At 39.2% G+C, this 72,089-nt stretch overlaps 1 long non-coding RNA gene and 1 other non-coding gene across 3 annotated transcripts; one reads left to right on the top strand and one right to left on the bottom strand.

The window, feature by feature from the left end:
• Nucleotides 1–18,515: 18,515 nt before the first annotated feature.
• On the bottom strand, nucleotides 18,516–18,619 carry LOC142874222 (small nucleolar RNA U13). Its single transcript, XR_012922035.1, has one exon. It is a non-coding gene; the product is annotated as a small nucleolar RNA U13 (small nucleolar RNA).
• Nucleotides 18,620–23,964: 5,345 nt separating this feature from the next.
• Nucleotides 23,965–50,453, top strand: LOC105857743 (uncharacterized). Of its 2 annotated transcripts, none has more exons than XR_001147814.2 (4): nucleotides 23,965–24,272; nucleotides 26,334–26,471; nucleotides 46,414–46,492; nucleotides 49,832–50,453. It is a non-coding gene; the product is annotated as an uncharacterized LOC105857743 (long non-coding RNA). The 2 variants fall into 2 exon arrangements; XR_001147813.2 differs by having other exon boundaries at nucleotides 26,209–26,471.
• Nucleotides 50,454–72,089: the final 21,636 nt, after the last annotated feature.

The following is a 72,089-nucleotide window of genomic DNA, read 5'->3' as shown; positions in this document are numbered from 1 at the left end:
CCCAATGTCTCTGTCCCACTTGCTGGCGTGCCTGCCATATGGGGTGACCCCCGGCAGATGCCAGAACCGCATGCTTGGACTTCCCAGTCTCTGGAACTGTAAGCCAACTAAACTTCATAAATTATGCTTTCTGTGGTATCCTCTACTTATTTAAGAAATAAGTAAGAGAGGATAAGACTCTTGGTCTAAAATCCCTAGAGAGTCCCAAAAAAATAAGGAGAGGAAGCACTAAGAGTAGAACTGCTGAGTCATATGGAAATTCTCTATTTTTCTTATTGAAGAAGTATCAGGCTGCTTTCCAAGAGCTGACTTCTTAATAACATTAATAAATAAGCCATAAAACAATGGAATTCCATCTTTAAAATGCTGGAGGAACATAACTTCAAAAGTGGAATTATATGCTCAGTGAAAATATCCTTTCAAAATGACATTTTCAGACAGAAATTGAGAGAATTCATCCATGAGCTGAAGGAAATACTAAAAGGAGTTTTTTAGACCGATGTAAAATAATCTCAAAAGGTCAAACATGTAGGAAAGAAAGAAAATGAAAGTGGTATATATGAGGGGCAAGTATAATATTGACAGGATAAAGCAGTAATAATGTCTGGGTTTAAATACAGTGAGAATGAAAATATCTGACAAGAATGGCATTTAAGTCAGGTGTTAAAAGAGTAAGCTTTCTAAGGACCTTAACTTGCCTGAGAAGGGTATGAATCTATTAAATAATATTAGACTTTGATAAGTCAAGGATATATGTTCTAATCTTTGGGAAAATTATCAAAAGTATGTAACTTCCAAGATAATTCAGAAGGGAAAATACAATAAAAGTTCTATTTAAAAAGAGAGCAAGAAAGGAAAGACAAGATAAATAGAAAGCAGTTCATAAAATGGGAAGTTTAAATACAAATATTCAGAATTAAATGTAGAACTGAATGCTTAAGTGACAAACTCAATATTGTATTGTTTACAAGCATGATATTTAAAATGGGAGAATGCAGAAAGAGTAAGAGGATAGAAAAATATGTGAACACTAACCAAAGGAATGCTAATATAGTTATATTAATATCAATTAAAGCAATTGCCTTAGTTTGTTTTCTGCTGTTATAACAGAATAACACAGACACTCTGGGAGGCTCAGGCCTCACTCAAGGTCAGGAGTTCTAGACCAGCTTGAGCAAGAGTCAGACCCTATCTCTACTAAACATAGAAAAAAATTAATTAGCCAACTAAAAATACATAGAAAAAATTAGCCAGGCATGGTGGTACATGCCTGTAGTCCCAGCTACTCGGGAGACTGAGGCAGGAGGATCGCTTGAGCCCAGGAGTTTGAGGTTGCTGTGAGCTAGGCTGATGCCAGGGCACTCCAGCTGGGGCAACAGAGTGAGACTCTGCCTCAAAAAAAAAAAAATACCGTTAAAATGGCTATTGAATTTCAACATGAGTTTTCATGAGGACATTCAAACCATGGCAGCAAACTTTAAGGTAAAAATCATTCGCAGAAATAAAATGCATGTTTCATAATGTTAAAAGTGTTAATTCACCATAAAGATATAAAATCTTTACATATGTGTCTAATTATATAGCCTCAAAATATATAATATAAAGCATAAATTGATGTAACTGCAAGGAGAACTAAACAAATCCAAAAGTATAGGACATTGTAACACACCTCTCTCAGTAACAGGATAAGTAGATTTTAAAGTGTGTGTGTGTGTGTGTGTGTGTGTGTGTGTGTGTGTGATTTGTAAGGATATAAAAGATTTGAACAAGATTAGCAAATGACTTAATAGATATATATAAGTCACTATACCCATTGACTGGAAAATTCTAAGGACAAATGACTTCTGTCTTACATTTCAAGATGTAATATGCCAATCTTACACAAGTTTTTTAAAGAGAAAAGGAAAAGAGTAAGCATTACTTGCTTTCTAAGGCCAGCATAATCTTGATACTCAAACCTGACAACAAGATAATAAGAAATAAAAGCAGATTTCACACATGGATAATATATAAATATAAATGCAAAGGATTATGCATGATGGCCAAATTAGGTTAATTTCATGAATTAAAGATTAAGTTAATATTAGAAATGCAAGCAATAGAACTCATTATATTAACAGAGAAAAGGAGAATAATTGTATAATAATCTCAAAAGGTGCAGAAAGGATGTTTGATAAAGTTTAACATACCTTTGTGATTAAAACACTTTGTAAACTAGAAGGGACTTTGTTCACATGATATAACATCTGTAGAAACCCTACAGCAAACATTATACTTAAATATTATACTTAAAATATTGAAAGCTTTCCTTTTGAGATAAGAATATCACTGCTTTCATTCACCATTATATTATAAATCCTAGCCAGTATGGAAAAACAAAACCAAAAAGATACAAACATAATATTTGAAATGAAGAACTAAAGTCATCATTGTTCATGGTCAATATGATATTAGAAAACCCAGGAGAATACAGATAAATTATTAGAATTAAAAGATGAGTTTAGCAAGTTTGCTAGATACCAGCTCAATATGTAAAAATTAATTACATTTCTATATGCTGGAAAAATCACGTAGGAAAAGGATTTTTTTAAATGATACATTTAAAACACCATTAAAAACTACCATGAAATAGATCTAACTAAAAATGTTGCAAGCCCTCCATGCAGCAAACTAAAATTTTGTTAAGAGATATTAAAGAAGACTTGAAAAAACAGAAGGATATACCCATGATATAGACTGGAAGACTATAATGTTATAATGACATTAATTCTTCTTTAATTGATCTGTTGAATCAATTTGAATAAAAAATCCTAAGCAGCTTTTTTAGGGGGGGAAATTTAAGGGAAGTTAGGAGCAGGAAAAATGACAAGCTGATTCTGCAATATATATAATGATACAAAAGTTTTAGAATAACCAAAATACAAATGAAGAAGAACAAGGTACAAGGATGTGTTTGAATAGGTATCTTTTTCATAAAGCCATTATAATTAAGACTATGGAGCATTGGCACAAAGTAGATCTATGAAATAGAATACAGATTCCAGAAATCCATTCACATTATGTACTTGATTTACCAAAAAACATGCTACTGCAATATAGGGGGAAAAGAAGGGTCTTTTCACTATATTGTACTTCTAATTGGGTTTCCACATAGAAAAGAAAATAAATGATTCTTACATCTTTTACACACAAAAATCAACTCAGTTGGGTATTATATTTAAATGTGAGAGCCATAGTAAACTTTCCGGAAAATAATAAAGGAGACTATTTTTATAAACTCATGGTAGAGAATAACTTCTGAAATATGACAAAAGAAAATACTAATTATAAAGGCAAAGATTAGTAAGACAGACTACATTAAAACTAAAATCTTCTATTCATAAAAATACACCATTAAAAGAGTGAAACGCAAGACTTTTCTTGAGAATATATTAGTATTTTGCAACACATAATTTAACAAGTGCTTATATCTAGATACACAGAGGATCTCCTTACAAATTAATATGAAAATGATGAAACAACAATAGAAAAATGGGCAAAAGACTTGAACAGGCACTTCACAAATGAGGTATCTAAATGGATAATAAACATTAAAAAGGTACTTAATTTCACTAGTAATCATGTTAATTTGGGTGAAAGCCAAAATGAAAAACTGCTACACACCCACCTGGATAGGCATACTTAAGAAGACAGCTAATGCCAAGGGTTGGTGGGGATATAGAGCAAAAGGAGTTCTTTTCCATTGCTGGAAGGAACACAAATTATTATAACCACTTTGGAAACCAGTTTGGCAGTATTTATTAAATTTAACCATAATTATGTTTTATGATCTGTGATTCTACTGCCACGTGTATATATATGCCCAAAAGAAATGCTTACAATGTATACCAAGAAATATGTACAAACATGTCCACAGCATCATTATTCATAATAGACCCAAAACTGGAAACAATTTATACATTTATCAACAGTAAAATGAATAAACAAATTGTCTCATTCATGTAATAAAATAGTATACAGCAATGAAAATGGATGATCTACAGCATATGCAACAACATGGATAACTCTCACTGTGTTGAAAGAAGCCAAAAACAACATGTGGATATTATGTAATTCCCATCATATAAAATTTGAAAACATGCAAAATTTTGCAGTGTTTAGGCATGCATGCTTAAGTGGTAAAACTATAAGGAAATGTAAGAAACTGATTACCACAAAAGTCAGGACCATTGTTACCTTCAGTGGGTACAGTGGGATTAATGATGAGAAGATGGCACAAGCAGGCCTCAGGGTTGCTAATGAAATGGAATTTCTTGAGTAGGGTGATGGCTACATGTACTGTTTTGTGCACGTCTCTGTATTGTGTTACATTGCACACACAAAAATTTTAAATCGTGATTATAAGATAGGAGGGGGACAGCAAGCTATTCCATGACTTCAAAAAATTGGTTCTGATTTACAAATATGTTAAAGGCTGATTACATTAGCCAGGGCACTTTTAGTTAAAAGTAATAGAAACCTAATTCAAACTGTCATGAAGTAGCTTAAACTAGTTCCATAGAACAGTGGTCCCCAACCTTTTTGGAACGAGGGACTGGTTTCATGAAAGACAATTTTTCCACAAACCTGGGGGTGGGAGGATGGTTTGGGGATGATTCAAGTTCATTAATTACATTTATTGTGCAGTCAAACTGTCAGGTAGATAATGAGGGATTCCGGGTCTCCCAGGGAGGAAAGTGGGTGCTGTTGCCTCCATCTTGGTTCTACCCCACCCTGATTCTCCATACCTGGGGGAGGAGGGAACACCCTACGAATCTGCCAATCAGAACTTGGTGCTCCAGATACAAAAGAATGCAGAGGACTCTCTAGCCCATGGGCCATGCCGCATGGGCACCATAAAGTCCGGAAAGTGACCTGGAACCCACATGCAGTAAGACTCAGGTCATGTAGCTTCCAACTGTCCAATCAAAGTGGTTCTATGATGACCTTTGAACCACGGGAAGGTCCCTATCCAGACACCATAAAACAAGACCCAGACCATAACCAAGCTCTCTTTTCCTGCTGCGACAAGGGCTCTGGTCATCAGCTGCAGTGTACCTATCATGCTTTGCAAACCTATGTCTCGCTCTTGTTCTATAATCCTATCTTGCTCCCACTCAGTAAACTTCACTTCATGCTTGCCTAACTTCGGTGTGTCTGGTCATTCTTCCACCATGAATGCATTAAGAATCAACATTCCAGACTAAAACCTGACAAAACCTTTCTGTAATGATAATCTCTATTTGGAGCCGCTCCCCAGCACTAGCATCACCGCCTGGGCTCCACCTCGGATCATCAGGCAGTAGATTCTCTCAAGGAGCCACAACCTGGATCCCTCACATGCACAGTTTACAGTAGTGTTCCTGCTCCTGTGAGAATCTAATGCTGCTGCTGACCTGACAGGAGCAGAGCCCAGGCGGTGATTTGAGCGATGGGGAACAGCTGTAAACACAGATGAAGCTTCTGAAGCTTTGCTCCCTTACCTCCTGCTGTGCTGCCCAGTTCCTAACAGGCCATGGACAGGGGGAGGGAGGGTTGGAGACCACAGCTATAGAACATCTAATAGAAACTCTAGTGGTGGGCCCAGGGCCTGCATATCAAGCCAACAGGGTCTCGATATCAAGTCTATTCCAAGCCAGCACACATGGTAAATATTTATTAAAGAAAATCAGTGCTCTTTCTCCAATTATAGATTCTATTCTCCTAATGTATTAGTTTTGGGACACACAAAGTGATAGCCCAAAATGAAGGCCTCAGAAACAGCCTCAGAAGCAACAATTTTTCTCTGACCTTCTTCCCTCCTGTCTGTCAGTCCCATTCTCCCTGGAGGCTAGCCATGGAAACTGAAATCCCTCTTTACCAAGGCGAGTCACAGAAACCAGAACTCCCTTTCTCCAAAGCCAAGCATAAAATCTAAAAATATTCTGTATAAAAACTGGCCACAAAGAAATTACCTGACCTACCTTATATGACTGTAGGTCATATGACCCCCATTCCAGAGAGGGCCCTGCACCATGCCCAGAAGGGAGGAAGCTGCTCAGAGAGGCCAAGAAGAATCCAGACAGACAGGCCTTGCTGGGTTCCCCCTCATGCTTATTGACATCAGATCATACCCTGTTTGTCCAGTCATATTTCTTCACAGCGAGCTGCCCATACCTTGCTGAACAGAAGCATTAAAATGGATAATTCCCCCTCTATCTTTGGGTCTTCATTCTGAAGCCCCCCTTGTATACACATTAAATGAATTTGTATGTCTTTTCTCTAGTTAATCTGCCTTTTGCAAGCTGATTTTTCAGAGGGCCGAGGGCCAAGGAGAAGTCCTCGGCTGCTACAGTAGCATCATTTTTCTTCTACTACAGAATGACTCCTCCATGCAGATTCCTAACACTACCCTACCAACTTACAGTCACAGAAGAAGAGGACATATTTCCCACTAACTGGCACGAACTTGTTAGGGAGGTTCCCATCAGGCTCTGGATAAGTCACATGTCCATTCCTGAACAGGTCATTGTGAGTGCTGTGGTTGCAGGATGGCTTTCTATGAACTGGGCCACAGGCACACCTCTAGAGCTGGCTGTGAGTGTGAAGGGGCCGGGCCACCTCCCCAAGACTGCAGGCCACAGGAGAGAATAGTTAGGAGAGAATGAATACCATAGGAGAGAATAGTTAGGAGAGAATGAGTAACATAGGAGAGAATGAGTACCAAAGGAGAGAATGGTTAAGAGAGAATGAGACCAAAGGAGAGAATAGTTCAGGGAGAATGAGTGCCATAGGAGAGAATGGTTAGGAACGAATGAGTACCAAAGGAGAGAATAGTTAGCAGAGAATGAATACCAAGGAGAGAATGATTAGGAGAGAATGAGTCCCAAAGGAGAGAATGGTTAGGAGAAAATGAGAACCAAAGAGAGAATACTTAGGAGAAAATGAGTACCATAGGAGAGAGTGGTTAGGAGAGAATGAGTACAAAAGGAGAGAATGGTTAGGAAAGAATGAGTACCAAAGGAGAGAATACTTAGCAGAGAATGAATACCAAGGAGAGAATGATTAGGAGAGAATGAGTCCCAAAGGAGAGAATGGTTAGGAGAAAATGAGAACCAAAGAGAGAATACTTAGGAGAAAATGAGTACCATAGGAGAGAGTGGTTAGGAGAGAATGAGTACAAAAGGAGAGAATGGTTAGGAAAGAATGAGTACCAAAGGAGAGAATACTTAGCAGAGAATGAATACCAAGGAGAGAATGATTAGGAGAGAATGAGTCCCAAAGGAGAGAATGGTTAGGAGAAAATGAGAACCAAAGAGAGAATACTTAGGAGAAAATGAGTACCATAGGAGAGAGTGGTTAGGAGAGAATGAGTACCAAAGGAGAGAATGGTTAGGAGAGAATGAGTCCCAAAGGAGAGAATGGTTAGGAGAAAATGAGAACCAAAGAGAGAATACTTAGGAGAAAATGAGTACCATAGGAGAGAGTGGTTAGGAGAGAATGAGTACAAAAGGAGAGAATGGTTAGAAGAGAATGAGTACCAAAGGAGAGAATACTTAGCAGAGAATGAGTACCAAAGGAGAGAATGGTTAGGAGAGAATGAGTACCAAAGGAGAGAATGGTTAGGAGAGAATGAGTACCAAAGGAGAGAATGGTTAGGAGAGAATGAGTACCAAAGGAGAGAATACTTAGCAGAGAATGAGTACCAAAGGAGAGAATGGTTAGGAGAGAATGAGTACCAAAGGAGAGAATGGTTAGGAGAGAATGAGTACCAAAGGAGAGAATGGTTAGGAGAGAATGAGTACCATAGGAGAGAATGGTTAGGAGAGAATGAATACCATAGGAGAGAATGGTTAGGAGAGAATGAGTACCATAGGAGAGAATGAGTACCAAAGGAGAGAATGAGTACCAAAGGAGAGAATGGTTAGGAGAGAATGAGTACCATAGGAGAGAATGAGTACCAAAGGAGAGAATGGTTAGGAGAGAATGAGTACCATAGGAGAGAATGGTTAGGAGAGAATGAGTCCCAAAGGAGAGAATGGTTAGGAGAAAATGAGTACCAAAGAGAGAATACTTAGGAGAAAATGAGTACCATAGGAGAGAGTGGTTAGGAGAGAATGAGTACAAAAGGAGAGAATGGTTAGAAGAGAATGAGTACCAAAGGAGAGAATACTTAGCAGAGAATGAGTACCAAAGGAGAGAATGGTTAGGAGAGAATGAGTACCAAAGGAGAGAATGGTTAGGAGAGAATGAGTACCAAAGGAGAGAATGGTTAGGAGAGAATGAGTACCATAGGAGAGAATGGTTAGGAGAGAATGAGTCCCAAAGGAGAGAATGGTTAGGAGAAAATGAGTACCAAAGAGAGAATACTTAGGAGAAAATGAGTACCATAGGAGATAGTGGTTAGGAGAGAATGAGTACAAAAGGAGAGAATGGTTAGAAGAGAATGAGTACCAAAGGAGAGAATACTTAGCAGAGAATGAGTACCAAAGGAGAGAATGGTTAGGAGAGAATGAGTACCAAAGGAGAGAATGGTTAGGAGAGAATGAGTACCAAAGGAGAGAATGGTTAGGAGAGAATGAGTACCAAAGGAGAGAATACTTAGCAGAGAATGAGTACCAAAGGAGAGAATGGTTAGGAGAGAATGAGTACCAAAGGAGAGAATGGTTAGGAGAGAATGAGTACCATAGGAGAGAATGGTTAGGAGAGAATGAGTACCAAAGGAGAGAATACTTAGCAGAGAATGAGTACCAAAGGAGAGAATGGTTAGGAGAGAATGAGTACCAAAGGAGAGAATGGTTAGGAGAGAATGAGTACCATAGGAGAGAATGAGTACCAAAGGAGAGAATGAGTACCAAAGGAGAGAATGAGTACCAAAGGAGAGAATGGTTAGGAGAGAATGAGTACCATAGGAGAGAATGAGTACCAAAGGAGAGAATGGTTAGGAGAGAATGAGTACCATAGGAGAGAATGGTTAGGAGAGAATGAGTACCATAGGAGAGAATGGTTAGGAGAGAATGAGTCCCAAAGGAGAGAATGGTTAGGAGAAAATGAGTACCAAACAGAGAATACTTAGGAGAAAATGAGTACCATAGGAGAGAGTGGTTAGGAGAGAATGAGTACCAAAGGAGAGAATGGTTAGGAGAGAATGAGTACCAAAGGAGAGAATGGTTAGGAGAGAATGAGTACCAAAGGAGAGAATGGTTAGGAGAGAATGAGTACCATAGGAGAGAATGAGTACCAAAGGAGAGAATGGTTAGGAGAGAATGAGTACCATAGGAGAGAATGGTTAGGAGAGAATGAGTACCATAGGAGAGAATGGTTAGGAGAGAATGAGTACCAAAGGAGAGAATGGTTAGAAGAGAATGAGTACCAAAGGAGAGAATGGTTAGAAGAGAATGAGTACCAAAGGAGAGAATACTTAGCAGAGAATGAGTGCTAAAGGAGAGAATGAGTACCATACGAGAGATTGAGTACCAAAGGAGAGAATGGTTAGGAGAGAATAAGTACCAAAGGAGAGGATGGTTAGGAGAGAATAAGTACCAAAGGAGAGGATGGTTAGGAGAGAATGAGTACCAAAGGAGAGAATACTTAGCAGAGAATGAGTACCGTAGGAGAGAATGAGTACCATAGGAGAGAATGAATACCATACGAGAGATTGAGTACCAAAGGAGAGAATGGTTAGGAGAGAATGAGTACCATAGAAGAGAAGGCTTAGGAGAGAATGAGTACCAAAGGAGAGAATACTTAGCAGAGAATGAGTGCTAAAGGAGAGAATGAGTACCATACGAGAGATTGAGTACCAAAGGAGAGAATGGTTAGGAGAGAATGAGTACCATAGGAGAGAATGAGTGCCAAAGGAGACAATGATTAGAAAAAAATGAGTACCGTAGGAGAGGATGGTTAGAAGAGAATTAGTACCATAGGACAGAATGGTTAGGAGACAATGTGTACCAAAGGAGAGAATGGTTAGGAGAGAATGAGTACCAAAGGAGAGAATACTTAGGAGAGAATACTTAGGAGAGAATGAGTACTAAAGGAGAGAATGGTTAGGAGAAAATGTGTACCAAAGAGAGGATGGTTAGGAGAGAATGAGTACCGTAGGAGAGGATGGTTAGGAGAGAATAAGTACCAAAGGAGAGGATGGTTAGGAGAGAATGAGTACCAAAGGAGAGAATACTTAGGAGAGAATGAGTACTAAAGGAGAGAATGGTTAGGAGAGAATGAGTACCAAAGGAGAGAATACTTAGGAGAGAATGAGTACTACAGGAGAGAATGGTTAGGAGAGAATGTGTACCAAAGAGAGGATGGTTAGGAGAGAATGAGTACCGTAGGAGAGGATGGTTAGGAGAGAATAAGTACCAAAGGAGAGGATGGTTAGGAGAGAATGAGTACCAAAGGAGAGGATGTTTAGGAGAGAATGAGTACCAAAGGAGAGGATGGTTAGGAAAGAATGGTACGATAGGAGAGAATGAGTACCGTAGGAGAGTATGGTTAGGAGAGAATGAGTACCAAAGGAGAGGATGGTTAGGAAAGAATGGTACGATAGGAGAGAATGAGTACCGTAGGAGAGTATGGTTAGGAGAGAATGAGTACCATAGGAGAGAATGAGTACCATTGGAGAGAATGAGTAGCAAAGGAGAGAATGGTTAGAAGAGAATGAGTACCAAAGGAGAGAATGGGTAGGAGACAATGAGTACCAAAGGAGAGAATGGTTAGGAGAGAATGAGTACTATATGAGAGAATCGTTATGAGAGAATAGGTACCATAAGAGAGAATGATTCCTAAAGGGGATGGAAAACAGTGAATAAACTGAACAACCACATCGTGAAATCCTTTTGGTTTTAATCATCTTGATCTATAGCAGCACTTTTCAACTTAGGCCACCTGTTAGTATCACCTAGTATGGATTTTTAAAAATACTGATGTAGAGACTGTAACCTGGACCAATTAAATCAGAATGTTGGGAGAAGCGAGGAGGGAATTGATATTTTTTAAGCTCTCCAGATGATTTAATTTTTTTATTTTGAGACAGAGTCTCAGTTTGTTGCCCAGGCTAGAGTGAGTGCAGTGGCATCAGCCTAGCTCACAGCAACCTCAAACTCCTGGGCTCAAGCGATCCTCCTGTCTCAGGCTCCCAAGTCGCTGGGACTACAGCTATGCAAGACATTGCCTGGCTAATTTTTTCTATATATATTAGTTGACCAATTAATTTCTTTCTATTTATAGTAGAGACAGGGTCTTGCTCTTGCTCAGGCTGGTTTCGAACTCCTGGCCTTGAGCAATCTGCCCACCTCGGCCTCCCAGAGTGCTAGGATTACAGCATGAGCTACCGCTCCAGGCCACTCTCCAGATGATTTTAATGTGCTCTTTCAGTGTTGAGAAGTACTGGGTCACTATGTAAATCATTTACGTAATATTCAGGGTTAAAAAAAATGGCAAAAATATTTATAGATATTAATCTGGTTTCTTGGGTAAATTCTATAGTTACTCAAAATTATTATTATTATTTTTTTTTTTTTGAGACAGAGTCTCGCTTTGTTGCCCAGGCTAGTGTGAGTGCCGTGGCGTCAGCCTAGCTCACAGCAACCTCAAACTCCTGGGCTCGAGCTATCCTACTGCCTCAGCCTCCCGAGTAGCTGGGACTACAGGCATGCGCCACCATGCCCGGCTAATTTTTTCTATATATATTAGTTGGCCAATTAATTTCTTTCTATTTATAGTAGAGACAGGGTCTCGCTCTTGCTCAGGCTGGTTTTGAACTCCTGACCTCGAGCAATCCTCCCGCCTCGGCCTCCCAGAGTGCTAGGATTACAGGCGTGAGCCACCGCGCCCGGCCTCCAAAATTATTATTATTATTATTATTTTACTTTACAGGTCATCACTAACCTGTGATTCCAATTAAAGATTTGAAAAAGAAAAGAGTTAGGCCCTTCAAGTTTGCCCTTCTCAATTCAGAGATAAATATGACACTTGATCAGAAATATAATCAAAGTTAAATTAGGTATATTAGCACGTGAAAAACAGTCAACTGGTTCCGCACCTGATTTAAACACATAGGAAAGGGATTCATTAGCATGTCCTAGATTAGAAATTGGCCAATATGATTTCATTAAAAATATAAGTGGTAGATGATGGTCTAAAAGGAATTTTCTGAAAGATATCTACTTTCTCATTAGTTAAAACTGCATTTTAAATGATATCTTTTTTTCAAAAACCAAAACCTCCCTCCTTGAAGTACGAAGGATCAGATGTGTAATAATTCACACAAGACTGTATCTATAGATCTACAATGACAGATAACTGAACTTGCAAAGGACAGTGGCTGTTTCTGAGTTCTAATATCTTATCAATATTCTACTAATAGATGCTAATATTGTGCTAATTCAATATGTCTTACTTTTTGTAAGAGCTAAAAATGGCCATTCTCTCTTTTAATGTTAGCATACCTATGCATTTGTAAGCAGCAGCATGGCAGAGTGAAAAGTAACTTTTGGGATTCCATATGCCTGGAATTAAATTGTTTGCTATTTATCAACCTTGTGGCCTTGGGCAGGTTGACTTCTTAGTGCCTCACTTTTCTTGACTATAAAATAAGAATACAACTCATCTTGCAGTGTTGTTGTGAGGATTAGGAATGACAACTATCATCTTTCAGTCATTTTGCTTCAGAATTTCAAAACATTTTACAAGTAAAAAAAATCAGTAAATATATTCTCCTTATAAAAAATTAAAAATTACAAATAAGAAATTTATCCTTTGCTGACCATACCCCTTCCCCCCTTGCCAGTGATAATCACTACTATCAGTTTGGTGCATCCTGAGAGGCTAAATATACAGAAGAACAAGGAGTAGACCATATATGTCAGTAGAACTGGATACAGTGCCTCTGCAGCAACCAGCGTGGTCAGCCAAACCACAGGCTCTGAGTGTCAGAGCTTGGTCAATGACAATCAGCTTCCCACTCACGACCAATCAGAGAAAGCCAAACATGCTCCCAAAATCTATCACATAAGATGTTCTGCTTCTAGTTATCCCACTTCTAGCTTTCATGCCAATAATTTCCAACTGCAGTTTCCCTCAATCCTTCCCTGTTTTTCACTGTAAAGCCTTTCACCACTGTCCTGCCTGCCCTGTGAGTCTCTGCTCATAAGTGATGGTGTCTGACTCCCTTGTTATAGCAAGCCCTGAATAAATAGCCTCTGATTCTTCTCATTTGGGTGGTCTTTGCTTAGTTGCATGGTATCATTCCAGTCTTTTTACTGTGCATATGCAGATGAACATTTACATGTATCCTTGGAGAATGTATACCACCTTGTAAATTTTCAAAAACAAAAGTACTATCATGGTATATGTATTGTTCTGTGTCTTGATTTTTTTTTCTTAAAAATGTCCTGGAACTCTATTCATATTAATTCATTTCAGTTGTATTTAGTGGAGGGAGGTAGTAATATTTATCCTGGCTTCCTAACATGGTTAACTCTGTGGTGCCACCTACTCCAGTGCTTTGCAGGCTACTTGCATTTCTGTGTCTATCACACGGTTTGTTTGTTTTTTTACCTTTGTGCCCCCATCTCACTTCCCTGTCACCACCATCCCCAGGCTACTCCTCATTTAACCCCCTCCTCTGAGCTTCAGTTGATTCTCCATGGCTCTGGCTGGCTGGCTTCCTTCATGGCTGCCAGGAATGACTGTTTAGGGGTCTATTCTTTAGCTGTGCAAAGCTGGAGCATGTTTGAGGGCTCAGAGTCATTGGTCTCTGGTTGGTCTATGTCCTGGGTGTTGCCTGCTCAACTTCCTCATTACTAACAAGTGACAAACTACAAGTCTTACTCATGCTGGATTCTTTCACCTTGAGTCAGTTTTCCAATTGTAGGTAAGGAATTTTCCCCACTGAATTAAACATACCAACCGTAGAAACTGGTTTGTGAAGGAAGCAAAATAAAATTAACTGCTTCATTTATCTTTTCGCTTACCAAATAATTTGGGAAACCTTGCAGTCACCCAACTAATGTCACTCCTGGTAAATACCAAAATATTCACAATGAAGATACCTGATGGTAAGATCTAAGAAGAATTACTTTTAGGATCTGACTGTTTGCATGGGCTACTAAGGCCTCTAAATCCAATATGAACGATTTAATGAAGTGATACTAGAGTAGAGTCTGGGATGATACAGCCCTACATTTGAATCCTTACTCCCTGGTTCAGTGAACTTAGGCAAGTTTCATAACTTCTATGAGTCTAAGTTTTCTAGTAGTTAGAATGAAGATGAGATTACTTACCTCACAGGGTTTGTTGAGGAGGAAAGACTTTTCTGCTACCCTCTTAGGTTCAGTTACTGGGGGCCTGCAAATTAAACTGTCAAGAGAAAGACTGGCAAGAAAAAAAGACATGCTTTTTATTCACACAGGAGCATATGGAATAATACCACTGCAGATCACTGGATCCTAACTTAATAAGGGAAAGGTAACTTGATGGGGGAGAAAAAAGGGGAAGTAAAGATTTTTATGGCAAGAACAAATGGACATCTAGGGGGAAAAGTGAGAGATAAAGTTTATGATAATATTTGTTTATGTAGGTACAAATGGTCTTCTCTTTTTTCTGCCCAGTAAAATTCTTCCAGAGAGATTTATGGCAGCCTCACTCACAGCAGTTTCTGCCTTTAGTCAGATAGAGGAAACTCTAGAGAGGCTTTTCCTGCATCTGTTGAATGAATCTCAAGTCTTTAGTTTAAAGCAATCTTCATACCAACTCTGAGGGTCTCCGTGAGTCCCCCCCAGGTTGCTGTGAAAATAATTTAGGTAATCTGGCAAAGCTCTTAGCAAAGCATTCCACAAATATTTGCTTGAATTATCAATATTTGAACATTTGTCTTTCTGCCTTGTCACAAGTAGCAGATGGGAAATTATGGTGAATTTAGTTCTAACGTTGACCCATTTAATAGATCTCAACCAGTCCGCTTAGTTCTTCAACAAGCATTTTCTATGTAGTCAATGGCTCATTCATTGCTTTTTGTTCATATTCAATTAAACTCTCAGCCTAACTTTTCCAAATCAATTTCTTCGTGATCATTAAACTTACTTTAGAATTCATTGTAGTTGTTGTAAATAATCTGAGCAACTGAAGAAAAGTAACATCTGATCTTATCTTTCCTAACTTCCTCCCGTTCCCTGGAGATGCTCTGGGATGTCAGTCCAGGCTCTTTTTTAACCTATATCCTCCTCACCTCATTTGCCTTCTTGCCCATCAGAGGAAGACACAAGAGTGATGTCTTTGTTTGTGTAATCCTCTTTGGTCATCCGTGGTTCATAACTGTTTAGTATTTAAAAGGCCACTAGGGGGTCAGTGGGAAAAGTGTATTTTAAAGATAGATATCATCTTTTTTGCTATTTGATAATGTCATAGACTTTTACATGAAGTCTCTAGCTGGAGTGAGCAAAATCCTAATAAGTTTAGGATAGGTCAGAAGATCTGTGCAATAGACTGAATGTGTCCCCTCAAAATTCATATATTGAAACCATAATCCCGATGTGATAGTGTTTAGAGATAGGGCTTTCAGAAGGAGGAGCTTTCATAAATGGGATTAGTGCTCTTATAAGAAAAGATCAGAGAGCTAGCTAGCTCTCTTTTTACCTTGTGAGGATACAACAAGAAGTTGGTAGTCTGCAACTAAAAAAAGACCCTCACCAGAACCTAATCATGCTGGCTCCCTGATCTCAGATTTCCAGCCACAAGAACTGTGAGAAAATAAATTTCTGTTGTTTATAGGCCACCCTGTTTATTTTATTTTGTTATAGCAGCCAAAATTGACTAAGATAATCTGGATTTTAGGTTCTATTGCTTGCAGGAGGTATGTAACTTCTTGAAACATATAAACTGCCTCTGTTATCTTTTGCTGCCTAAATTTACCAGATAAATATTTGGCTTACTTTGCTTTGCTCTGCTCAAAAATATTTTAGATATTCTCTCTACAAATGCAGTATAAAATGCTAATTATTTCCCCATTTTAAATTAGTAATTGCTATTTTAGTTGTCAATAAGTATTTTATTATTATGGTATTAAATAATTGGTATGAATATATTAATATAATTATTACTTTCTAAAAATATATACTGTATCTTGTTTATGAAAATACATTTTAAAAACACATGAATTGGTCATTTAACATGAAAGCATCATTCCATGTGGAATTCAGAGACTAAGTTGCCAAAAGAAGATAATAGTTAATGTCATTCCCTAAAGGCTAGTACATTTATAATTACTGGGACCACCGTGGAGAGTGAATTTTAGAGTTCAAAACCCCTCACTGATTGTCCAATAGACTTGAGTAAAATAAAATCAATGTCCACTTAGCTAGCCAGACAGCCTGGCGAAATGCATGGGAACAGTTTGGCAGCCTTGGGAAACATGACTACTAGAAATAATTTACTGTGTTCAATGAAACCATTAATTGATTTTAAAACAAGTTGTGTCTTCATTTTATTAAGTCTTTACATACCAGCAAATTAGAATTATAACTATGCTTATCAGAATGGAGATTAACTCTAGACTGTCTTCGTGAATATGGAATTTATTCTTGGTTTATTGGCAGCAATTACTAGGGATTTTAGAAGACTTTTTTCTTAAGTTTTCTCCATCACCTAGGAAAGAAGTTGAACCCTAGAATTTCATTTAAAAGAGTGCCAACCCATATTAAAACATCATTTATAATGAAAAGACAAGAGCTCAGGTCGACAACTTAGGTAATTCAGGATAGGAAGCACTAATTTTTCTAAACTGTCAAGATAACTGAGGGGTTATGGAGTCAATTTGCCTGAATTATCCCAGTGATTCACTGTACAATTCAAATATACATGATAACTCTAACTCCAAACTTCATAATTTTAGGCTTATTTTGAAAAAGTGCCTTTCTCAAACTTTGAGATACATTATTTAAAACAGAGGAGCCTCTTCATGAGAAACACTGAAGCTAATTGGCATAGATTTCCCTGCTTGTTGGGATCTTAAAGAGCCTAATGATTATCCCTCGGTTTCAGATATTCTATAATTGACCATTTATCCCATAGCACCTGATTTTCTCCAGTTAACAGATGAACACCCTGCAAATCTGTCCTTTTACTTAAACAACAAGCCCTCTCAGGACTCACTGGGACAAAGCCAATTGTTCATAAGACAAAGAAGTCAGGAAGGGGCCAGCCTTCCGAATGACGGATGATCCACAGCATTAGTCCTGAGAGTTTGATATAAGAGGATCTCATGGACTCCAGGTACGGCAGCTAGCTGGCTTTGGAAGACTGACCAGAAGAGGCACGTGGATGTCCGGTCCCTACTGGTCCTCCCCACGGGCCTGCTGTTCATCAGAGAGGTTACGCCAGAGCCTGGTGAGGAAGCCTAGCAAAGGCCCGGTAGGACTCTTTTTTTCTCTTGGGGTATTGGAGCAGAATAAAAACCAGAACCAAGGCAGAAGTTCAGCTAAACAAACCAGTGACAAGGACTCAGGACCAAGGTTGAATTCTGTGGCACTGGGCAGCCACACAGAACTGTGGACTCTCCAGCTCCTTCAGACCTGCTTCCCTGACTTCCCCATTTCAATAAATGCCATTGTCCCTTCCCCCAGAGTCCTCTTTCTGGACCTATCACTTCTTTATCTCCCAACTCCAGTGATCTGCTCTCTTCTTTCGTAACAAAGCTTGACGGCATATTGAAACCATAACAAAGGACCGGGCCCGGTGGCTCACGCCTGTAATCCTAGCACTCTGGGAGGCCAAGGCAGGAGGATTGTTTGAGCTCAGAAGTTCGAGACCAGCCTGAGCAAGAGTGAGATGCCATCTCTACTAAAAATAGAAAGGAATTAATTGGCCAACTAAAAATATGTAGAAAAATTTAGCCGGGCATGGTGGCACATGCCTGTAGTACCAGGAACTCGGGAGGCTGAGGCTGGAGGATCGCTTGAGCCCAGGAGTTTGAGGTTGCTGTGACATAGACTGACATGGCACTCTAGTCCAGGCAGAGTGAGACTCTATCTCAAAAAGAAAAACAAAACAAAACCATAGCAAAAAGCATTGGCAGCCTAAAAGCAGCTTTCATTTCCTTAGGGCAAAAAGACCTTAATTTTACAAATAAAAGACTGATTTCCACATTCTAAAGGGTATTGGAAATATTTGTTTCTTGTCCTGAGGGTACAAGGATGGGGACGGAGAAAGGTACTCTTTGCCATAGACTTATTAGAATCTCCCTTCTAATAGTGCAAATGAAAGGGGGAAATTCCATATTAAAACAGGCTTATTTTCATATCCAGCATACAAATACCTCCTGAAAAACATTTTTTCTGAAGGAAAGTAGCATGTAATTCTCAAACAAAAGAAAAAAAGGATTTTGTTCTCATTCTTTTTTGTTGTTTAGTTTTACTAATTACTTGAGCCTTCTGGCAGGAATGTTAAAATGAAAATTTTATCAGTTTAGTCACCTTTTATTTTTTATTACTATTTTTTCATGTCAGACAGGTAATGTGCCAACGTCGTAACAAGGACTGAGGGAGGCACATCTCACACATGCTCGTGAAAACCCAGTCGTCATGCTTATGAACTACAAAAGGATCGGTCACCTTTTATTATATGTGAAAAACGATATGATGAACCAATCTTTGCCTTACTCCTCTGGTTATGTGAAGCAAAGGAGTGTGGAGAATGTTACACCATTGTTGCCATATGTTCTCGAAATGACAGTACATTCCTGATTGTCAATAACCAGATAAGCATAGACTTCTCTTGCCTGTGCCACCAAATCGCATTCCTAATTAAACACGGGAGTTTATCATCATGTGGTGAACATAGAAGACCATTCGAGGTTAGTGAACATCCCCTTGCGTTCAGAAAGAGTTAGTGTGACTCTGCCTTCTAATGGCTCACTTCACAGCAAGCACTGTGGGGAATTGAGCCCATTAAATAATATATTTTGTTTTGGTTTAGTTTTTTATGAGGCTCATGAGCTATCCCCCTAAACATTTTTATTAGCATATAATGTCAGCTCTTAGGGTTGATACCATGAAGAGTAAGATAGAATTTTACAAAGAGTAAGAAAATGTGGAGTCAACCGGAATAAAGATTCTTTTTAATTTTTTTAACCCATGAAAAGCACTTTTGAGGGGATTCCACCAAAGAAGCAATGGAGACATCTACCAGAAGTGAACAGTGTTTCTTTGACTGGTGTAATTACAGGTGTTCTATGTTTTCCGCCTTTTTAGTTTGTTTTGCAGAGGGTATATTTAATTTTGTGTAAGTGGGAAAATAAACCATTTTTTAAAGTGATGAACAAGGACTTATAGTACTTTTCCACAATTGGATGCTTAATGAATTTTGTTAAATGAGCTTCTCATATTTTTCAGCTTCTCTAATTTTTCTCTTAGTGCCTTTAAAAACATTAAGGACATTTATTTCAGGTCAAAATAACTCTCCAGATTTCCTTTAGGAGAAGTTCTGCTAACTCTTATCTTCAACATTTGAAAACCCCTGATGAGTAAGTTAAAAACTTGATAAATTCTGTGGCTGTTATATTGTACCCAACAGATGAAGAAGGTGAATTTTCCCCTTCACATTTTTAGAACACAATAAAAATAAACACTATTTGCATGTAGGACATAAACATAGTTTGAGTGTCATCGTCTCACTTGGACTTAATATGAATTGCTGAAGTTTTCCAACCTATCTTGATGGAATGGATTAGAGAAAAGAATGCAAAATAATGTCTATTTAAGCTGTCGGATGTAAAGATAAGTAAATGTAATGAAAAGCAATGTTCAGTTACTGGAACAATCTGATCTTGATCCAGAGGTAGAAGATTTCAAAACGTAGTCTGTAAGTTTACCTTAGCTGGCTGGACTGTGATAATGAGTCCAGTGTTCCAACCTTAGATAGTCTACTTACCTTCTTTATTTTTTTAGCCACTGATTAGGTTGCTAAACTGGTCAGACTTCCTGCACAGATGTTCTGTGGTCTTAAGGAAAACCAGATAATAGGAACACAGTACCATCATGAGAAAACAATTCAAATATAAGCTTTAATGACGGGAAGGGAGAGCTTTGACACCAATATTGGGGAGAAGAGCCAGTGAGGGCTGATGGTGGTAGTTGGTAAAATTTGCCAGAGAGATAAATATTAATAGATGGTACAAATTCTATAAAATCAGTCAATTTATTGAGAATACAGAACTGGAAAGATTTAAGCTTTTAATATCATGAGAAAACTGAGTGTGAATTATTCCTTTAGTAAATATTTTTATTCTACCAAATGGATGTATATCACTGAGATATTTATAATCCTATGGAAGAGACAAGAGACACATACAACACATTAAATAACAGGTATATTATATGTCTTTTATAAGCCACTTAAGTTCTCTTTGTGCCATGTCTTGCTCTAATAGCTGCTATAGCAGGTTTGGACCAGCATCCTGTAGGCACAACTGGACAGCACTCACCTAATCCCCAAATGTTTGCCTACCACTGCCTGTAGAAGTCTCTAATGCTATGGTGGAGGCTAGCAGAACTGCACAGGCTCACAAACGTGCAATTGGGAAGTTCGGGGGAAGTATTGCCAGGAGGATCATCTTGAATCAATGGGGGAAAGGAAGTTACAAATAAATATTTTCCCTTTTCATCTCTTAGGTGGATTTTCCGAGAAGCATTTCATCAGGTTCTTTATAGGATCCTAGTGAGATCCAGCATCAGTTACCCATGGTGGTTGCCAATTCAATAAGGCACCTTTGTACTCCTCCCTCCTTCTCTGTCCCGCTCCCTCAGGCTCTCAATCATGCTTCTTGGGATCACTGCCCAAATAAACTGCCAGTATGCAAGCCTATATCTTAGCTCTTTTTTTTTTTGAGACAGAGTCTCACTTTGTTACCCAGGCTAGAGTGAGTGCCTGGCGTCAGCCTAGCTCACAGCAACCTCAATCTCCTGGGCTCAAGCAATCCTCCTGCCTCAGCCTCCCAAGTAGCTGGGACTACAGGCATGTGCCACCATGCCCGGCTAATTTTTTCTATATATATAAGTTGGCCAATTAATTTCTTTCTATTTATAGTAGAGATGGGGTCTCGCTCTTGCTCAGGATGGTTTTGAACTCCTGACCTCGAGCAATCTTCCCGCCTTGGCCTCCCAGAGTGCTAGGATTACAGGTGTGAGTCACCGAGCCTGGCCTAGCTCTTTTTTTTGAGAGACCCAATGGCAGAACAGGGCAGGGAAAAATTAATGTGATCACAATGTCATAGCCTAAGAACAGTTGCAGAAGGAAATGAAGACATGGATTTGAGAGATAGAATTGATGGAAGAATTGATAGGACTTAGTAATTAAACAATGAAGAATAACAAGTATCATCTTTGAGGGCCAGATGATAGGCTGTATTTTAGAAGAGGCCATAACTTAATGGTAATGCCCAGTTGGGACTAAGATCAAGGAATCAAGTGAGAGTTGAAATCTCAAGGGAGAATGAGTTCTCTAAAGAAGACTTTTTATAAAGAGATGACCAATGATCTATACACTGCATTTCAGATAATGGTCAGATTTCAGGAGTCAAGAGGAAAAAGAAAAGTCAGCTACTGATCACTCAGGAATAGACTTTAGGACTCTGTGTAGTGGTGGATGAGCAGGGACAACATGCCACTCAATTCCACCATTAGGCCAGAGAACTGACTAAAGAGGCTGAAGATGGAAGTAGATAACAGACAAAGAGAGATGGTGACAGTGACAGAGATGGGTCACTGTGCTGATGAATGTAAAGGCAGATAGTTCAATCTTGATAAGTAACAAGCTTGCTAGAAGTGAACTGAAGGAGAGAAGTTAGAAGCTTGTAGATCCGAGTATAGCAATTTTTTTCAGGATTTAAAAATGGGAAAAAGCTAATGGAGAGAACCTCTATATGAAAACCCCTGAATTCATTTTATTTTCAAATAAACTTCATTGAAATTAATCATGGATTACATAGAAAATTTGATATTTATCTCTTGCTTTCACATTGATGTAATTTTTTATACTTAAGGACACTCATTTAAAAAAAAGACATACTCATAAAGCACTTTATTTAAGATGTTGGTCCACAGAATGGCATTATTGAAAAGTACCTCTCTCCCAGAAAATATTGGAAGAATTCCACTTGAATAAATATTGCATAACTCAGTGCCTACTTTTACATACCCATATTTGTGTTAAGCTAATCCTAGTTTCTAAAAAAAGGTTTTTGTACTGTTGAAAAGCATTTCTGAAATCCTGCCAACCCCATCTTATGATTGAAGTTTTTTTTGATATAAAACAGGTTAGAAGGGGTGAGATGCCAAGCAGGTATTTAGAGTGAGTTTGAATTTTATTTTTTATACTTGAATAAATCATGGTTTAGATAATCTGTTTATGTAAAAATGTTTTCAATATGCAATCTGATCATTTTTTACTTTTCCACTGAATATTTTCTTTTTGGTCCTTTTTCAACCATCAGCTCTAACTATAAGTGACCGTTTATCACAGTGTGCTTAGATTTTAGCATACATCATCCCTCCAGGAGATGCTTGTTATCTGTTGGACTTTAACTTTGGATTAAACAGTTGCTGTATGAATAATTTGAGACAGTCACTAGCTGCCCACAGAGAATGAGTGAGCCTTACAAACTACATACTGTTTATCCAATGACTTGTTATAAGCCAGTTGTTTATCCACAGAGTATAACAGTGACATTCAAACTATAGTTCCTTTACAGGAGATTTTCCTTCTTATTTCACATTCTTATGAGCATGATAGTATCTGGTTTCAAGTGATTGTAACCTGCCAATGAGCTGTCTTTTCTAAATTTTACATCTTTCAGTTTTGCTTACTCAACATATTATTTTAATTTCCCTTTTGGTGTGAAACTTTATTTGTTCTTAATGCACAAGAAATCCAAGTTTCTTATCGATAACAGAGATTTTTCAAAAAAGGACGAAATGAAGTTTTTTGCAATCCCATTATTCAGAGAGAACCACTGTTGACATTTTTGTTCACATGATGCTATAATTTTTTGATTGCTATATATAAAATAATTAAAAACAAAAATGGGATCATATAGTACATAACCTACCCAAACTTGCTGTTTTAGAAATTAACATGTGTCATATACATATGACACTGTCCTAATATTCCCTACAATATCATTCATGTTGGGCACATGATGGATGCACTAGTCCTCTGCTGCTGAATGAGTAACTGTAGAGTTAAATCTTTCCTATGTCTTTAATTAATCCTTTGGTGTTAGTTATCAATACATTATTTCTGTATTCGATAGAACTCTTATTTTCAAGCAAAAGAAACAAACCCTTTTCAGGTTAACAAAAAAAGAACATATTAGAAAAACACAGGAGTATCTTAAGGAACATAAGAACAGGGATGGAACTGGAAACATTCTCTTGACTCTTATATATGTTCAATCTGTCGCCCTGGATAGCGTGGAGTGGCATCACTGTAGCTCACAGCAACCTCAAACTCCTGGGCTCAAGCAATCCTCCTGCCTCAGCCTCCCAGAGTACTAGGATTATGGGCCTGAGCCACCGCACTCGTCTTAGCTCTGTACTTCTGCCTCATTCCCTCCCTCTTAACCACTTAGGCACAGCGTGGGCTGTAGCGACGGCCACAGATGAACCAAGCCTCGACCGTAGCCGGCAGCCGTGATGTGACTTTTCTAATTTTTCATTTATCAAAATAAAATTGTGAGCATTTAAAAATAACGCAATGAAAACATATATGTGTGTGTTACCTGTTCTGATTTACGTTACAAGGAAAGCTGCCTGTGAAGTGAAGCGAGCTCTCTGTGCTTCCAGCTGTCCTCGTCACACGAGAGCAAACGCCGCGTGCCGGGCCATGCGCAGCGCAGACTCCGTGCGTGCCGTGCGTGCCGTGCGTGCCGTGCGTGCCGTGCGAGCCGTGCGAGCCGTGCGTGCCGTGCGTGCCGTGCGTGCCGTGCGTGCCGGGCAGGCGGGCGGGCGGGCGTCCCGCAGGGAGCGCCGCACCGAAGGGGTTAAGCAACAGTCTTCCTCTGCTTCTTACTACATGGATGAAAACATGGCCACAGACAGCTTTGAAATTTCTATGTCATCGGTCCAGCCATTCTGAGAAAAACAAAATCAATCCCAACCCTTTCCCCTCTCCCCAACCCACTCATCATTCCAGATTTCCAGTCTTAGCAGATGTTCACCTTGGCACAATCAACTGTGGCCAAGGGCTGATGTTCAGTGAGTGTGAGTATTCTTACCACCCTGTAACCATGTGAAGAGTAGGGAGGGCCTCCTCAGAAGGAAAAGAGGAATTGGGCAAACAACCAACCTATAAATACAATCACATTCTCATTACTCACCACATTCTTTTTTTTTTTTTTTTTTTTTTTTTTTGAGACAGAGGCTCACTCTGTTGCTCGGACTAGAGTGCTGTGGCATCGGCCTAGCTCACAGCAACCTCCAACTCCTGGGCTCAAGCAATCCTTCTCCTCAGCCTCCCTAGTATCTGGGACTACAGGCATGCGCTATCATGCCTGGCTAATTTTTTTCCATATATTTTTAGTTGGCCAATTAATTTCTTCCTATTTTTAGTAGAGACAGCATCTGGCTCTTGTTCAGACTGGTTTTGAGCTCCTGACCAGGAGCGATCCTCCCACCTGGCCTCCCAAAGTGCTGGGATTACAGGCGTGAGCCACCGCGCCAGGTCACCACATTCATTTTTATTTGGAGTTATTTGTTGCAATAAACTGGCACTGGTAAACAAGTTTTTTAAAAAAGGGAAATCTTTTTGGTTCATTTATTAATAAGAATAGCTCTTTATAAGAATGAGTTCATTTTATCTGATAGTGGATTGCAACTCCTTCCCATGTTTTTGAGCTGTGCATCATAAGGAGATATCATCCTCCAAAGATACTCTAGTTTGACTCAACCGGAAAATTATCTATTGTCAAAGTCATAATAAGAAAATCCCATGATGAAAAGAGATCTTAAAATCATGTTTCTGACATAATGAATTTTATGGTTATTATATGAAAAGTATTTCTAATATTTAAGAATAAGATATTAAGATTTATAGAGAAAAATCATAACCAACTGAAAGTAAATCTAAATTTTCTATGGACTTTCATTATGCAATTAGAAATATGTTTCCAAAGGAGAGAAAAATCTTCAGTCAAGCAAACTGAAAACTTTTGTAGAGGGGGAGTTAACAGGATGGGAGTCCCAATGCAAACCAGATCGTATATAATTTTATCAGGTTTATGTTTTCTAGACATGCCTGCAATGTTATGTAAGACTGGGATCTGTACATTTTTGTCAGTTCTCCTATTCTCTACTATATTAGTTATCAATTGCTTCATAACAAATTACCCCAAAATTTAGCAGCTTAAGACAACAAACATTTCTTATCACACAGTGTCTGATGGTCAGGAATCCAAGAGTGGCGTAGCTGGGTGGTTTGGGCTCAGGGTCTCATGAAGCTGTGGCTGAGCTGTCTGTGGGGCTGTCATCTGCAGGCTTCAGAGCCCACAGTGGCCGGCCAAGCAGGAAGCTGGCACTGGCTGTGCGCGCCAGGCCGCGCGGCCCAGCTCACGCCCAGCTGTCAGAGAGAGCAGAGGGAACGGAGTAGAAGCTATAGTGTGCTTTATGACTTAGCCTTGGAAGTGACAAACCATGAGTCCACAGATCCCACAGACCGATCCTAATATTAATATAATATGGGAGGGGATTCCATAGGGTGTGAACACCAGGAAGAAGGAGTTACGGGGGGGCACCTTGGGGTCTGGCTACCACATATATACTTCTTATACCTCAACAATTGCCGTCTAACTTGATCTCTGCTTCCATTTCTAGAACTCTAATTCACTTCTATTTTTTTCATGGTATTCATAATAATGTTACAAGTCAACTGTAACTTTACAGTTTGTGCATGGAGACTACTTTCCTAAAACAAAAATAGGTCAAGCGAATGTCCCTCTATATTCAGGCTATTGTGCATTCATTTAACAAATAATTACTGAGTTTGGGGCACTGTGTTTTCTTTACTGTTCTACTATGTCACCCCTGTGTTCTATCTCCCTCTTTTTTTTAAAAAAATAGCTTTATTGAAATATATTTCACATATTATACAATTCACTCTTTTAAACTGTAAAGCCTCTCTTTTTAAACTTTTGTTTTCAAGACAAATGCTTGACAATATCTAAAATTGGGAACTGTTCTTGTGAATCAAGATATGTGGCCATCCTACATATAGTTAAATGAGAAGATCCAACTTTAAGATTCAATGCATGTATGTTCTGCTATCAGAGCACTCAGGGAGACACAGATGCCTTCTTTATTCCTCCTGTGACTGCTCTACAAAACTCCAGAAGCATGGCGAAACGTTGACTGTGAAGCAAACAGGACCCACAATAACTACAGTGCCTGAAGATCTATTTTCTCTGGGTAAGTTCTCCGATCACAGCCCTACCGTTTTATCCCCAAGAACAGATAAGCCAAGCTCCAATAGTGACTTTTTACCAAATGCTGCTGCTCCAGAAAATCAGGTTACTAATGGATATAAATTATATTTGAACTAATGTTATTCCAAAAAAATAAAAAATGCTTTCACATCCTCTTAAAGAACAATCACATAAGTGTAAAGCATAGCAGGTGTAGATCTTAAGGGAAATGTACTATACATTCTTTTATTTCTCTCCTTTAGGATAATTTTCAATTACTTAAAAAATATATAACTAGTACATGTATACTACAAGAAATTAGAGCACACATAAAGGCAAAAGTACAAAAAGAATTGCAAGCACTCTCAATCCTATGATCCAGGGACAACCTGTGTATAAGTTCTGGTATATATATCCTTCCAAAGATTTTTTTTTTTTAGTGTACACTTACGTAATTTGTAGCTGGTATACTGCAAGCTTTACCAGTCTGTAATTAAAACCTGGGCTTCTATTAATAGTTAAAACCCAGATTATTTCTAATTGCTGCGCAGTCTTTCTGCTCTGATCCCCAGCCCATGCCCACTGCCTTCTTTCCTCCCTGCACTAGCCTCCCTGGGTCCACATCCACCAAGTATCAGGGCCCCTGAAGGAACCTCACCGTCACCATTGCTAATGGTGTTCTTGCCTGTGTGAGGGCTACCGACCATCTTATGGTACTTGGAAGGCTGCCAAATATCTTGTGGGCCTCAAAGCAGCATCGCCATGTGCCACGACGCTAAAGAAAACGCCTCCTTCAGCTCCTCAGAGCTCCGTTCCCACACCCTGTCAGCAAGCCTGCAAACACACACAAACACCTGTCCCTGAGAACAGTGACATTTTTAGAACAGCAAGATCTTAAGCCAAACTTATAAAACAAAACCTTTCTCTGAAAGAGAATAATACCTACCGCGTAGTAAGAACACTTAGCTCACTCGTATGGGCAGCCTCCTATGTGAATCTCTTTGTTAACATTCAAGTTTGAGGGCTCACCATTTCAGACACCTATTCAGATAAGGGATCAGCTTAATACTTCTGTCATTAAATGGCCTATTTGGGATTTTCAGATCAAAGAAAGAATCTGCCCTAAAAGTAAATCCTATAACTGCAAAACAAACAAACAGTAAAAACTATTTCACTCCTTTGACAGTTTTGTAGGCTTTTATCTTCTCCATCCAGGTTTCAATTGGCCAAGTTTCAGTAAAGGTACAAGTTCAAGGTTCTTGTTCCTTAATTAGCAGTCTCAGCTCTGTACTCTGGTTTCTCTGCAGAGGGTCTTGACGACAGGCAGGGATTGCAAAGGGGAACTTCCCATTTTCATGCTTTAGGTGTGTGTAGATTTGTAAGTTGTGGTAATGTGAATAGATCCATATACTAGTTGTGTAATTACAAAAAATAAGCTGTCAACATCACCACCAAAAACACAAAAGTAGAGACCCAGCCACAAACATGTTAAAGCATTCAGAGAAAAGCTGTGGTATATCTATTTCTAATACACTGTTATAAAATTTGGGGTGGCAGTGTGGTCCACTAGAAAGATGAATCCAGAAGTCGGTGCACCTGGCTTTGTAACAACTGTGCAAGCCTTGGACACATCACTAAATCTGCTAGTTTTCTTTTCCATCTCATGTTATATGGAATGCTGAGGCTTCTTGGAACTCCACCGTTCTACAGGGCTGCGGTTCCCAACCCCCAGCACGTGGCCCATTACCAGTCCCTAGTTTGTTAGGAAACCAGCTGCACACGACCCCTTGAGCTCCGCCTCCTGCCCATCCCCACCTCCCCAACCAGTCCATGGAAAAATTGTCTTCCATGAAACTGGTCCCTGGTGCCAAAAAGGTTGGGGACCACTGCTGTAGGGTATATAAGTTCCACTTGAACATCCTGGTTGCTCTTATTTCTCCAAATAAAACTAAATCTTCTCCAAATTCCCTTTTACTGGGTTGGGGGAAAATTCAATTTGTCATTTTCAGATTTCCCTCCCCTGCTCTAGAGTGCTGTCACAAAGCCCCAGGGACACCGTGTGGTCCACACACATTGGAGGGCGCCCTCTGGCCTTCAGCTGGCACTAAACACTACTAAGGCTCCTTGTCCAATTCTGCAGGGTTTATTGAAGGGAGGTAGCTCAGCTTCTTTTTACCTTATCTCAGCCATGAGGATCCTTTAACAACCCTCCGAATTCTCTTGTTCATTGCCACCTCCCCTGTGCCATTTATTCCTCTGTGTTCTTTTCTCCCTGCTCCTGCCCTTCTCTGCGCTGTTGGTGTTCTAGAGCTCTGGGAGTCTGCACCCCGTAGTGCCCATTCTCCCATGCCAGCAGCTGTGGGCAGGGCTGCTAATGGGCGCTGGCAGAACACTGGAAGGCAGAAGGCAGGGAGAAGGGGTCACCCGTGGCCTCCAGTTTCTGAGAGTGTCTCAAGCAGCAATAATGGTATTTGCTGCTGGTATTTGGTACCTGTGTTGCCAACATTACATCCCTGGTTGGGGTGACACCTCATCAGCAGATCCAGAGCTGACTGCAATAGTGTCTCCAAAACACCATGCCAGTACAGGCTTGTGAACCCGAGCCCAGGAGCATTGGCAGTCTCCATTCTTTGGGTATCACCCTTCTTACTTTTCATCCTCCACCACCCTCCTTTTCTATTTTCTCCCTTCCGTACTTTTGTAACCAATTCCTTGAATTAAATTTCTTCCGATTGAAATGCTCAACTTGGTTTCTGTTTTCTTGACCAGACGCTGAATAACACAACCTTTCTTCCCTCTGCCCAGCATTCTCTAGCCACCCCATCACAAGTCTTATGCACTTAAGATGGGACTGTGTATAAGAGTAAGATGCTGTCCTTGCTCTTCTCAGACTCCATAATTGGTTAGGGTTTCTGTGTTTGCAAATAACAGAAATTCAAATGAGGACTCCTAAGACAAGTGGAAAATTTTTCTTAAGACAATTGTGAGTCATGGAACCTTATTGCTGGGATGTATACAGGCCTCCAGAGCTATGGATGGGAACATTGTAGCTAACCGTTTCAGTCAGCCAATGCTGCATAACAAACTACCTTTATAGTAATAACTATTTATTATTTTTCACAAGTCTGTGGGTTGTTGGGGCAGTTCTGTTCATCTGGGCTAGGCTTGAAAGATCTCATCTGGAGGGTCAGGTAGGGCCTGGCTTGTTAGGATGGTCTCGACTGAGCACCAGAGCTATGTTCCTTATCCCTCAAGCAAGCTAGCCAAGCATGTTCTCAGGGAGAGGATGGATCAAAGATAAAAAGCATAGTGTCCAAGGCTTCTTGTGATCCAGGCTGGAAAATGGTACTCTGTCACTTTTGCCAAGTCACAAGTCCAGCCCAGATTCAAGCGATAGGACACTAGGCTCCACCTCTTGATGGGAAGAGCTCAAAGACATACTGTGAAGGGAGTGGAAGGCAAGTGGAGCTCCGGTGCCAGTTATGGGATCTGTCTACCACAGGAACCCAGGGAATCCTCTCTGCCTTTCTGTGAAGGTCTGCTTTATTCTTCTTTCACTGCGGATGCGCTTTCTCTCTTACCTGGTCTGTGTGGTAGGCAATGGCCACTGCAGTGGCTTCCAGGTTTACATTTTTACTGTTCAAGAAGATAGCCAAGCTAAAACCGGAACCTCAACATACCATGTGGAGCCTGAAAGAGATCTCAGTGGCTCATCTTGAGTGAGCTGTCCGTTCATGGATCAATAAACTGTGGTCTAGACAGTCGAGTTGGTGTTCCTATTATGGCCTATTATGGCCATATGGATGGAAGGAGCGTAGAGGGTAGTTATCAGAAAAGAAGACAGCAGCACAAACATTATTCAAATAGAGCTACAAAATTTACAAGTGGTCACAATATGTCTTCAGTCTTTTTTTTTTTTTTTTTTTTTTTGAGACAGAGTCTTGCTTTGTTGCCCAGGCTAGAGTGAGTGCGGTGGCATCAGCCTAGCTCACAGCAACCTCAAATTCCTGGGCTCAAGCGATCCTCCTGCCTCAGCCTCCCGAGTAGCTGGGACTACAGGCATGCGCCACCATGCCCGGCTAATGTTTTCTATATATATTCACTGGCCAATTAATTTCTTTCTATTTATAGTAGAGACAGGGTCTCGCTCTTGCTCAGGCTGGTTTCAAACTCCTGACCTTGAGCAATCCACCTGCCTCGGCCTCTCAGAGTGCTAGGATTACAGGCGTGAGCCACCATGCCTGGCCATCTTCAGTCTTTTTTACAGGAGAAATAACATTTCGCAACTATGGCTTAAATCATGAACAAAGGAGGAAGACAGATTAGGGTCATGAGAAAGAACAAGGGTTCTAGAGTAAGCCTGTCTGTCTTGGTCTCTCCCATCCACCATATCCTGGCTGTGCGACCTTGGTCAAATTCTTGACCTCTTTGCAGTCCAGTTACTAGTAAAACTGGAAAGAAAATGATTCCTACCTTTTGGATGGTTCCAAGGATGTATATTAGCAGATACATAGCGTATGTATTTACATAGTGTCCATGCATAGTAAATGCTCAAAAAATGTTAGCTATTAGGCCGGGCGCGGTGGCTCACGCCTGTAATCCTAGCTCTCTGGGAGGCCGAGGCAGGCGGATTGCTCGAGGTCAGGAGTTCAAAACCAGCCTGAGCAAGAGCGAGACCCCGTCTCTACTATAAATAGAAAGAAACTAATTGGCCAACTAATATATAGAGAAAAAAAAAAATTAGCCGGGCATGGTGGCACATGCCTGTAGTCCCAGCTACTTGGGAGGCTGAGACAGAAGGATCGCTTGAGCCCAGGAGTTTGAGGTTGCTGTGAGCTAGGCTGACGCCATGGCACTCACTCTAGCCTGAGCAACAAAGCGAGACTCTGTCTCAAAAAAAAAAAATGTTAGCTATTGATACCGTTATTGCCGTTAAAGAAAAAGTATTGAACACTGAGAATAAAATTCAGTACTTGTGAGTTCTCTCTATTAACCCCCATGGTCAGATTTATTTGCAAGGTGCTATTAGAGAGGCCTAGTTTGAAATTAAATTAAACTTATCACAGTGTCTCCCCACTGGAAGTCCCAGAAACATATTTACCATTCTATTCTCATCTTTCAGGTTTTTGTATATGCTCACAAAAATACGCACAGATATAAGTCACAGTGCGCAAGGAAGACTAATATGTCAGTTGCAGCAAAATTCAGCTATGAATCATCAGGAGTTTGGGTAGCAGAGAGTGACTTTCTGTTGCAGGAAGTCAGAAAAGCATAGAATTTTGAAGAAAGAAAAAGGTTCATCTTTATCTAATTTCCCCCTAACTGCTACACAAAGCCCCCAGACCTAGAAATGTTAGTAACGTATGCCCATTAGTCCTGGCCAAAAAGGAAAAGAAAAAAATTTAAATCTTGAAAGATTCATTATAGATAAATTTAAGTCATACTATGTAGAATGCAAGTAAATAGGAGTTTAGAGGACGCTGAATCAGGAACTTATGTTAGCAAAAGTAGGAAGCATTATCTTTTTAAATTTAAAAAGTTTTTTTATTATGTAATTTTTTGGAAGATCAGATTGTATTGAATGAACCTGGTTTAAAAGTGCAAGCAAGATATCATGAAAACGTATTAAAGTAGCTTCTTCTGTTTTATTTGCCGCACCTACATTCTTCGTGCATATTCACATAGGAAGTGGCTTGAACTGAAGCAGACTATTCCCTTATAATCTTATCAAAGATAGAAGCCAATAGTTGCAATGACTCACTTATTTCCTTCTGCTTTCAATCCTTATCTTGGGACCAGAGATTGCATTACACTTGGTAAGTAATTGTACATCTTTTGTGAAGCACCTTGAAGTATTCTGGCATGATAATAAACTGAGCATGTTTTAGAATTCCCAAACAAAGCTAAGTTTGTGACTGACCCTGTCTCTTTAATGTAACACTTCATATTATTTTGAGAACCTGTAGTGAGTCACTAAAAAAAAAAAAAAAAAAAAAATCAGAGCAAAGAACTTAAAAAAATAAAATTAATTAATTTAAACAGATTTCTGAAATCTATTTGTTTCATACTTTTTGTCACTTCTAAAATATACTGTTATGAACATGTCTGAGAATAAATTATGGGTAACCTGATGCTTAGAAATTTTATTTTTCTTCTATACCATCCTTGACCCAATTTATTTTTTTCTCTGCATGAAGTATAATTTAGAGGTTTGAAAACTATGAATAATGTTAGTATGGGTGAGGGACCAAATGAGAGTAACCCAGGCACAACTGATTTGATTATTAATACAATGTTAAAATGTGTGGAGTGTGAAAGAAAGTGCTGGTTGTTTCCTCAAATCCATTTTCCACTCAGTCTCTATTAATAAATCCCCTGGTATGCATGTGGGCACATGGCTGCATCCAGTCAAGGCTATGTTTCTTTTTCTTTTTTTTTTTGAGACAGTGTCTCCCTTTGTTGCCCAGGCTAGAGCGAGTGCCGTGGTGTCAGCCTAGTTCACAGCAACCTCAATCTCCTGGGCTTGAGCAATCCTCCTGCCTCAGCCTCCCAAGTTGCTGGAACTACAGGCATGCACCACCATGTCCGGCTAATTTTTTCTATATATATTAGTTGGCCAATTAATTTCTTTCTATTTATAGTAGAGATGGGGGTCTCGCTCTTGCTCAGGCTGGTTTCGAACTCCTGACCTCGAGCAATCCACCCACCTTGGCCTCCCTGAGTGCTAGGATTACAGCCGTGAGCCACTGCGCCTGGCTGGATTGACCCTTTTCAAAACCAACACTTTAAAAATTTATTCCAAGAGTTTCATTGTACTTTGCTTATTGAAAATGTTTATTATTTCATTAAGAAGAGAAAATATTATAGAAATTTTGGGAAATAGAGAAGTAACTTAAAGACCTCAAGCCCTTAACATCATTTTTGCATTTTTTGTATATTTTTAAACTATAATTTTATGTCCTACATCCCATCTTTGCAGCTGGGATGCCAAGTACTTCAGTTTGGACAAAGAGGTTTAAATGGCACTTATGCATGAGTATCTCTGGACTTTCCTGGGAGAAGTGTCTTACCCCCACTTCCCACCACCTACCTACATCTCATTCAATAAAGGGATAGTGGGACGTGACAATAAAGTGATTATTATTAGTGATTATCATTAGGCATCATCAAAACAAAGAACCGTGAGAGGGAATTGGCCATGCCTCAGTCTGTAATCAGAGTGACACCCCTAAGCCCTCACCAGCATCGCCAATTTCAATGGGAACAAATCCACCCTTAAAAGTACAGAGCATTTTTGTAAGCTGGTGATTGCTTATCAATTGGAGGTTTTCACCTATTACAGACCCCACCCAATAATTCTACCATTATCAAATGTGAAAAATGAGAATTGGGCCCAAATCATGGCAAGAAAGATTTGTGCTATAAGAAAAAGTTTAAGGAAGAATTTAAAAACACTAAAGATGATGATAAAAAACGAAAAGATCTACATTAAAGATCTTAATTTTGACTATATTTGATAATAGGATAAACAGCTGCATTTTGTATTCTAGTTTCTTCATTTCTCTATCTGATACAGTGTTGTATGAATTCCCTAAATATTGCATTTATTAAAGTTATAAAAGTACTTTTCTGTGAAAAAATACAGTATCTTTTCTTATTTTTATGTCTCTGTAATGAGTATTACTTTAAAAGTTGTATTAGCATTGAGACGTAAATAATTCTTAGAGAAACTCAAAAAAACACAGGCTTACATATTTATTTTTGTCATGCAAACCTTAGGTAGTCAACTAAATATATATTTAATTATATCAAAGCATCTGCTTAAGCTACAATTTTAAAGCCATTTTACAGGTCATATACGGGACAAAGATGTCTTCATTGTACACTGCAAATATTTTGTTTATAGCATCAGGTAAGATTGGCTGTAATTATAGTTTTCTTAATCAGGTTAGAAGGCTATCAACCACAACACACATTCATCCCACCAGTTACTTTAATCAAGTCTGAAAAACAGAGGGCAAGCATCACTGTACTTGGTTGTCATCCAGGCCCCAGGGGGCAAATATGACTAACCAATGCTGAATTCTCTTGGATTTGAGAAAAGGAAGAAATGTAACAAATGTACATTTTCTTATAGTAGCATATGCAAATTCTTGAATGTTGGCAACCTCCTTTCACTAGAAAAAAATGAAGCAAATTGATAAATTTCTGCTAATCCTCTTCTCCTCCTACTCCTCCAAATCCTACTACAATAATAGCAAAACTGATCTTAATTTTTTTGTTGTTGCTTGAAAAAAATCTTCCAGAACAACCATATTTTTAAAAATATAACTTATATCTGAGCAGCTGAATCCCATGAATTTTTCCTAAGTTTTGCAAACACATTATCTAGATATGATAACTATAGTAGCAGCATGTTTGCTGTTTCTTATCTTTAATTTTGATTATATGCCATTCATATTGAACATGAACTAGGATAAAATATAACATCATCACTGGAACATTTCTTCCAATATCTTAGCATTATAGTATTTATTCATTTTTTTAAATTTATTTACATTTAAAAAAATTATTTTCCTTGTGATGCAGTAGAAAGGAAGATGGACCAGGAATTAGAAGACTTAGATTCAATTTCTGCTTTTGACCTTAATTTGTGGTGTGGTCACCCACGGCACCCAGGATGTTAAAATGTACATCACTATCTCATCTGTATCATGAGGAGAATTAGACTAAAAGATCTCCAGGATATTTTTCTCTAAATTACAATATGCTAAAGTTACAATTTAAATAAAGATTTTAAAATATTTGTTTTTTTGGTATACTTCTGTAAATATCCCTGGGTTTTATTTTTTGGGTTTTTTTTTTTTTCTTTAAAAACTGTAAACTTTGAGTAGCACTTATGCGGCAGTTTTAGTGGGAATTTAAAGTAGATCTTTACTGAAGTTTAAAAAAATATAAATGAGTGTTTGGATTGAGTAAGATTATTTTGTACTTGATGAGAGTTCAAATTTAGAACCAGTAATTACAACCCAAAGTTATACACGGCATAAGTTAAATAATGAGCAAGTCTGTAGATTCATTACTAAAATAATATTTTTGTGGGTTTCTGTTTGTTTGTTTTGCAAACTCTACTAGTGTGTCCTCTGAATTTATCAGTGCTTAAACTTTTGGAGAAGAAATTTGGCATTGTAAGAATCCTTACTTTATTTAGATTATTAGAAGCTGTAGAAATAAAACCATTCCAAGGATGATCTAGATTTCATTGCAATGCAAAGTTTGGACTTTAGCCATTTCTGTAGCCCATGATGTTATTTTTCTTGTTTGGAAACCATTAATTTCTTTTCTCAAAACCCACTCCTCTTCTTATTTCCACTATTAAGTTTTTCCTCCTCCACCTCCTCCCCGCCACTCACCCTGCCTCTGTACCACTGATTTTTGGTGCAGCCACTCTGACCTTTCTCCACCAGCTGCTGACCAGGCACTGAGACATTTCAAGGAAATACAAAATGCTGGGGGCCCATGAGATCAGTGTAGTCTATTGATCCTCCACAAAATTTCCCTTGGTTGGCTTTAGCTCCAGAACATTTATCCTCTGTCTTTGGTAGGTGTTGATGTTTGTGTTGCATATGTTCCATCATCGACACCAGTTTCAAATTTTTACAGATTTTCACGTGGAATTTTCACATGGAATCCATCCATTCACATGGATTCTTTCTTGACCTTCAAATACAATCAGTTACCTAAATGCTGATCTAAATCAGAATTGTGCATCAGACACCTTACAATTCATTAAGTTTGCATCACGATTTTTATTGCCACTTTCCTTAATTCTCAGCTGACATTGATTTTACAATTCTGCAGAGAAAATGCCAAATTATTTGAAAGATATAGTACAGTTTCATCAGCTGCTGAATGAATGCAGATAGGGAAAGAAAGAACTATAATTTAAAGAGCATCTGATTTATATGCAAAAGGCAAATGCTTCAGACTGACTACCAAATAGCTGTCTTCACTTTTCTGAGGGAAATCCTTACTATGTGGGATCAACAGTCTGCAGACTCTGACTGATGTGGACGTAGGAACAGGTGACCTTTAGGTGACCAAAGGCTGTGGAGGGCTAAAAATTGAGGGCATTCTGATTCATGCTTAGCTTGAAATTATAAGCTGCACAATGACGAATACCCTAGAATAAACTACAAATCTTTGTGATGTTGAGAAATGTAGACAAGAGAGGAAAGTAAGGTAATCAGAAAACCCAAATGTGCAGACAAAACACTGTTCAAAAGCATGCATGAGCTGACACTGATTAGCTGCTTTTGTTCTATAATTCCCAGACGTACTTGCAAGCTATATAATTTCAATTGGTGTCATATTTTATGTGTGACATTCATAGTTTGAAAGATTGCCATGATTTAATCCCTTGTTCTTGGACAAAAAGCTAGAGAGAAATGAAGTTTTGAGGCGTTTTCTTAAAAACCATACTGAATCCATCCATAAAGGATTCAAAATGTTGAAAAAGATGTAGCATTAACCGGATGATTTCTAGACTTGCTTTTGAATTACATGATCACTCTTTTTGGCAAATGTAACGCATTTAATTTTAAATCAGATAGATTCTTGCCATGGTACTGCTGTATTTTGCTAGTTAATGCAAATTATTTAATAATCTGTTACCAAATTCTTTAACCAATTCTTTATCTAAGATTAAAGTGTTAATGTTCATTCTATTGCTGGGTGGGTTTTCTCCAATTTAACCCGAGAAATTTTACAGACAACAGACAAGCTTCTTCCACCTTTGTAAATGCGTCAATGCATTGGTAGTAAAATTCCTTGCTTCTATTTGAATTATCCATACTACTATTATCCAATTAACAATTCTGCCTTATTTTGTTAGATCAATTCATTTTTATGTCACATGCAGAATTTGTAAAAAGGCATTTATGTAATAAGTGATGTTGAATTAGTTTGTCTTTAAGATCATTTGTAATACATAAGTTCTACAATAAAACATTTTATTAATATTTTCTAAAAAATAAGAAAGTAAAACTTTCGCTTGATTACACAAATATTAGAAAGACACTATTCATGCCCACACCCAAATATTTTCCTTAAAACTTTCTTTAAAGCATTTGTTGGAGCCCCTCCCCACTTTTCATTTTATTTTGTGACTCAGAAATACTGTCTGTGTCACCATAGCCACATGGGTAGATTCTACTGCAAAGAGGAGTAGCCAGCATTTTTTTTTATTTGGTTTTGGTTTTTCTTTTTAAAAATTGTACATATTTAAGGTGGTCAACATGATGTTTTGATGTACTTATCTTGACATACATATACATAATGAAATGATTGCTTCAGTCTAGCCAATTAACATATATATTATCTCATATATCATCTGTAAATTCTACATTCCTGGCAAATTACCAGTATACAATTCAACTATAGTTTTCATGTTGTACATTAGATTTCTATATTTATTCATCTTACATAACTGCAGCTTTGTACCTTTTGACTTATATCTTCCCATTCCTCCCTTTCCTCCCAGCCCCTGGTAACTACTTTTCTACTGTCTGTTTCTATGTATTCAATTTGTTTTTTTTAAGATTGCACATATAAGCAAGATCATGTAGTATTTTTCTTTCAGTGCGTGGCTTATTTCATTAGCATAATGTCCTCTAGTTTCACTCATGTTGCTGCAAATGGCAGAATCTTCTTTTTAAAGGCTGAATAATATTCCATTATATATACATGCTACAATATCTTTATCTACTTACCCATCCATGACATTTCAGTTGTTTCCATATCCTGGCTATTGTGAATAATATTGCAATGTACATGGGAGTGCAGATACCTTTATGAGGTGGTGATTTTATTTCCTTTGGATGTATTCTCAGTAGTGGGATTTCTGGATCATATGGTAGCTCTATTTTTAGTTTCTTTAGCAACCTCCATACTGTTTTCCATAGTGGCTGCACCAATCTACATTCCCATGAAGAGTGTACAAGAGTTCCCACTCTTCTCAACATCTCTCTAACCCTTGTCAGTTCTTGTCTTTTGGGTAATAGTCATCCTAACAGGTGTGAGGTGATATCTCATTGTGGTTTTGATTTGCATTTACCTGATGATTAGTGATGTTGAGCACAATCTTGTAAACCTGTTGGCCATTTTTATGTCTTTGGAGAAATGTCTATTTAGGTCCTTTGCCCATTTTTAATGGGCTTAGTCATTTTTTTTCTTTTCTGCTTTTGAGTTGTGAATTCCTTATATATTTTTGATATTAACCTCTTATCAGGTATCTGTTTCAGACATATTTTCTCCCAATCTGTAGGTTGCCTTTTCATTTTGTTTGTTGTTTCCTTTGCCGTGCAGGGCCTTTTACTTTGATGTAGTCCCTCTTACTTATTTTTGCTTTTGTAGTCTTAGCTTTTGGTGTCCCATACAAAAAGTTATCGCCAAGGCCAATGTCAAGGAGCTTTCCCCCTTGTTTTCTTCTAGGAGTTTTACGGTTTTACGTCTTACGCATGGGCTTTATCCATTTTGAGTTGATTTTTGTGTATAAGGATCCAGGGACCATATTCTTTTGCATGTGGAGTAGCCAGCATCTTGATAATCGCTAGGAACTCTGGGTAGAATGAGGTTGGAGGTGGGGGAAGGGAGATTGGTTCAGTAACTGGAAAACAGTATGGAGGTTGCTAAAGATATTAAAAATAGAACTGCCATATGGTCCAACAGAAGTGGGGAGTGTGGTGGGAGGTTGAGAGGTAGCATGCAAATTCATAGGCAGATAAGAGAAACTCCTTTTATATCCTTGTAGAGACCTCTGCACTGAGATCTTCACCACGAAACTGCTCACTCCCAAATTCTGCACGTTTTAATTGAAAACGTTCAAGTTTTATGTATTCGTTTTTACTAATGCCTTAACAAATTCCCACAAACTTAGTGGCTTTAAATTTAGCTTTAAATAAAGCATACATTTATTATCTAATAGTTCTGCAGGTCATAAGTCAGATATGGGTCTCACTGAGTTAAATCAGGGTATTGCCAGCACTGAGTTCCTTTTTGGAGGTTCTAGGGGAGAGTCCATTTGCTTCCTTTTTCTAGTTTCTAGAATCCTACATTCCCTGGCTCATGGCCCCTTCCTCCATCTTCAAAGCCAGCAATGTTGGGCCTAGTCATTCTCACGCTGCCACTCTCTGGTTCTATGCAGCCAGGAAAGGGTACATACTTTTAAAGACTCAGGTGATTAGATTGGGCCCACCTGGGTAATCCAGGCTAACTTCTCCATCTCAAGATCCTTAAGCCTATTCACATTTTGAAAGTTCCCTTTGCCATATAAAGAAACATATTCACAGGTTCGGAGGATAGGGCACCAACAATCTTTAGGAGGTCATTATTTTGCCTACCACACCTTGGTAGACGTTCATTTGCTAACCTTTCTTCTTTCTCTCCTCTCCCTGTTTATACTGATATCGTGAACTTTCTGTCTACTTTTCTTCACTCCTTTCTCCAGGAATTTTATTTAATCTCATACATTTGACATTTAATGGGGGTGGTTTTATTACTAACATGCAACAAATTGAACATTTTAATTTTAATTAACGTCGTTAAGTCAATAATCTAGTGTTATTATTTGTATTTATATGACATATAAATCAGTTATTAAACAGCCAAACTTTTAGCTGATTTAGTAGGTTGTAAGAACTGTGTACATATTATGCTTATTTTCTTATTAGCTAAAAATGTCGACATAAATAAATGAGGCTTTTAAATCTAGAATGTCTTCCTCTGACTGATAGAAGAATTGATTTTTCTCTTAGAGCTGAGCTGGTTTTCAAAGTTACTACTCACTTGACTATCTGATTGGCTGTAAAAAATGTGGACTAAAATTTAATATTAAAAAATTTTAAGTTTAAAAATTTTTAAATTAAAAATTTTAAGTTTAAAAAACTTAAAATTAAAAACTTAAAACATAATACAAGACTAGAAGTTCAGGATAGGGAAGGAATGAAAATTAGAATTTTGGTTAAAGTTATTATTATCTTTATTAGTGGTATTTGTGAAATAACCTCTGGTTCATGGCTCTTTGATTTCAAGTCACTAAACTCTACTCACTTAAAAACTAGTGTTGCCAAATAAAATTCAACACACTCAGTTAAATTTGCATTTCAAATAAACAATACTAATGTTAAATAATTTTTTAGTATTAAAATGTCCCATGTAGCATTTGTTAAATACCCATATCAAAATTGTTATGTATCTGAAATTCATATTTAACTAAGTATTCTATATTTTTATTTTATAATTTGGCAATCCTATTTGTAACTAAAATTTTTGCCAAAAATGTATTTCATATGTCTGACAAAGATCCGGTTAAATTTGCCTTGACTTGTTTCTGCTAAATTTCTAACCAGTATACTGAATTAAGGATGGGATGAGAAGCCATATGCCAATTAGAGAACCAAGATGGGCGTCTACATTTCTTCCTCTTCTTTCCTATTAGAAAATCTATGGAAAATAAGTTTCCTTTTATTTCAGTTGTTCAATTTGAAACACAAGGCATTTAATTCAGAAACATTTGCAAGAATACAGAAGACAATATAGCTTGAAGTATAATTTCAAACATGGATGGAATTAATTCAATGTAATAAAAGCTCATTTTCAAAAATACTATTCTTAAAGTTGTCACAGTTCAAATTCCATTATCGCTACCAGCTCTAAAGGGATTGTATTATTTCAGTTCTTGTCACCTATTGGAATTTGGATGTTTCAGATGTTTGTTTGAAATGAAGATGCAGCTGGCGTGCTGCTTAGACATATTTGGATTGTCCAGAATGTTAGCTCTCTCTAGTAGATGGCTGGGGCTCTCGGATCAAGTTTCTTTCTCCACTATACCTTTGCCATCAACCCTTATGCTTTTTATACCTACATTAGTAAACTTCAGGCTCCTTCACTTTGCAATCTTTCACTCTTTAACTTTGCACATCTTCACCTTACCTGCACATCTCCCACATGTGGGTATGATGCTAATCAGGATTTTACCATCAAAAATTTTCCATAGTCTTTGACCAGAGCCATTTCTCCTTTAGGGCCACATTCTCATAGCTGCTGTCTTCTCCACTCCTTCTCTATCAGGCAGCTAGTTTCACTTCACCCAAGCAGTGAGGTCTTCCTTGAGCACCTTGCACACACTCCCTGATTTCCATTCTGACCATTCCAACACTGTAGATTACCTTCCATCTCGAACTTTCCACGACCTGGGCATCAGTATCATGACCTCACAGACCTTCTTCTTTGGCACCAGTTCCTTGACAAGAGAACTCTGTTAAAGGACAGAGGATACTGTGGGCCATCTCCCCTGCAAAGTCAAGTGTGTCATCAAAAAGATTATGGGGGGGTTGGGCACCGTGGCTCATGCTTGTAATCCCAGCACTCTGGGAGGCTGAAGCAGGAGCACCTCTTGAGCTCAGGAGTTTGAGACCAACCTGAGCAAGAGTGACACCTCATCTCTACTAAAATAGAAAAATAAGCCGGGGCATCATGGCACATGCCTGGAGTCTCAGCTATTCTGGAGGCTGATGCAGGAGGATCACTTGAGTCCAGGAGTTTGAGGTTGCTGTGAGCTATGATGATGTCACTGCACTGTAGCCTGGGCAACACAGTGAGACTCTCGAAATAAAATAAAATAAAATAAAATAATAAAATATGGGATAAGCTTAGTGCCAGGCCAAAATATGAGAGGCATACAAGATCCAGTCAGGACCAAAAGAATATGAAAAGTTTGCAGAGTCCTATCAGGCAGTAAAAAGATTAATGGAATCAAATCAAAGCATGAAGAAGTTAATGATATGGGAATTCTAGCTACCTTAGGTAAGTGATTAAAACTGGTTTGTGAGCTGCATAGACTTGTTGACACAGTTTGTATAAAAAAAGGTGTAATCCATTTTGGGATTCCAGCAGAATCATGAAAGTATAGATCTCAATTCCCACTTTCTAGTTTTAAATTTCCAAACAACAAATAATTATCAAGGCCTTAGAATAACTTCATTCTCCTTGAGATGATAAATCTCCTTCACTAATTAAGTAGATATCTGGATACTCAGGAAGGTTTAGAATTAAATATGGACACAATGAAGTAAATCAAACCTATGGTATTTAGGCTTTTATATAAGAACTTTTTCCATAATTATTAGAGAAATGTATTTGTTATTTAATCTGAGAGATTGCACATGTGACTTACATTTGAAATATGTGTTTGGTTTAGACATGTTACTTAAGTGGAAAAGTATAATAGAATTTGAATAGTTATTAAAATCAGTTTTAGAATATTTAATAACAATTGTGACTCACATTTTTATAGAAATAATTTATTAGAACTACAACAGTTAAATAGGAACTGAGGAAGGCCTAACTTGTCAGGGAGGTAAGTGTGCCTGTACAGACACTTGAAACACTTGCAAAAAATCAAATATATTAAGTTTATAATTTAAAATGTGGTAAAATGCATATAGTATTTAAATAGAACTACTTAAATAATTTTAATTTGTTCAACATGAGTTAATTGAACAACAAAAGAATTAAAAACAGTAAAAAGATATCTGAAAATAATTGTTCTTATTTTATATAAAATTATTGGATTCTTTTTAAATTATTGGATTTGTAAGTGGATGACTTAGATGTTGACCCCAAAGCCTTAAGAAACTTTACCTTAAAAATTTTTTGAATATTGATTTATAACCTAAATAACTCTAAACAGCCCATTCTGAACCCAAACTGAAGCACTCAGCCTAATCCTTAACACCGCTCGTTTTCTCTAATTTTTTTTCCTACTTCCAGAATATGCTACAGTTTTCTGTTCTACCCCAAATATTTCCTTTTCTCCCCAACCCAGTTGAAGTTCTGTCTCAGATACTAGAACATCTTCTCTAAAATTCAACTCTCAATGATTGCTTCTTTGCTTTGAGATTTTAGTATTCTTTTTCTCTGTTTCATTCACTTTGGACTTAACTGTTGCAGTCAGAACAGCATCTCTTAACCTACCTGAAGGGAATTTCTTTGCATCTTTATATCTTTTTGTTAGATATTGGGCAGACCAGTTGTCTACATCAAATCCTTGACTGAGTGATTTAATGTGTTTCAATAACTCAACAAATTTTTGTTTTTAATGGATTTATTGAGGCATAATTTGCATGCCATAAATTTTTCCCTTTGAAATACACAATTAAAGAATTTTTAATAAATTCTTTTTCCTTTAAAAACTTTTATAGATTTAGGGGACTCAAGTGCAATTTCCTTACATGGATATATTGTGTAGTGGTAAAATCTGGGTTTTTAGCTTACCTATCACCCTAATAGTGTACCTTGTAGCCAATAGGTAATTTTTCGTTCCTCACCACCCTCCCAACTTCCCACCTTTTGGAGTCTCCAGTATCCATTATTCCATTCTGTGCGTCCATGTGTACTATTGTTTACCTCCCACTTATTAGTCAAAACATCCAATATTTGACTTTCTGAGTTATTTTACTTAGGATAATGACCTCCAGTTCCATCCATGTTGTTGCAGAAGACGATTCCATTCTTTTTTATGGCTGAGCAGTATTCCATGGTATATAAATACCACATTTTCTTTATCCAGTCATCTGTTGATGAATACTTAGGTTGATTCCATGTGAATAGTGCTGTGATAAACGTGTGAATGCAGGTGTCTTTTTTAATATAATGATTTATTTTCCTTTGAATAGATACCTAGTAGTGGGATTGCAGGGTGGAATGGTAGTTCCATTTTCAGTTCTTTGAGAAATCTCCATACTGTTTTCCACAGAGATTGTATAATTTACATTTCTACCAACAGTGTATAAGCATTACCTTTAATCTTCATCCTTGCCTTCTGTTGGTTTTTTTACATTTCAATAGTAACCATTCTTACTTTAAGATGGTATCTCATTGTGATTTTAATTTGCATTTCTCTGATGCTTAGTGATGTTGAGCATTTTTTTGTATGTTTGTTGGCTGCTTATATGTCTTCTTTTGAAAAATTTCTGTTCATATCCTTCTCCCACTTTTTAATAGAGCTATTTGTTTTTTTTCTTGTTGAGTTATGTGAGTTACTTGTAGTTTGTGGATATTAGCCCTTTGTCAGATGCATAGTTTGCAAATATTTTCTCCCATTCTGTGGTTATCTGTTTATTCTGTTGATTATTTCTTCTGCTCTGCAGAAACTTTTTAATTTAATTAAGTCCCACTTGTCTATTTTTATTTTTGTTGCATTTGCTTTTAAGAACTTAGTTATAAATTCTTTGCCCAAGCCAATGTCCAGGAGAATTTTTTTCTTTCAGGATTTTTATAGTTTCACATTTAAGTCTTTAATCCATCTTGAGTTAATTTTTTTATATGGTGACAGATATGGGTCCAGTTTCATTCTTCTGCAAATGGCTATCCAGTTTCCCCAGTACCATTTATTGAATAGGGTGTCCTTTCCCCGGTGCATACTTTTATCAACTTTGCTAAAACTTAGTTGGTTGTAAGTATGTTGCTTCATTTCTGGATTCTCTATTCTGTCTCATTAATCTATGTTTCTATGTTTATGCTAGTACAATGCTGTTTTGATTACTAAAGCCTTGTAGTATAATTTGAAGCCAGGTAATGTGATGTCTCCAGCTTTGTTCTTTTTGCTTGCTTAGGGTTTCTTTGGCTATTCGGGCTCTTTTTGTTGTTGTTGTTACATATGAATTTTAGAATTATTTTTACTAATTCTGTAAAAAATGGTATTTTTAAATTTGATAGGAATTGGATTGAATCTGTAGATTGCTTTGGGCAGTATAGTTATTGTAGTGATACTGATCCTTCCAATCCAGGAGTGTAGGATATTTTTCCGTTTGTTTGTGTCATCTACATTTTTTTTCACTAATGTTTGGTGGTCCTCCTTGTCAAAATCATTCACTTCCTGGGCTAAATGTATTCCTAGGTCTTTGTTGTTGCTGTTATTTTGGGGTTTTTTGGTTGCTATTGTAAATGGGACTGAGTTCTTGATTTGGTTCTCAGCTTAATCTGGTGTATAGATATGCTACTAATTTTTATATGTTGATTTTATATCAGGAAAGTTTACTGAAGTCATTTATCAAATCTAGGAGTCTTTTGGAGGAGTTTTTAGGGTTTTCTAAATATAAGATCATATCATTAGCAAAGAGAGATAATGACTTCCTCTTTTCCAATTTCTTACCAGATTGTTTGGGCTAGGACTTCTAATACTATGTTGAATAGGAGGGCACCATTTTGTTGTTGTTGTTGTTGAGACAGGGTCTCACTCTGTCACCTGAACTAGAATGCAGTGGTGTCATCATAGCTCACTGCAACATCAAACTCCTGGGCTCAAGTAATACTCCTGCCACAACCTTCTGAGTAACTGGGACTATAGGCATGTACCACCAAATCCAGCTAATTTTTCTGGCTTTGTAGAGATGGGGTCTCACTCTTACTCAGGCTGGTCTCAAACTCCTGACCTCAAGCCATCCGCCTGCCTCAGCCTCCCAAAGCACTAGGATTATAGGCATGAGCCATGGCACCCAGCCTTTTTCCATCTTTAACACTATAAAACTTCCCTCTTAGCACTGCTTTTTCTGTATCTCAGAATTTTCAGTAAATTTATAGAGCGTTATAACTTGTCCCATAATTCAGTTTTAAAATATTTCAATCACCTCCAAATTCTCCTGAGCTTGTTTGGAGTCAATCCCCCTTCCTATTCTCAGTTCCAGATAATCACAGATTTTCTTTCCTCTCCATACATGTTGCCTATTCTGGACAATTTATATAAACCTAAAACTACTTCTTTCACTTAGCATAATGTTTAAAAGTTTCATCTATGTTAGCCGTATATCCATATATATATATATTTAAATTACAGAATAGTATTTCATTTAATGAATATTTCATCATTTTGTTTAACCATTCACCAGCTGAAGAACATTTGATTTGTTCCCAGTTTTGGACTATCACAGATAATGCTGCTAGGAACATTTGCGTACAAATATTTGTGTAAGTATATGTTTTCATTTTCTTGGATAGATTTTTAGGAATAAAAATGCTGAGTCAAATGGTAAGCTTATGCTTAATTTTTTAAGAAATTGCCAAAATATTTGCCAGGTGGCTGTGCCATATGTATTTTTACACAACAAACATTCTGAGGCTTACTTTTCTTTTTATAGACAGTGTTGGTTTCAAAGACAAATATGCCATAGTCTCTGCTTTTTAGGAACTCATAGTCGAAGACAAATGTAGCAAATTGCCACAGACTTGTTTTCTTTGGCCTTGTAGAAGATGGGAATGCATTTATTTCTAAGTCCCATAATATTTAACTATCAATATTATCAATATTAATGATATTTAATTATCTCATATAATAAGTCTAAAAATAATTATTTCTTCTTAGGCGTAGCAATTCAACAATGTCATTAGTAACTACTGCTCTTTGCATCTTTTCCCTCTGCCATTCTCGGTGAGCTGACTTTCATTCCAAGGCCAGGCTGCAATGCAGCACAGCTGTTGCAGCTCCAGGGATCGCGCACCCTCAAACTACTGCTCTCACAGCCAGAGATGTAGTCCTCCTTACTGTTTTTCTTTTTATTAGGGAACAAAACCCCTTCCAGAAATCTCCATAATAATTTTCCCTTATATTTGTTTGATTGACACTGGGTCACATGCCTATTTCTAACCAAATATCTGCCAAAAGAGAATGAGTTACCATGCTTGCTTAGACTAATTTTGCTTTATACTCACCCTTCATCACTTGGGACCAGGTGAGGAATACAGGTTATAATACTTCCAATCTCACTATTATCATGGCTTCTTTGACAGTATTTAGAATCCACGTTGGGACTGCCACTTTATCTCCCTGACCCTCAGTTTCCTGCCATGTAAAACAAGGGGACTGGAGTTGGACTAGGGTCAGGAAAATCACTGGATATTCCTTCCAGCTCAAAAGACTTGCTAGTACCTTAAAGATTTTCAAAATTTCCATTCTCCATTCCAGGGGGGATTTTAGGGGGTCTAGCTCCATTCTTACTTGATTCCAAGAATTGCAATCAAGGTATAGAGATGGGAAAGAAATTTGTCTTTTCATTTTTGGTCAGACAAATCTGCTTTTTTCTCCATGTGACTTTGCTTAGAGTCACAGCTTATATTATCTTGGATCTTAATATAATTCTATTGAGATAGCATTAAAAGAATTAGAATCAGGATCTTCAATGTTAAAACCCACTGGCTTAAAATATGTCTTTGTGGTTGATTTGCCTACTATTTTGAAAGCACCATGATACTTAAATATTCTGGCTGCTAAATATGACAGGTGTCTGATGATCCTCAGAACAGTTGTCTAAAAATAGAACTTGAGCCTGGATACATCCTCTGGCATAGCTATAGGCAATCACCACTATAATTAATGTAAATGGACACCGGATAGCTTTTTTGTGAATTCTAATACAGCACTTTCATTGTTTCAAAAAAAAATTTTGAGATTAAAACCTAGAATTTTATGACTTAAAGGAAATTTTGTAGCCTATTGCAGAAAGGGTAAGGCAGAAAATATTCTGTGTCGAAGGATGTACATTTGGTATTTTTCCTGTGAAATCCTTAACGTAAATGGCACGATGGGATTTTCTTGGTCTCAACACAGGTGATGGGTGTTGAGGCTGAGGAGGCAGCTAGGATGCGACTTGGAGAAGAAACAGATTTGTTTTGCAAGGTTTGTGGAGAGCTGATGGAGGTATGAGGCCAAGAGGAGGGGTATTTATTTGACACGTATGTTGAGGCCATTAATATCTCAGCACTTTACTCTCATGATCTCACACGATCATCACAGGAAACCTATGAAGTAAGTACTCCTCTCCTCATTTTACAAATGGGGAAACAGTTATGATTAAGAAAATTTCCCAAGCTCACACAGTTATTAACTGACAGAACTGGCACTCAAACCCAAGTTAAACGAATTTCAGAGATATGCTTTTAATGACTGTGTGACAGTGACAACCATGGGATTATTGGTTTAAAATCCGGTATCCATTTATATTAATTATAGTTGTGATTGGTTTAAAAAGAAAAGCAGTATTGAGGTGTATTATCTATCAGCTTAGTGAAAAGTGCTGTTGAGTCGTTATTGAAGAGTGTAGTAAAATTGCAAAATAGATAACATGAAAAGATATAAAAATAATTATAAATACTTACATTTGGGGTAAAAGGTATCAAAATAGCCACACTCCGTGGAGGGTAAGGAGCTCTAAGCAGAGATGTATCAATTAGGGCTTTGGGAGCAGGTGGGGGGATGGGGAGTTATGTGGAATCCGAGGCGGGGGAGGAGGAGAATGTAGTACCTGGAAACAAAGAAATGGAAAAAGGTAGAAGTTAAAAGTTCAATGAAAAAAGAAAGAATGAAGCTACTAGAGGGAAATGATGAACGTACTGCCAGTCGCCAGGATGTCAGGAGTTCTTACAGCTGTGGGGAGAAAGTAATGTGTAAACTGGAAGCCAGTGATAAGAGCAGGTTAATGAAGGAGTCAAGCCTCAATGGGAAAGAATTATAAGGGATAGAAGGAGCAAGAGGCTTGAGGAAAATATTATGTAGTACTTTTAAGCTTGACCTGCCACCTATAGCAAAAGCAATATGCTGAGCACAAAATTAAACTGACTGAACTGTGTTAAGATGTACTATTGTTTTATATCCATATGCACTTGGTGTGTACAGTTGTAAAGAAAAGCCTCGGTGGGCGGGAAGCCCAAGGATTTGGGTCAAGTGCTAGGTATGTTATTTGCTGTCTATTTGCTGTGCTACCTTGTACAAGTCACTTGTGGCCTCTGGGCCTTTATGTCTGCATCCGTAAGATGAGTTGTTCTTCGCCTGAAGTGGGATAAGATATGTGAGAAGGCTGAGTGCATGGTGACTCTGCGTTGCTCTCTGTAATACTATTTTGAAAGCATTTCAAATGAAAAATTTAATGAACTTATAAATTAAAAGATTCAAAAGGAATAAAAATGTATACAATGAAAAGCAATTGTCCTTCCCACCTGTAACACTCAGTCTACCACAAACAGATCTCCTCTTTCCTTCCAGAAAATTATATATAAAATCTCATTTATTTTTCACTTAAATAGGGGTATGCTACACCTCGCTTATTTCATGTATAAGATATTCTAGAGATCATTTATAACAGCACAGGTAAGCATATCTCATTATTAGAATGGTTTGAAAGTATTGACTTATTTAACCCGTCTTCTCTTGATGGATACTTAGATTTTACTCAGTTGTTTATTACTAACCACTTTGCAGTATAAAATCACATTGCAATTTAACGAACATTAACTAATTACTGTGTATATACCCAGTCTTCTTTTTAGCATCGTTAGATAAAGTAGGCACGCTCCTCGTCATCCAGGAACTCGTAATGCAGCAAATGACGCTGGCTGATACTCCATGTCCAGACCTGAGGACCCAGTGCGACCTCTTGTATAAACATCCTGCTTAACTAGAAATGTCTTTTCCTATTTCCATATTGCCACTTTGCTTAAAAATTTCTGGTCTGTCTTTCTGTTTATGTAAGATATGCAGAATTCCTTTCTGGGGGGTCTCTTTATATCTCTTGATCCTCTTTTATCTTTGCTACCAAAGGGTTTGCACATCAGTGAAAGGAGTGTGGGTGATTTGTGAGCTCTACCACATTTGGAAATATGGGTCACCAATTTGAAAAAAAAATTGGAGGTAAAAATATCATTATAATATGCAATTGGCATATGAATTGCAGATGCAGCTATTATTAAAAACCCTGTGGATGTAGAACAAATGCAAGTAAATATAATAAAATATTTAAATATAATCAAATAATGATAATTGTATTAATAATACTTCCAATTTGCATGATAATTTACTTAAAATATTTTAATGTATATGTTCCAATCCACTCAGATTGTTGGATAAATAAACAGACTTGCAAATGCTTTGGAAACAAAACTTTATCATTGTGATTTTAAGAAATAAAGTTAAAATAAATGTTAAAGTTTTATAACCATAGAATTTGAGTACCAGGAAAAAGTTAAGAGTTTATTTGATCAAATAGCTCTTAAAAATTCTATGAGTCTTGGATCCCTTTGAGAAAAGCTATACTCCTTCTTCCCAGAAAAATAAAATTAACGATATAATTTTGGAGGGTCCATAGATGCCCTGAAACAAATCCGTGTCCCTCTAGAGCAGTGTTTTGTTTTATGTTTGAATAGCTTTACTGAGATATAATTTATATACCATGAAAGTCTCCCATTTTAAGTGCAAAACTTAATGAATTTTACCATATTTACAAAATTGTGCAATTACTACTACAATCTAATTTTAGAACACTTCCATCGCCCTAAAAAGAAATCTTAAGTCCATTTACAATCACTCCCCATTCCTACCCTTAGCCTTACACAACCACTAATCTATTTTCTAGCTCTCTATTTTGTAGGGTAGTTTTAAAAATATTTTACTTCTATCCACAATAATAAATGTGTTTAACCTCCAACTTGCAGATGCACACACAGAGAGAATAAAAGTTTATAGAACAATACTCTTGTTCTGTGCAATGCATTCTCATGTATTCCAATATAAAAATTGATTTTATGACCAACTAATGGATTACAAGCTCAGTTTGAAAAACTTTGATCTAGAGGACAGACCGTAAGTAAAAGCCCAACCAAATCAAACTCTGAAGCAGATGGCTCCCTTATTTAACAGGTGAAGAAACAGGTCCAGAAAGGTCACTTGCCCAAGATAAAAGCCAGGTCATAGTGGAGTCAGGATTAGTATTAAGTTCTCTTGTCCTAGGCTACTTCATTACTTATTCCACTTCTGATTTCCATGACCTAAGAGCAAGCACAAAAGGGGTTTTTATAAGGAGTCACAACAAAATGATCATTTAATGTGTTACAGTTTGAGGCAGGAGAGGAGAAACTTGATTCTTCCTAAGGACGTGGGTGCATGGGTTGGGGAGCAGTGTGAGGCTGCTCTGGACCACAGCAGGAAGGCACTCCTGTTGCAAGGTGACCAAAAGTGTTACCAAAAGCTCAGTGCTTGTCCCCGAGGCTGAATCAGTGAGAACGGAGAATGAGTACAAGTGGTTTGAGGAAAAGGAAAGAGAAGTGTATTAATTTGATGGCAAATGATGAGGGAGCAGACTAGCATCTCAAAAAACCACCAGCCAGCCTTTAAGCAGAAATACAGGGATTTTTAAAGGAGGGTTTTCAGAGGTTGGGTGTCAGTGATCAGTGTCACATGTCATGGCTTTGGGCTACTGCTGTTTAACTATAGTAGGTGGTTTTTGGTCAACCTTATCTCCAGTGAAGGTGATCTTGTGATTTCCAGTCAATTCTTTTGAACCATCTCCTGTGGTTTAAGACACTAGAAAACAAAGATCATTTTTCTGCCCCTTTGATCACTGGCTTAGGGCAGGAATGCAGGTTCTAATTCCCAAAAAGGATGGGTGGGGGTTTAAAGAGACAACTTGTGATACATTTTGCCCTTTTCCAGACCTTTACCTCTGCTACTGAAGTGCGTCCTAGAGGGCACCGCCTGCGGCCAGTTGCCTCTGCGTCCTGTTCAGGTTGTTAGAGTTAAAGCCAAGCAGCCTTTTCCACTGAGATGTCTCTTGTGGCTCTGTTGCCCGGGAGGTTCTGGCACGAGCGAGGGTGTTTATAATCTTCTGCAGTGACTCTGCAGTCCCAGCAGAAGCTTCGTCATTTGCTCTCGGCAGAGCCTGCAGACTTTCAGCCCATCTGCACTCGGAGCACTTGCCTACGAGAGCACTGGCATCCTCATTTGCCTTTGCTGCAAGTCGAAATGTTCGCTCTCCACGTACTGCAGAATCTTCAGTGTGATGATTGTGAAACCTATTGCTTTCCATTCATATTTTGGGTAGTAGGCCGCAAATTAAAGGCTGACGGTAGGTGCCAGTGTTAAGAATTCAGATGTAAAGCAGATAAAGCGTACAAATAATTGATAATAACTGAAGAGAGCCATGAAGGAAAGGTACAGGGCCCTTGAGATCACATAAAAGGGGTACATGGTCAGGTACATGGTACATGGCCTGATAAGTAATGAAATCCCAGGTTAATTATTATGGTTCACAAGATGGAAGACAGAAGCATTTTACATTTAAGAAGGGCCCTAAGACACCCATTCCTGGGCTTTGAATGTGGCTGAGTTTTCTGAAAAGAGGTGACTGAAGTACAGTGAGAAATTTCCAGAGCAGCTATCAGCTTCTTCATCAGGGAGATGTACAATTAACTGTTTTTGTCAACCAAGGCAGTTATGGAGAGGAGTCACAAGAGATTCCAATCCCAGAACGAGGAGGAACGGAGCGAAGGGGAAGTCAAAGAATGTGCTGTTTATCTTCTTGCTAGAGGAAAGAAGCAGACATGTGGGAGCTAAATGCAGTCTGGTTTGACCACAGTGTGAAGGGACTTGAGGAATGCAAAAAAAAAAAAAAGTCTTCGAAGTTCTCTTAGAAAATTGAGAGGAAATAAGAAAACCGGGAAATACTGGATTCCAACAAAGTGAAAGAGAATTGACACTTGAGTCAGGAGAATAGAAAGTAGAAGAATGTGATAAGAGGAATAGGAGATGCAAATCTACACCAAAGACAGGCAAACATGATAAACCTGAACATGTGACATCTGCACTTTCTGGAGAAGAGGTAGTGTGCAGTCCTGAGAATAACGACACATCCCCCAAGAGGAATCAATACCTGGCTCATAAGAAAGGAGAAGACAGAGAAGGAAACAAGCATGGGGCAAAGAGTAGAATGCTGGCCTGGGGAGAGTCATGATTCATCACAGAGGGCTTTAAATTAACCTTATCGGTTAATTCGGGTGAAAATTAACCTTTTGAGTAAAAAATAGGGGTCGTGAATCTCTGTATATGGCTATATGTAGATTTGATGTGGCCTTTGCTTGTCTTTCTACAACACAAGAGTTGGGTTGGAAAGCCTGAAAAGACTTGTTGAGCCCCCTTATTGGAAAAGGAATGGATTTTGAAGCATATTTGGGGAATAAGGTTCTAGGGGGAGAAACCGGACAGACTTGAGGCATAGGAAAATTGTTGTTCACGTTTTCCAATTAACTTCTGTGACTCTGGATGAGTGAAAAGGATTTAAAATCCAACAACAAGGAAGTCTCTAAATCATGGTTGCAATTAATAGGAAGATAGATTTTAGGCTGGGGGTGGGGCACATCTTATTAGAGTGGAGAAGAATGTATTTATTTGCCTGTCTAGAGTTCTATCATCTGAACATGAAGGGGATAAAGAAAGGATAACAGAAACACCTAGATTAAAGTCTGTGGAAGAGCTGGTTGACATGAAAAGAATATTATGGGAGCTTCTGAGGGGTTTACAATTGAAAATTGTCAAGAACCAAAAGTAACACTTGAAACCTTAAACCTTCATCTCTAATGTGATATGGACATAGATAGCAAGCAAGGTGAACAAAATGAGCCTAAAACCATAATCAGCAATGCAGGGGAGTAGTTGAGGCAGGCCCGTGAGATTAGCTATTTTTCCCTGTGGAGCCAAGTCCCTAAGATAGGGGTCGCTATAAAGGATAAGGAAACTGATAAGAAATAAAGAGAATAAAAGAATATATAGAGACTAAGGTATAGTTTATAGTTTTATATACAAAAAGATTAGATATAACATAGCGGGGTATTTAGGAGACTGGCGTATCTTTATGAACGCCAGCAATATGGTTAGATTTATATAGGTTTTTATAATCATAGACATCAATTATTAGTTGTTAGGGTAACATATTTGCATACCAGGGAATGTAGTTGTTAGAGGATATAGGTAGTAGGTTGGGGTCAAAAGTGTTTTTAAGGGGTTTTTAATCTATCTAGGTGAACAAACAGGTATTAAGTCTTTTAGGGGCTAATTTTTAAGTTTTAGTAGGTAGTTGTCAATTAACAAAAGTATAACAAAAGAGGTATAATGACTCTATATTTCTTTGATTAGTTATGGTGGACTTAAAGGCAGACAGACAGGAGAGAGCAGGAAGCCCATCTCCAAGAAACATGTTGTTTATAACCACCAGGGCCCATCTCTGGGCAAAGGGCACTCAATGTCTCCGGCTCCCATCCTGTGGGCTGTATTTGCCTTGTCTTGTCTTTCAAGACACAGGGAAGCTCACAGATTTTGAGATACTGGAAGCCTTCCTGGAAAACATCCCCACCAGAGATTTGAGAGCTCCTCCATGATAGCAGCCTCTAATAAGTGAACCACTGAGTCCATGCATTCCTTCAGGGCAAAACCCTGCAAACTCCTCTTTCTGTCTTTAATATAGTAATATAGGGAGATATAATAAAATAATGGTCTTATGAGCCACATCTCATTAATTCCTCAACCATATTTTCCCAACACAGCAGGTGTGAATTCAGATGCATCACTCAGTCTACTGTGCCCCAGCCCTCGATTGGGAAAGCACAGTGACAGGGCGGGGAGAGAGGGGAGGGGGCCTGTCAAGCCGCTACACACCTGGGAGGGAACCCTGCCCTGCTGGCACAAACACCCTGCAGAGCAGGAGAGAGGCTGCAGGGAGAAGAAAGGCATTTTGTTGTTTTACATGTACAACTGAGGCCTCTGGAGAGGCAGGTAATACAAATAACGCGTTCCTGATACACAGACCCCCAAACTGTCACAGCAACAACGCGCGGTGGTGAGGGAGCGTGTCAGGAAGCCAGGCGTCTGCCTGCTGTCTCACTTGGCTGAAGCCAACCAAGTTCTTTTCTGGCCTTATTAACAATTACATTTACAAAGAAAAATGTCAATTCTACAAGCCAGTGGTCCTATTTGTCATCCAGTGTGGATATTTTGATATTTTGATGGCTTTAGGCCATTTGAACAGTATTTTCCACCTGAAGAACAATAAGACTAATAAGAAGTTGCAATTCTCCCAGGATGTAAATAAAATTTATGCCTGATAGTCGGCTTACTAAAACAATCAAAATAACCTAAAATGCTGTTTTCTTAATTTCAAAAATTCTTTTCTAATTTTCATTCAGATAATTTCTGTAGTCTTCCCTCCCCTTTGTCCTCTGTGACGGAAGAGGGACTGTGATTTTCCATGTGACATTATGTGAAATGCAGAAAAGCAACTGAGGGCAATGAAGGAAGGGAAAATGGAGCACAAGATGTGGTTCTCCAAAATAGTTTGTTAACAAGAAGATGATGTGAAGAGTTTGGTTTGGCCTTGCTGTGCTGTAGTGTTTTTAAAAAGCAAAGTAGCAGGAAATAATCTTGGAGAGATGGTTGGCAGTCAGATCGTGGAAACCTTGAGTGCCAAGCTGAGTTGTTTGAGTCTTATATTTAAGGTGTAGGAAGGCTCAAAATGTTTCAGCAGAAAATGTCAAAATGAGAATGATTTTTAAGAGTACTAATTTGGATGCCTTGCATAGCTAGGGTAAATGTGTGAGTCGAGGGTTAGGATACTGAAAACAGGGAAACTAGACAGGAGAACATTGCAACAGAGTAAGCATGAGCTGAGAAAGGCCTGAACTAGATGGGTGGCAATGGGAGAGAGATGACACAGAGGAAGAATTATCAGGGCTTGGTAAAGAAGAAGGGGAGAAGTGAGATCATGCTGAAATTTTGAGTACATGTGACCAGGATAATGAAAGAGAAGATAAAAATATGATTATTGATATATGACTTCCTGGCGGTGGCAGATCATCCAAGTGTAGAAATCCAGGAAGCAATTTGAGATATAGGACGGCAAGGAGTCAGAATTTGGAGGTGAAAATACAGATTTGCAAATTCATTTCTGTAGAGCTAATAGTGGAAGCTACAATAATAACAGCTTCAAGTAAAATTGTTATAATTACTTTTGCCAATTTTTTTTTCTTTTAGTGAATATGATTTAAGGTAGGTTTTTTTCATGTCTTTCTCCAAAGTCAGGGTTCAGTTGTAGACAACAGACTGCAGCCTGTGTTCAGAGGTTTGTGAAATCACTGCGGTGGAGGGCGCTGGAGAAACAGACTTGGGCTAAGCTCCGAATGACGCCCAGTCCCGCGGAGAGCCGGGCGCAGGGGCGGCCCAGCCTCCCTCCCCCAGGGCGGGTCCCGGCCGGGCCTGCGCCCCCGCCCACGCAGCGAGGCCGCCTGGACACAGCCTTGCGGGGCATGCGCGCACCCAGCCGGGCCTCTCCACGGGAGTCACTCTGAACCGGAGTCTGAAACCTTGCGTGTAAAGAGACCAGAAGACGTTGTTTTCAGCTTTGCAGTGCCCGCGGGATGGAGAGCCGTGGGCATCCATGTCGATGGAGTAAAGCAACCCTCGACACCCCAGTCTTTCACAGTAAATATCTAGAATCAAGTCGAACTTCGAGTTCCTATGATTTTTTTTGCAAGTGAACCAACAATGTTATGCATTATCCTCCCCGCAAAAAGGCAGTTCATATAGCAGAATTAAAGAGAACCAATTTCATCCGTCATTCTGTTGGTCACACTCCAAAGTGGCCAAAGTTCATGGATCTGCAAAGACTCAACACGCACACATTCCGCGCGCCCTGGGCGCGGGGAGGACAGGCGCCGCCGAGAGCCACCTGTGCTGGCGGGCTGGAGGCCGGCGCGGGCTGAAGGCCGGGCGGGACGGGCTGGAGGCCGGCGCGGGCTGGAGGCCGGGCGGGGCAGGCGGGAGGCCGGGGCGGGCGGGAGGCGGGCGCGCGCGGGCGGGAGGCGGGCGCGGGCAGGCGGGTGCGGGTTTGAGGCCGGGGCGGGTTTGAGGCCGGGGCGGGTTTGAGGCCGGGGCGGGTTTGAGGCCGGGGCGGGTTTGAGGCCGGGGCGGGTTTGAGGCCGGGGCGGGCTGGAGCGGGCGCAGGCAGGCGGGTGCAGGTTTGAGGCCGGGGCGGGCGGGAGGCGGGCGCGGGTTTGTGGCCGGGGCGGGCGGGAGGCCGGGCGCGGGCAGGCGGATGCGGGTTTGTGGCCGGGGCGGGCGGGAGGCCGGGCGCGGGCGCGGGTTTGTGGCCGGGGCGGGCGGGAGGCGGGCGCGGGTTTGTGGCCGGGGCGGGCGGGAGGCGGGCGCGGGTTTGTGGCCGGGGCGGGCGGGAGGCGGGCGCGGGTTTGTGGCCGGCGCGGGCGGGAGGCCGGGCGCGGGCAGGCGGGTGCGGGTTTGTGGCCGGGGCGGGCGGGAGGCCGGGCGCGGGCAGGCGGGTGCGGGTTTGTGGCCGGGGCGGGCGGGAGGCCGGGCGCGGGCAGGCGGGTGCGGGTTTGTGGCCGGCGCGGGCGGGAGGCCGGGCGCGGGCAGGCGGGTGCGGGTTTGTGGCCGGGGCGGGCTGGAGGCCGGCGCGGGCGGGCTGCGCCCCGGGTTCCGGAAAGGCGGTCGCTGGGCGCGGACGGGGCTGCCCCGCCGGGCTGCGACCCGCGCCGTCAGGGACACGCGCACTGCTTTGTCACCGCAGAGTGCTTCCCTCGTGCTGCATTTTAGTTACTTACCTGCGTGCCATTTGTGTAAGGCTGGCCGTGGCCCCTCTCTTCCCTAGATCAAAAGAGAAAAGGCTCATGACACCAGACCCGCCAAGGACTTGCCAAGGACGACTGCCCGCTGAAAAGTACCACACCGGGATAAGAGAGTTTTGGCTCCTGGATTCCGCAAATACCACCGGCCCCTCCTATTTTTCAATGACCACCAAAGGCAGCCCCAGCTCTTCCCGCCAAAAGTCCCTAGCTGGGCTCAAATGGTATAAAAGGCCTCACCCTCTTCAAACAAATGCGACTTCTGCCCCACCCCCTTTGGGACACCAGAACCTCACCCGGGAGTGCATAATAAAGCCACATGGTTTGGCCCCACTCTTTCTCTGTTTCTTTCACTGCCAAAAAACCTTACAATTTTAAAATTGAGCTACTCAAAGGCAGAGACAGTCATTTTAAAAATCATGATCTATCAAGTATTTTACATATATTCTCTCATTCAGTTTTTAAAATACATCTAGAGGAAACAGGCTCAGAGGGGTTAAATATGCCCCAGTGTCATGTAAATACTTGGCAGAAACAGGGCTTGAAGCTGGGTCATGTTTTATGTCTGTAGCCAGCACGGTGCTTGGCGTCGGCTGTGTGGAGGGCCCACGGCCGCTCATCAATGAGAGAGTGATTCAGTGACTGGACTGTATGCTACAAACTACAAGAAAGCCTTTTGCCCATCGCTGAAAAATATCAGTTTTCAGTTATCCTGTCAGTTACTCTCACAGCGCTGGGCATGCTGCAGACTTTAATTCAAAACAGACCTGACTGCCTAGGAGAAGAAGACTATTTCACAAAACCAAATTACTGGGAAAAGTGTAGTAACCACCTCACTTATGGTCTTCTACAGAGCCTGGCTTTCCCAATAATGTGGTTCATGTCTTAATGATTATTTAAAGATCCATTTTAATACTACAGAGTCAGAAACATGCAAACAGGAAACAAGAGAAGAAGGCTTCCCGCCATTGTATGAGTTGGGCATTGCCATGCCCTGTGTTCAGATGGGAGATTTACTTTTGCTAAAATGGTAAGACCTACCTAAGGAACTCTGGCAGAACAATTTATTCCCCTGGGCTTGTATAGTAATTATTGATGATTAGTTTTGGGTACCACTGTCTCCTGTGTTCCCAAAGGAGTTTCTTGTTATGATTTGAATGAATAAAGACCTTTTCCAACTAGACTGGTTTTAGATCTAATGTTCCTTGTTTGCTGGCATTATTCATAAATGGCAGCCAGGTGTCCGAGTTATTTTTTGGCTTTCCTTTTCTGCTTTGAAGTGGGTTTTTCCATCAGCAGATCTCTTTCCACATTTACCACCGTCGGGGTGGAGACAAGCAGTGGCCATGTGCTTCCAGGGTGCTGTGCTGAGAATGGTGGACTCTCTATTCCCCTGGGTCCATGAGCTCACCCTGTTTCCATGTGTCACCCCACATGTGTTGGATCCTGGTGGAAAAATAGCTGGGTTTGAGTGGAAATAGCAGGGAGTGGGATGGCTATATTTCAAAGCTTTTATTTCCTTTTCCTCAGCCTGCAGGAATGGCTCACAGTAGGGTTAATGAGTGTGCAGCTCTGCACACATTCCCTCCTTTGCTTTTCTCTTTCACTCTTCTTTTCTCTATCACCGTTCCTAATCTTAAAAACCAAATAGTGTTCACAATGTCTGTCTCTTGGGAATATTAATTTTATTTTGATTACAAATTTTTAAAAAATCTAAGCTCTTAGGAATTCTACTCATATAACCACAGATTTTCCCCCAATATATTAATATCACCTACTGTAAATTTAGTTCTTGTCTTTTTCTTGGGAGTGGGTAGAAATTTGGGCAGAGTCACTGTGATATGTGATGGACCTGTGGCAGTAGAAATGGAGAGGCTTGGTTTCTGGTCCTAGCTCTGTCTCTAACTAAATGACTGTTTCAGACAAGTCATTTGTTTGTTTGTTTGGTCAGGGTCTGGAGAACAAGAAAGTTGAAGGCTAACAAGATATCTCTAAAATCCTTTCCAGATTTAAAAAAACAAGATTCTGGGATTTTTATCCATCTAGTTTTAGACTTTTTTTGTGTGTTGGTTCTCCAGAATTTGAGTGAAGTAGAATTTGGAGGAAGTACAAAGTGTGAACAGGGCTATTTTTATATGAGAAGGATTTTCTACCATAAACACATTCTCCATTTATTTAATGATTCTGTACTTTCACTATGAATCAAATTCTTCTTCAAAATTATCTGTAGTTCATAATATATTTAGAACCATTGGAATATAATTAGATCTAGTTAAACAACTCTCAGATTAACCATTAAATTGTCTCTGGAACTATATTAGTTTATTGAAAACAGGGCCCTAATGTCTCCCTAAAAAGAAACAGAATAATTTATTTTAAGAAGAAACTTACTGTAATGGATTAGTCTGGGAGTTTGTACTCAGGATTCTATCTTCTATTCTCCTCCTCCCTACCTTTATTTTTTGTACTTGATTTACTACTTACCTTCAACAAACTCAGTTCATCTCTCTGGGCCACAATTGCCCAGCTAAAGAACAGTGAGACTGTTTCAAAGTTATCTAGAATTTAAGGGTTACCAAGTTAAACTCTGTAACATGTTTTGAGATAGTTGAATAAAAACTGATAAGGACAAAATCTTATTTTAGTCTCATTTTCCTCTTCATACCATTAAAAAGATTCAATATGAGAAATGCTATTTCAGTTTTCTAAGCAGAATTTTTGAAAATGTTGACTGTAATGGCAGCATTTAAAAAAATTCATCAGGCATTTATTGAGCATAAGCATTAGCATTATTTATTAAACTTCAATCATTAGCATTGCATTTTTTTTTTTTTTGAGACAGAGTCTCGCTTTGTTGCCCAGGCTAGAGTGAGTGCCGTGGCGTCAGCCTAGCTCACAGCAACCTCAAACTCCTGGGCTCAGGCGATCCTGCTGCCTCAGCCTCCCGAGTAGCTGGGACTACAGGCATGCGCCACCATGCCCGGCTAATTTTTTCTATATATATTAGTTGGCCAATTAATTTCTCTCTATTTATAGTCGAGACAGGGTCTCACTCTTGCTCAGGCTGGTTTTGAACTCCTGACCTCGAGCAGTCCGCCGGCCTCGGCCTCCCTGAGTGCTAGGATTACAGCGTGAGCCACCGCGCCCGGCCAGCATTGCATCTTTTTCTGGGCACTATCCAATTTCTTTTCACGTCTTGGTAATTAAAGCTATCCCATATCCACTAACAAGAGGGTGACTTCACTTTGTGCCAGATAGAAACTCTAGCTCTCGATGGAGAGATTGGATTGTTTCATTTTATGTAGAGTGGAGCAGAAGGATGCCTTTCTTGGTTTTATAAAGATCACTTTTATCCAAGAACCTTTATTCTCTGGCCTAACTGAGCCACAAATGCCATTTAAAGTAGAGTAGTGCCCATGACTGATAAACATGACTGCACAGAGACATGCCTAGTGACAATCTGGAGATTCTGCCCTTTACCTTGGGAGTGGAATTTTCAAATCCACATATCTTTTCAGTTAAATACTTATCTCGTGCAATGGATAATTTAAAACTATGGTCCCTGACCCCTGGGCCTTGGAATGGTACCTGTCCCTGGGCTGTTAGGAACTGGGCTGTACAGCAGGACGTGAGCAAAATGTTATCTGTATTTACAGTTGCTCCCCGTCACTCGAATCTCGGCCTGAGCTCCACCTGCTGTCAGATCAGCAGCAGCATTAGATGCTCATAAGAGCACGAAACCCACTGTAAACTGCGCTTGGAAAGGATCTAGGCCGTGCTCCTTACGAGAATCTAAAGCCTGATGATCTGAGGCCATGATGCCAGCACTGGGAGCGGCTGCAAATACAGATTACCATTAGCAGGGAGGTTTGACTGTGCAATAAATGTAATGTGCTTGAATCATCTCGAAACCATCCTCCCCACCCCTGCCCTTGTCATGGAAAAATTGTTTTTCATGAAGTCTCTGGTGCCAAAAAGGTTGAGGACCACTGATTTAAAACATTAAGAACTTATTTTGCTTTGAAATGGCTGGCATGGGAACTAACCACATTATTGGCATCTAGAGCCTTTATTGTTTAATTTCTTCATGGTTTTCAAATGTTGTAACAGTTGAAGTTCTGCTAGGTCAGTAAGATGGGCATTTTACCTGCCAATGTTTGCAAACACAAGGGTGAATCTGGTTTTAGGGGGCCTAAAGCTTACATAATTGGTGGGGGGCCCTTTAAGGAAAAGAATATAAAGTAGGTATGATGGTGATATATACTTAGAAAAAGAAATCACACTCACAAATTTAAAATAGCTGACAGATACCACAAATTAAATTAAATTAAATTCCTGAAATTAAACTGCCTTTTTCCTAACATGTTTGGATATATGCTTTTTGACTGCCTCTTCATATATCAATAATTTAAAATATTTATATCATTTTCTATGGAGAAATAGAATAATCTTTTCACTAACATGGTCAATTGAAATTAGTGTTTTATTATTAACCATTTACAAAAGTTTCTTTTATTTCCACAACCTATTATTGGACATGTAAAATTATAAATTATTGTCAAATCTAGGGCACCTCTAAAAGTTTCTTTCACCTATAAGCTTGCATATGTACTCTCTCTAGTGTTCCTCCAAACACAGAAATTGTAATACATATTATTTTATGCAAGTGCCATCAAAAGAAAAAATTATGGTGCATTTGTAAATGTATATATTGCATTGTTGAGTATATCATTGACAGAGAACTTCTACTTTCACTACACATTTATAGAATCTTCATTTTCTACTCATGCCTTCACACGTCTGATGCTCGGAGAATACTCTGCAAACTAGCTTCTCGCTGTCTCTGTTTCCAGCTTCACCCACACACTTCTGTTGCTGGGAGCCACAGGACATGTTCATATCACAACACACAATCTAGCTCTGCACATACGTGTTGTGATGCCAGGTGAGTCAGCATTGGGAATATTCTTGAAAACTATTTCTTATACTGGGTTGGCTAGCAATGACTAATTTACACAAGAAAATGATTATGAATCATATGAATACATCTCATTTAAAGCCAAACTAAATGTATACTCTATTCGTTTTCCCTTAGGTGGACCTTGAAAATGCCTGCAGGCAGTTCACAACCAACAGCCTAAATGGTTAAGTGAGTCAGGACATAGGAGTGGACAGAGACCGTGATCTTAACTAATTGCTGCTTAAAAGACCTTATTTTTTTGTTTGTTTGTTTGCATATTTTACAGAAATATCGTCTGAACACATTGCTGGGGTCCCTCCTAGGACCTCAGAAGGTGCCTGCGGATTCTGGAAAACCTGACTCTGACCAAGTGCCTGGTCTCTTTGACTTTGGAGATCTTGTTCTTTATGTCCCTGGTGTGAACACCCTCTTGAGGCACCAGAGCGTGGTGTCTTTAGCAGAAGTAGACCTCTCTCTTTCTGCCCTCCATGCTTCCTTTGGTTTCTGGTATCCCCAAAGCCCAGCATTGTCCTTGGGACACAGCATGTGGAGAGATGAGAAGACGGGCTCTTCCCAGAGTTCAAATCCTACTTTGCCATTTGACTTTTGGCAAATTAGTTTGTTTATGAGCCTCAATTGTGAATTGAGGTTAAAAGTTTCTGTGAGAATCAGAGATAATACATGTGAATTAGTTAATTTTTGTCAGCCTTGGTTTACTCATTTATAAAATGAAATTAAAAATGAGTTCTTGAAAGGTTGTTTCAAGGAACAGAGATAATGCATATAAGTTAATTAGCACAGTGCTTGGAATATAGACAGAATTGATAAGTAAATCATCACCACTTGTGGAAAAGGCTCACCAAATATTCTTGTACTCTCGTATACTTTCCAGTCTACTTTGTAGTTAGGTTAGAGTCATGTGACTAGCTCTGACCAATGAAATGTGAGAGGAAAGTGGCATTTCTGGGCTAAGACAGTTCAAAGCCAGTGTATTTATTGCCTGCATTTCCTTTTACCTCTGCAGCAGATACCTTGGAAATAGTATAGCTGCAATACACAAGGACCTTGGATCCCTGAATCTCTACCAAAGGAGAACTTTTAGGAAAGCTTCTGCACTATATTGGACTTTGTGTGAACATGAATAAAATTTGATTGTGTTATGCCACTATGATTTTGATTACTACAGTTAACCTAGCATTATCCAGTCATTATTGTTCTTGTTATTACTACTGTTGAATTGAACAGAACTATCCACAAACTTTGGCATTTTTAGTGATACATGGGTCTAGATGTCATCTCCTACCCTCAGTAATGGGGACAGAAAAATATTCTTGTTGCAAATCAAACATCTAGTTCTTTCACAAACATAGATTCCGAGAAAGTCAAATGAAAATAAAATGGGAAGGAGAACAAAGTGTACTAAACTTTCCATTTGGCTCACCAGCTAATCCTCTTTATTCTGGCTACTGTATTTCTTTCAAACCCTGATTCTAAAAGTCAATGCATATTTTTGTGATTAACTAAAAAATGATGTCCTTTTCTATCAAAGTTTTAGAAATTATGTTTTCTCCCTTCTAAATTTCCTTGGCTCACCAATACTCTAAGCCTTAAAACAGAAAAGGTCTAATTCTTATGCACTACCTTTCCCAATAGGAATAAACTCCATAATCACTGATTCTTTGGTAGGTGGCTGGTAGGTCACATTCAGAGTTTGGGCATCAGCAAGCACCAGTGTAGAGCAACTATGTATGTTTTTGTTTTTGGAGGAACCATTACTTCAACTATTTGGTAAACCTCTATTTAAATGGTGAATTACACTTTTAAATGGTGTAATTCTAAATGTGGTTCCATTTGCCCAGCTGTCTTTGGGAAGATTGCTGGAAATTCTAGCTTTGATGGGCTGTTTCCTGGATTCTGTGCAGTTGTTACTTGGAGCTTCCAGAAGTAGACATGATTCAAGGGACCAGAGCAAAGCACAGCAAGAGGTTAGTACTGAAGAAGTAATATGGGCGCCAGACTGGAGCCAGGTGTGACGCTCCACAGACGTGTAAGAACACAGGTCAGGAGGTTGGGAAATAAGGAAGGACACCAGATGATTTGGGAAGTAGACCCTTTTCCCTTTTCCCAAGGAAGAAGTGCTGGATCTTGTTCTTTCTGAATGCTATCTTGACACCTGGAACGGGAACAGGCAGGCAGCAAGGGTGGAGGCGGATCACAGGTTTAGGGATGTGGAATTAAGTTAGACTTTCAGGCTAGTTAGAGAAAAGTGATAAGGCTTTTGACATAAGGAAAAATGTTAATGTTTATGAAACTTGACAATGTTATAAAAGAAATATATGCACATGGATTAGAAGAATAAACAGTAACATCTGACAGCACATTGAGGTTAAGGGGTTTCGTAAAATTAGTCTAAGTATTGACAAAGGGTTATACTACCAGCTTATGTATGGTCCTTGTTTCCACATATTCCATGACAGAAAGAAGAACAAAGATTTAAAAAAAAGAAAGAAAGAAAAGAAAAGGGGGGGGGAAGAAATCACATCTAATAGACTCATTAAATCTCCAACTGAACCACTGGATAGTGATATCAGGTAGGCCTAACTTGAAAAGTGTTTTTGCTAGTGGTGAGACATGAATATAAATTCTGAAAAATGTGAAGAAATCAACATAATAAATTGCAGATATATTCCCAATAAAGATAAATGCAGAGGAAAGGGGCAGGGAGCAGGTACTTTGAAAGCAGGAAGCCTCTTCATGCTGTTTCCTAAGTAGAATCATTTTCCAAATTACCGCAAAGCTCTGGTTTACTAACACTAGCAACAGACAAGTAGTTCCCCTAAGTCATATAAGAGATCCCCCTGGAAAAGGAGAAGGAACTCCTCCCCTGCGGGATGCAGCTGCCCTGCCCTTGAGAGCAGCTGCGTCCACGAGGAGCCCTGCCTGCCTGCAGCCCTCCCCTGGGCCAGTGCTGCCGGGCTCACCACCTGCTGGTCTCGCTGCCTACCCCTCTGCTAGTCCTTTCCTAATATTGGTGCTAAGCCTTTAGCTAGCATCAGAATCACCTGGAGGGATTGTAAAAGCACAGGTTGCTGGCCTGACTTCCAGAGTTTCTGATTCAGCAGGTCTGGGTTGGGGCCCAAGAATGTGTGTTTCTAGCTGGTCCTTGTAGGAAATAGGAACTGTAGAAAAAGTAAGGCTAACAGCTTCTTCTAGCTTCTGTTCCCTAAGCTTGCTTACAATATGTATAGTTTGAGTGAAGCCATATAGGTTTCAGCGGGTGCTGGGCCCCAAAAGGGTGGTAACTGCAGGTCATTTCCCGATAAGAGGATGGAAAGTCTCAGGGAAGCCAAGTTAATGCAACAAAAGGCTGAAATAAAATGCAGAGAAAAAGCCCTGGTTCTAGAACCAATCAACTGACAGCCCGGGACCAACCAGAGCCAATCAGAAAAGGGATGCAATAAAATGCTGGGGAAAATTGTGGGAGGAGGGAAGAAAAGGAAAGGTATTTAAGAGATATCTGTAGCCCAAGGAGGGGTCCTTTTCAGAATAGAGGCCACTGCGCTGGTGCTCTGAGACTCGGACCCTAGCTCGAGCTAGTCATTAAAACTCCTCTTGGTGATTTCAGCCTTAGTGACTCTGTCTCTGTTCTGCGGTACTGCAGATTCCAGCTCTAACAGTCCTCTGGAGATACAGCTGCTGCTAGTCAGGGCCACCCTTGGAGAAACACGGCTGCCTAACCACTGTAGGGGAGGTGTTGTTTTTATAGTCATTTATTAGCAAAAATAGATCATTCTCTGTGATCTTGGAGTATACTTACCAATCACTTTTTACCTAGATTCTGAGTATTTAAAATTTTTCTAAAGATCTGTGAATCACAAAATCAGACAAGTGCTGGCATTACCTTATAGGGCCAGATTTTCTACTTTCATGCTCTTCTTTCTTTCTTTATCAAGCTTTAAATACAGTTTCCCCTTTGTGCTCCAACTCAACTTTCCTGAGCTTTGGGGTAAAGTCTTCCTCAATGTCCAACTGTTAATCAGTAACAGGCTTGTCCTCTACCTGTTTTTCTTCTTCCCGGGTCAGGACGGTGGTCTACAGAATACACCATGAGCACTGTAAATGGACACGGTTATAGTCAGTCCTACTTACAGTCAGCTCCCTTCTCAGAAACACCGCTGCTCAGTGCTAGCTGCTCTCTGTTCTGTTTTTGATCTATTGTTTTTTCCTATGTGGGTAACATGATATAGTTCTTGCAGATGAGAATCCCGTTTATTCCTTCTTTCATTAGTCCTCCTGAAAATGCTTTGTTTCTTTTCTGCAGGTTCATAACATGTGAGCATCAGTCACTTTCTATCATAAGGTCTCCCTACTTGACTTTTTCCTTTTGTTGTTATTATTACTTTATAGCAGTAAAATTTATGTAAATAAAGCTCATTCTTTTAATCTTGTGAAGTATATAATTAAGTAGCATTAAATACATTTACAAAATTATGCTATCCATTTCCTATTTCATCATCCTAAACAGAAACTCCAAACCTGTTAAAAAATAACTTTCTGTTCTCCTCTCCCTGGCCCTGGTAACCTCTTTCTGCTTTCTGCCTCCATGAATTTGCCAATTCTAGGTGCCTCATACAAATGGAATCCTATAATATTTGGCCTTTTGTGTCAGGCTCAATTCACTGCATTTACCATATGTTTTTAAGGTTCATCTTTGCTTACTTTTATAATCTATATTTCTTATTAGGTATCTGCAGTGGAGCTTGCATTTTCTCTAGTGCCCTTTTCTAGAATGAAGCTCACTTTTTCATTTATGACCATCTTCCTTTAAAAAAAAACAAAACTGTGTCTACTTATCCTAAAAGTATGGGTTCTAGCATCATTTTTGGTTGGCATTTACTAGCAGGTGAATAGAATTTTTGTGCTGATTATTCATCCTTTGACTCAAGTGCCGGGCACCAGTGAAATCTCTGTTGTCATCTCGTTCCATAAGCAACCACAGTAAGTAGAGTTTTCCCCAAATATTTTAGGAGTCTCTTAGAATTTCTCCAAGAGCTCTCTTTCTAGATCCTTCTAGAAGTAATCTTTAAAGCTGAAATCCTTATAAGGAGGGGAAGGGAAGTACCTGTTAGAAGTTGTTTTATTTGGCCTTATCTGCTAAGCAACTGTCTCTTTAGCATTCTGTCATTAACATGGTTGTTGTTTTTTCTCACATAATCACTGAAGAAAATCAGTAGATGCTAGGATTGTAAAAAAGTTTAAAGGACAGGGGAATCTTTTAATCACCTTTAACTATATTTTGTTTCGTAAGTCTATGCCTTATATCTCACAAGGCAGAGCCTATGCTTCCTTGCCAAAGGGGGGAGGAAAATCAACAGTGTTCTGATAGATATGGTTAGAGTGGGGTGATATCATAGCTTTTGCTTATCTATGAGTTCAGCTGCATATTGATTTATTAAAGTTGTGGAGAAGTTAACACAGCCTTCAGGCAAAGTTAGATAGTGTAGCCAAACCACTAGATCAAAATAAACCCAATGACTATGGATTCCTTTTCTGTCATTGTTAAGTCACACTAATCTGTAAACTGCTTGGAGTAGGGCTTGTGTTCAATGGCTGCCCCACTATCTGCTGGAGGACATCAAGCACCCGACTAATCAAAATGAGGATCTCATTAATACATACACACTGTCACACATGATTTGAAAACATCTAGGTAGCCAATAATTCCTTCTTCCTTCTTTTTAAAACATTGCTATTAGTACTAATTCGTGAATTGTGTTTTTTTTAAAGATACTATTTTCTTTCCTTTTATATATAACAAATTCCACCCACTCAGAAAGAATGGAGACTATGTGTTGTTTTTACTGAATTTCCAACTTAATGGGCCAAGCTTGGCTTCATTTCCAAGTTCAAAGTTACTTAAGCAAAATGGGAAACATAAATAACATTGTGTATCTCTGTTGTAGGCAGATAAAATAGAAAGTACACTTACAGAATGATTGGCTTTGCACATTTATTTTGCCTCAACTTGTGATATTACATTCCCCATCCATCATTAGGCATTCAGAAAGTTATGTTTAGAAAATGGCTCACACTATAGAATGAAAGAATAAAGAAATAATTGTTAAGGATGGAGCTTTAACTCCTCTGCCTTTCCTAAACTCTGTTTCTAAGAATTTGAAGCATTCAATCCATGTTGCTGCTGGCTGCTGAATTTTCCAGAATGGAACCTTAATGGCAACCTTAAACTCCTCGGCTCAAATGATCCTCCTGACTCAGCCTTCCAAGTAGCTGGGACTACAGGTGCACATCACCATGCCTAGTTAATCTTTTCTATTTTAGTAGAGACGGCTGCTCAGGCTGATTTAGAACTCCTGGCCTCAAGCAATCCTCCTGCCTTGGCCTCCAAGAGTGCTGGGATTATAGGCGTGAGCCAATGCGCTTGGCCCAGAATGGAAGTTTTTAACCAATATTAAAAAATAAAGTTTTGTATTTTGAGTTCTTTATTATATTTGAGTCTATAGTTGAGTCTCTAGTACCTTGAGTACCACAGATTCTTCAATTCAAATGTATTCAAACAAATATTTGAAAAAAACTTTGTTAAGCCCTGCTTCTTATTTGAATATTAGTAAGCAAAATTCCTTTTTGCAAAATGTTAACAATTTGGCAAGGGTAAGGGAGAAATAAGGTGAATATACACAGTCTATGGTTAAGGCAAAGTAGAGAAGATAAATGCTAAGGGGTGGTACAAAGTGCTCTAAATGGTTTAGCAGGGAGGAATAATTTTAGATAATAGCATTTGAGATGGATCTTGATACTCAAAGTTTAGTGTGCATCAGGCTTACCTGGAAGATTTGTCAAGATACAGATTGCTAGCCCCATACTCAATATTTTTGATTTAATAGGTCTGGGATGGGGCCTAAAATTTGTATTTTTAACAAATCCCCAGGTGGTTCTGGTACTGTTTTTCAGAGACAACACCTGAAGAGCCACTGCTTTAGAGAGATTGAAGGAAGTGCATAGTATCCAGCCCAGAGAAAGAGAATGAACAAATTTGAGAGGCAAGAAACTGAAGGGCACTTTAATAATAATAAACAATGAACTTTTCTGAGTTATTTCAATTTTGCCAATAAGGAGATTAATTTTCAGAGGTTGAAGAACCTGCTTAAGGTCACAGAGCTAATGAGTGGCAGAATGAGTATTTGAATCCATGGAATCAACAACTCAGAACCTTATGTCCAACTGCCATGATTGACAGTAGCAGACAGTACACCTTGATTGACACAGGCACTTTGTCAGGGAGTAATGGGAGTCAAGGCTTAGAGTGCAGGTTGCAGGTATATTTCTGAGGGCTTAAATGCTAGGTAAGGAACTTTGTACTTTGGTTGTCAATAGAGATGTATTAAAAAATTCTCAGCAGGATTAATTGATTGAGTGGCAATGTATATAATCAGGAGGGGGAAAAATGGAAACCCAGTTAGAGGCCTTTTATAAGATCCCAAGTAAGAGGAAAGGAAGGAGTAAGTTGGGGCATTTGCAGTTAGAATGTGGTGTAAGGAGTGGGGGTAAGAGCTGTTTTGTGGGCAGGCTACAGTGATGATTCTCAGTCTTTCCATGATTCAAATTATTTGGTTTATAAAGTGAACTGAATTTAGCTAAACAGAGAAACATGTTCTATCTGAGATAATTATTTTTCCTATTATGACACAAATCTAGATGGTAACAGTTCATAAGCATCAAGAGTTCAAAAATCACAACACTGTCCTGGTTTGGTAAGGATAAGCACTGAATGTGAGCAAATGCTCAGATATTTAAAAATAGTTTACTGTTTTCCATATCAGATCCCTATTGTTATGCCCACATCCAAGGTCAATCCCATAATCAACATTTTGAATATAAGTCTCATCTGCATTAATGTTTCAGGAGTTCTTCTGATGTCATCAAAGGCCAGTGGACTGTCTTAATCATCCTGAGACAATAGGTGTTACCATACTGATATAAAAAAATTTCACCCAAAATGAAGAAACCCATGTGGTTTTATGAGTGAGCATGTAATTTCCACTAGGTATTTTAAAAACTGAATGTATCTTTCCTGTCTTTTTGGTTCTAAAACTCCAGGATTTTGCTACCTGAGAATGTGTGGGGCCAATGATTAGGAGTTGGACCAGACTCTCTGGGTTCAGGTTTGGGTGGTTTGGAGGAGAGTGATGTATGACCAAGACAGGAAGGTCAGAAAAGCATGTACAGGGGAGAGCCGATGCATAGGTGAGGCGGAGGAGAGAGGCGTGCTGAGCTAGCTCCTTAATGCAGGGCCCACTGCACGATATTGTTACCAGTCAGCCCTTAGAAAAAGGAAGCCTTTCAGAGTCCAGAAAAACTACATTCACATTTCTCTCCAATGTGAAATATTTTAACCTGATGAACTTCTAGAATGCAATTTTCAGATAAAATAGAACTTTTCTAGTGGTGATGTATAAGTTCCACTTACACTTTTTGTCACTGCTCATACTCCCAAATGCTATGGAAAATACAGGATCATGATTCCTTTTGACATAACAATAGCAGCCCACAATACGTGGTCATGAAATAGTTGAGCAACAGACCTCCAGTGGCTGCAGCTGGAGAAAACACTGGGCAAGGTGATCCATGTTATGTACAACAGGATCTAGTTTGTCCTCCACAGTAGCATTTGGCCTGGAAGTCTGTCATTCTTATACTGTCAAGAGCGAGGGCACAAGGGAGGGGAATCTTTATAGAAACAAGTATTTTGCAGAGGATATGGGAAAGATGAGCATCTCTCCCAATGTGTCAGAATCTATGCCATAGCAAATTAGGAGCAACAATAGCTAGAGCTATAAATACATTTCATTATGTATATTTAGAAATTGAATTTTGAGCAATTACCATGAGAGATACTGAATACACACTGCAAATTAGCATGCCAACTTTGCTAAAGAAATAATAGCTCTGACACATATTAAGGGAAGAAGTGAAACTACACAAAAACAGGGGAATATCAGCAGATAACATGTAAACCCGGATGATAGGGAAAAAGGGTACAAGTAAGATCACAGCAGGTATATTATTCTTAGCCATGTATGGCTAAATGAGTCCCCACTCTCTAATGAGGAAAAAACAGAAGGAATGTCTGAAAGGGAATAA

The sequence above is a fragment of the Microcebus murinus genome, chromosome 11 (genome assembly GCF_040939455.1).
Source record: "Microcebus murinus isolate Inina chromosome 11, M.murinus_Inina_mat1.0, whole genome shotgun sequence".
Taxonomy (NCBI): Eukaryota; Metazoa; Chordata; class Mammalia; order Primates; family Cheirogaleidae; genus Microcebus; species Microcebus murinus.
The sequence above is the reverse complement of the archived record's forward strand: the minus strand, read 5'-3'. Positions and strand labels throughout refer to the sequence as shown.